This window comes from Electrona antarctica, assembly GCF_951216825.1.
Source record: "Electrona antarctica genome assembly, chromosome: 24".
NCBI lineage: Eukaryota > Metazoa > Chordata > Actinopteri > Myctophiformes > Myctophidae > Electrona > Electrona antarctica.
This window is the reverse complement of record NC_136803.1, coordinates 7,191,630-7,263,445: the sequence shown is the minus strand read 5'-3', so window position 1 is coordinate 7,263,445 and position 71,816 is coordinate 7,191,630. Positions and strand designations below refer to the sequence as shown.

The 71,816-nt window shown below is 42.4% G+C and overlaps 5 protein-coding genes across 8 annotated transcripts in view; 1 reads left to right on the top strand and 4 right to left on the bottom strand.

Moving 5' to 3' along the window:
* Positions 1–21,100: 21,100 nt before the first annotated feature.
* slc19a1 (solute carrier family 19 member 1) lies at positions 21,101–36,181 on the bottom strand. The gene is made up of 6 exons (XM_079495175.1): positions 36,064–36,181; positions 35,318–35,666; positions 27,965–28,763; positions 25,198–25,390; positions 22,474–22,615; positions 21,101–21,298 (listed from the first exon to the last, which is right to left on the bottom strand). Exons 1-6 carry the CDS (start codon positions 36,099–36,101, stop codon positions 21,140–21,142), a joined length of 1,680 nt encoding a protein of 559 aa, XP_079351301.1. The 5' UTR covers positions 36,102–36,181; the 3' UTR covers positions 21,101–21,139.
* Positions 36,182–40,657: 4,476 nt separating this feature from the next.
* LOC306917517 (intermediate filament protein ON3-like) lies at positions 40,658–69,126 on the bottom strand. Of its 2 annotated transcripts, XM_079495792.1 has the most exons (11): positions 68,860–69,126; positions 49,662–49,851; positions 48,272–48,346; positions 47,916–48,049; positions 46,285–46,345; positions 45,598–45,693; positions 44,609–44,773; positions 43,844–43,969; positions 43,160–43,380; positions 42,926–42,957; positions 40,658–42,137 (listed from the first exon to the last, which is right to left on the bottom strand). In XM_079495792.1, the coding sequence occupies exons 2-11, from the start codon at positions 49,758–49,760 to the stop codon at positions 42,130–42,132; spliced, it is 1,017 nt and encodes a 338-aa protein (XP_079351918.1). In that variant the 5' UTR covers positions 49,761–49,851; positions 68,860–69,126; the 3' UTR covers positions 40,658–42,129. The 2 variants fall into 2 exon arrangements, with proteins under 2 accessions (XP_079351918.1, XP_079351917.1); XM_079495791.1 differs by lacking the exon at positions 68,860–69,126 and having other exon boundaries at positions 49,662–49,978.
* On the top strand, positions 48,641–55,727 carry LOC306917516 (keratin, type I cytoskeletal 18-like). Of its 2 annotated transcripts, XM_079495790.1 has the most exons (10): positions 48,641–48,783; positions 50,320–50,701; positions 51,050–51,132; positions 51,295–51,451; positions 51,573–51,734; positions 52,368–52,493; positions 53,209–53,313; positions 53,702–53,826; positions 54,503–54,537; positions 55,246–55,727. In XM_079495790.1, the coding sequence occupies exons 2-10, from the start codon at positions 50,327–50,329 to the stop codon at positions 55,551–55,553; spliced, it is 1,476 nt and encodes a 491-aa protein (XP_079351916.1). In that variant the 5' UTR covers positions 48,641–48,783; positions 50,320–50,326; the 3' UTR covers positions 55,554–55,727. The 2 variants fall into 2 exon arrangements, with proteins under 2 accessions (XP_079351916.1, XP_079351915.1); XM_079495789.1 differs by lacking the exon at positions 48,641–48,783 and having other exon boundaries at positions 50,180–50,701.
* On the bottom strand, positions 58,030–60,418 carry LOC306917518 (C-X-C chemokine receptor type 2-like). The gene is made up of 2 exons (XM_079495793.1): positions 60,398–60,418; positions 58,030–59,465 (listed from the first exon to the last, which is right to left on the bottom strand). Exon 2 carries the CDS (start codon positions 59,461–59,463, stop codon positions 58,378–58,380), a length of 1,086 nt encoding a protein of 361 aa, XP_079351919.1. The 5' UTR covers positions 59,464–59,465; positions 60,398–60,418; the 3' UTR covers positions 58,030–58,377.
* A 1,699-nt stretch (positions 69,127–70,825) lies between the features above and the next one.
* Positions 70,826–71,816, bottom strand: part of arpc2 (actin related protein 2/3 complex, subunit 2) — an 18,587-nt gene continuing 17,596 nt past the window's right edge. The window contains exon 11 of one of the 2 annotated variants that reach the window (XM_079494989.1): positions 70,826–71,449. In XM_079494989.1, coding sequence (XP_079351115.1) covers positions 71,428–71,449 — 22 coding nt within the window. In that variant the 3' untranslated portion in view covers positions 70,826–71,427. The remainder of the gene's footprint in view (positions 71,450–71,816) is intronic. The other variant, XM_079494990.1, reaches the window with a different exon arrangement.

The following is a 71,816-nucleotide window of genomic DNA, read 5'->3' as shown; positions in this document are numbered from 1 at the left end:
AGACGAAAATCACTCCGAGACCATGGGCTATAGTCCATTGTCTCGGAGGGATTTTCATCTTTTTTTCAAATCCTCAAAAATGATGAAAAACGGCATGCTATAGTATGCCGTCCGAGGCCTTGGGCTATAGCCCATGGTCTCGGAGTGTTTTTCATCATTTTTGAGGATTTGAAAAAAAGACGAAAATCACTCCGAGACCATGGGCTATAGTCCATTGTCTCGGAGTGATTTTGATCTTTTTTTCAAATCCTCAAAAATGATGAAAAACGGCATGCTATAGTATGCCGTCTGAGGCCATGGGCTATAGCCCATGGTCTCGGAGGGTTTTTCATCATTTTTGAGGATTTGAAAAAAAGACGAAAATCACTCCGAGACCATGGGCTATAGTCCATTGTCTCGGAGTGATTTTCGTCTTTTTTTCAAATCCTCAAAAATGATGAAAAACGGCATGCTATAGTATGCCGTCCGAGGCCTTGGGCTATAGCCCATGGTCTCGGAGTGTTTTTCATCATTTTTGAGGATTTGAAAAAAAGACGAAAATCACTCCGAGACCATGGGCTATAGTCCATTGTCTCGGAGTGATTTTGATCTTTTTTTCAAATCCTCAAAAATGATGAAAAACGGCATGCTATAGTATGCCATCTGAGGCCATGGGCTATAGCCCATGGTCTCGGAGGGTTTTTCATCATTTTTGAGGATTTGAAAAAAAGACGAAAATCACTCCGAGACCATGGGCTATAGTCCATTGTCTCGGAGTGATTTTCGTCTTTTTTTCAAATCCTCAAAAATGATGAAAAACGGCATGCTATAGTATGCCGTCCGAGGCCATGGGCTATAGCCCATGGTCTCGGAGGGTTTTTCATCATTTTTGAGGATTTGAAAAAAAGACGAAAATCACTCCGAGACCATGGGCTATAGTCCATGGGCTATAGTCCATTGTCTCGGAGTGATTTTCATATTTTTTTCAAATCCTCAAAAATGATGAAAAACTGCATGCTATAGTATGCCGTCCGAGGCCATGGGCTATAGCCCATGGTCTCGGAGTGTTTTTCATCATTTTTGAGGATTTGAAAAAAAGACGAAAATCACTCCGAGACCATGGGCTATAGTCCATTGTCTCGGAGGGATTTTCATCTTTTTTTCAAATCCTCAAAAATGATGAAAAACGGCATGCTATAGTATGCCGTCCGAGGCCATGGGCTATAGCCCATGGTCTCGGAGGGTTTTTCATCATTTTTGAGGATTTGAAAAAAAGACGAAAATCACTCCGAGACCATGGGCTATAGTCCATTGTCTCGGAGTGATTTTCATCTTTTTTACAAATCCTCAAAAATGATGAAAAACGGCATGCTATAGTATGCCGTCCGAGGCCATGGGCTATAGCCCATGGTCTCGGAGGGCTTTTCATCATTTTTGAGGATTTGAAAAAAAGACGAAAATCACTCCGAGACCATGGGCTATAGTCCATTGTCTCGGAGGGATTTTCATCTTTTTTTCAAATCCTCAAAAATGATGAAAAACGGCATGCTATAGTATGCCGTCCGAGGCCTTGGGCTATAGCCCATGGTCTCGGAGTGTTTTTCATCATTTTTGAGGATTTGAAAAAAAGACGAAAATCACTCCGAGACCATGGGCTATAGTCCATTGTCTCGGAGTGATTTTGATCTTTTTTTCAAATCCTCAAAAATGATGAAAAACGGCATGCTATAGTATGCCGTCTGAGGCCATGGGCTATAGCCCATGGTCTCGGAGTGTTTTTCATCATTTTTGAGGATTTGAAAAAAAGACGAAAATCACTCCGAGACCATGGGCTATAGTCCATTGTCTCGGAGTGATTTTCATCTTTTTTACAAATCCTCAAAAATGATGAAAAACGGCATGCTATAGTATGCCGTCCGAGGCCATGGGCTATAGCCCATGGTCTCGGAGGGCTTTTCATCATTTTTGAGGATTTGAAAAAAAGACGAAAATCACTCCGAGACCATGGGCTATAGTCCATTGTCTCGGAGGGATTTTCATCTTTTTTTCAAATCCTCAAAAATGATGAAAAACGGCATGCTATAGTATGCCGTCCGAGGCCTTGGGCTATAGCCCATGGTCTCGGAGTGTTTTTCATCATTTTTGAGGATTTGAAAAAAAGACGAAAATCACTCCGAGACCATGGGCTATAGTCCATTGTCTCGGAGTGATTTTGATCTTTTTTTCAAATCCTCAAAAATGATGAAAAACGGCATGCTATAGTATGCCGTCTGAGGCCATGGGCTATAGCCCATGGTCTCGGAGGGTTTTTCATCATTTTTGAGGATTTGAAAAAAAGACGAAAATCACTCCGAGACCATGGGCTATAGTCCATTGTCTCGGAGTGATTTTCGTCTTTTTTTCAAATCCTCAAAAATGATGAAAAACGGCATGCTATAGTATGCCGTCCGAGGCCTTGGGCTATAGCCCATGGTCTCGGAGTGTTTTTCATCATTTTTGAGGATTTGAAAAAAAGACGAAAATCACTCCGAGACCATGGGCTATAGTCCATTGTCTCGGAGTGATTTTGATCTTTTTTTCAAATCCTCAAAAATGATGAAAAACGGCATGCTATAGTATGCCATCTGAGGCCATGGGCTATAGCCCATGGTCTCGGAGGGTTTTTCATCATTTTTGAGGATTTGAAAAAAAGACGAAAATCACTCCGAGACCATGGGCTATAGTCCATTGTCTCGGAGTGATTTTCGTCTTTTTTTCAAATCCTCAAAAATGATGAAAAACGGCATGCTATAGTATGCCGTCCGAGGCCATGGGCTATAGCCCATGGTCTCGGAGGGTTTTTCATCATTTTTGAGGATTTGAAAAAAAGACGAAAATCACTCCGAGACCATGGGCTATAGTCCATGGGCTATAGTCCATTGTCTCGGAGTGATTTTCATATTTTTTTCAAATCCTCAAAAATGATGAAAAACTGCATGCTATAGTATGCCGTCCGAGGCCATGGGCTATAGCCCATGGTCTCGGAGTGTTTTTCATCATTTTTGAGGATTTGAAAAAAAGACGAAAATCACTCCGAGACCATGGGCTATAGTCCATTGTCTCGGAGGGATTTTCATCTTTTTTTCAAATCCTCAAAAATGATGAAAAACGGCATGCTATAGTATGCCGTCCGAGGCCATGGGCTATAGCCCATGGTCTCGGAGGGTTTTTCATCATTTTTGAGGATTTGAAAAAAAGACGAAAATCACTCCGAGACCATGGGCTATAGTCCATTGTCTCGGAGTGATTTTCATATTTTTTTCAAATCCTCAAAAATGATGAAAAACGGCATGCTATAGTATGCCGTCCGAGGCCATGGGCTATAGCCCATGGTCTCGGAGTGTTTTTCATCATTTTTGAGGATTTGAAAAAAAGACGAAAATCACTCCGAGACCATGGGCTATAGTCCATTGTCTCGGAGTGATTTTCATCTTTTTTACAAATCCTCAAAAATGATGAAAAACGGCATGCTATAGTATGCCGTCCGAGGCCATGGGCTCGGAGGGTTTTTCATAATTTTTGAGGATTTGAATAAAAAGACGAAAATCACTCCGAGACCATGGGCTATAGTCCATTGTCTCGGAGGGATTTTCATCTTTTTTTCAAATCCTCAAAAATGATGAAAAACGGCATGCTATAGTATGCCGTCCGAGGCCTTGGGCTATAGCCCATGGTCTCGGAGTGTTTTTCATCATTTTTGAGGATTTGAAAAAAAGACGAAAATCACTCCGAGACCATGGGCTATAGTCCATTGTCTCGGAGTGATTTTCATATTTTTTTCAAATCCTCAAAAATGATGAAAAACGGCATGCTATAGTATGCCGTCCGAGGCCATGGGCTATAGCCCATGGTCTCGGATGTTTTTCATCATTTTTGAGGATTTGAAAAAAAGACGAAAATCACTCCGAGACCATGGGCTATAGTCCATTGTCTCGGAGGGATTTTCATCTTTTTTACAAATCCTCAAAAATGATGAAAAACGGCATGCTATAGTATGCCGTCCGAGGCCATGGGCTATAGCCCATGGTCTCGGAGTGTTTTTCATCATTTTTGAGGATTTGAAAAAAAGACGAAAATCACTCCGAGACCATGGGCTATAGTCCATTGTCTCGGAGTGATTTTCATCTTTTTTTCAAATCCTCAAAAATGATGAAAAACGGCATGCTATAGTATGCCGTCCGAGGCCTTGGGCTATAGCCCATGGTCTCGGAGTGTTTTTCATCATTTTTGAGGATTTGAAAAAAAGACGAAAATCACTCCGAGACCATGGGCTATAGTCCATTGTCTCGGAGGGATTTTCATCTTTTTTTCAAATCCTCAAAAATGATGAAAAACGGCATGCTATAGTATGCCGTCCGAGGCCATGGGCTGAACTTGAACCCACGACCTGTGGTTCTAATAGACAGCAGCTTATCACAGAGGCCACCATGCTCTCTGAGAATCTCCTCAGCTTTCCATCTCTTTCCAGTTCTCTTCTGGATGTTATGCTCCAAAACATGCTGCAAAGTGAAAGTAGCAGGAACTCAGCTGGATTTGAACTCACAACCTCTGGCTCACATGGACATCATCTTAACAAGGGTGCCACTGAGCTCTCAGTGATTTTTAGGTTGTAAGTTGTTCTTCTTGGTGTCACTTTTCAAATGGGGCCTTGGGATCATGTACAGAGCATTTGAATGGTGCTGTGCATCAAAGGTGTCTTTAGTGCTTTTAAGTGTTATCGTGGATGTTAATCAGATAATACAGATGAGAAACCATGACAGGACACAGACAGCCTACCCATTGGTGGATGTGATCCTGGCAGCCAGCCCAGGTGTGTTCTGGTCCTGTTGATTGAGCTGAGAAGGGAGTGATTTTCGTCTTTTTTTCAAATCCTCAAAAATGATGAAAAACTGCATGCTATAGTATGCCGTCCGAGGCCATGGGCTATAGCCCATGGTCTCGGAGTGTTTTTCATCATTTTTGAGGATTTGAAAAAAAGACGAAAATCACTCCGAGACCATGGGCTATAGTCCATTGTCTCGGAGGGATTTTCATCTTTTTTTCAAATCCTCAAAAATGATGAAAAACGGCATGCTATAGTATGCCGTCCGAGGCCATGGGCTATAGCCCATGGTCTCGGAGGGTTTTTCATCATTTTTGAGGATTTGAAAAAAAGACGAAAATCACTCCGAGACCATGGGCTATAGTCCATTGTCTCGGAGTGATTTTCGTCTTTTTTTCAAATCCTCAAAAATGATGAAAAACGGCATGCTATAGTATGCCGTCCGAGGCCATGGGCTATAGCCCATTGTCTCGGAGTGATTTTGATCTTTTTTTCAAATCCTCAAAAATGATGAAAAACGGCATGCTATAGTATGCCGTCTGAGGCCATGGGCTATAGCCCATGGTCTCGGAGGGTTTTTCATCATTTTTGAGGATTTGAAAAAAAGACGAAAATCACTCCGAGACCATGGGCTATAGTCCATTGTCTCGGAGTGATTTTCGTCTTTTTTTCAAATCCTCAAAAATGATGAAAAACGGCATGCTATAGTATGCCGTCCGAGGCCTTGGGCTATAGCCCATGGTCTCGGAGTGTTTTTCATCATTTTTGAGGATTTGAAAAAAAGACGAAAATCACTCCGAGACCATGGGCTATAGTCCATTGTCTCGGAGTGATTTTGATCTTTTTTTCAAATCCTCAAAAATGATGAAAAACGGCATGCTATAGTATGCCATCTGAGGCCATGGGCTATAGCCCATGGTCTCGGAGGGTTTTTCATCATTTTTGAGGATTTGAAAAAAAGACGAAAATCACTCCGAGACCATGGGCTATAGTCCATTGTCTCGGAGTGATTTTCGTCTTTTTTTCAAATCCTCAAAAATGATGAAAAACGGCATGCTATAGTATGCCGTCCGAGGCCATGGGCTATAGCCCATGGTCTCGGAGGGTTTTTCATCATTTTTGAGGATTTGAAAAAAAGACGAAAATCACTCCGAGACCATGGGCTATAGTCCATGGGCTATAGTCCATTGTCTCGGAGTGATTTTCATATTTTTTTCAAATCCTCAAAAATGATGAAAAACTGCATGCTATAGTATGCCGTCCGAGGCCATGGGCTATAGCCCATGGTCTCGGAGTGTTTTTCATCATTTTTGAGGATTTGAAAAAAAGACGAAAATCACTCCGAGACCATGGGCTATAGTCCATTGTCTCGGAGGGATTTTCATCTTTTTTTCAAATCCTCAAAAATGATGAAAAACGGCATGCTATAGTATGCCGTCCGAGGCCATGGGCTATAGCCCATGGTCTCGGAGGGTTTTTCATCATTTTTGAGGATTTGAAAAAAAGACGAAAATCACTCCGAGACCATGGGCTATAGTCCATTGTCTCGGAGTGATTTTCATATTTTTTTCAAATCCTCAAAAATGATGAAAAACGGCATGCTATAGTATGCCGTCCGAGGCCATGGGCTATAGCCCATGGTCTCGGAGTGTTTTTCATCATTTTTGAGGATTTGAAAAAAAGACGAAAATCACTCCGAGACCATGGGCTATAGTCCATTGTCTCGGAGTGATTTTCATCTTTTTTACAAATCCTCAAAAATGATGAAAAACGGCATGCTATAGTATGCCGTCCGAGGCCATGGGCTCGGAGGGTTTTTCATAATTTTTGAGGATTTGAATAAAAAGACGAAAATCACTCCGAGACCATGGGCTATAGTCCATTGTCTCGGAGGGATTTTCATCTTTTTTTCAAATCCTCAAAAATGATGAAAAACGGCATGCTATAGTATGCCGTCCGAGGCCTTGGGCTATAGCCCATGGTCTCGGAGTGTTTTTCATCATTTTTGAGGATTTGAAAAAAAGACGAAAATCACTCCGAGACCATGGGCTATAGTCCATTGTCTCGGAGTGATTTTCATATTTTTTTCAAATCCTCAAAAATGATGAAAAACGGCATGCTATAGTATGCCGTCCGAGGCCATGGGCTATAGCCCATGGTCTCGGATGTTTTTCATAATTTTTGAGGATTTGAAAAAAAGACGAAAATCACTCCGAGGCCATGGGCTATAGTCCATTGTCTCGGAGGGATTTTCATCTTTTTTACAAATCCTCAAAAATGATGAAAAACGGCATGCTATAGTATGCCGTCCGAGGCCATGGGCTATAGCCCATGGTCTCGGAGTGTTTTTCATCATTTTTGAGGATTTGAAAAAAAGACGAAAATCACTCCGAGACCATGGGCTATAGTCCATTGTCTCGGAGTGATTTTCATCTTTTTTTCAAATCCTCAAAAATGATGAAAAACGGCATGCTATAGTATGCCGTCCGAGGCCTTGGGCTATAGCCCATGGTCTCGGAGTGTTTTTCATCATTTTTGAGGATTTGAAAAAAAGACGAAAATCACTCCGAGACCATGGGCTATAGTCCATTGTCTCGGAGGGATTTTCATCTTTTTTTCAAATCCTCAAAAATGATGAAAAACGGCATGCTATAGTATGCCGTCCGAGGCCATGGGCTGAACTTGAACCCACGACCTGTGGTTCTAATAGACAGCAGCTTATCACAGAGGCCACCATGCTCTCTGAGAATCTCCTCAGCTTTCCATCTCTTTCCAGTTCTCTTCTGGATGTTATGCTCCAAAACATGCTGCAAAGTGAAAGTAGCAGGAACTCAGCTGGATTTGAACTCACAACCTCTGGCTCACATGGACATCATCTTAACAAGGGTGCCACTGAGCTCTCAGTGATTTTTAGGTTGTAAGTTGTTCTTCTTGGTGTCACTTTTCAAATGGGGCCTTGGGATCATGTACAGAGCATTTGAATGGTGCTGTGCATCAAAGGTGTCTTTAGTGCTTTTAAGTGTTATCGTGGATGTTAATCAGATAATACAGATGAGAAACCATGACAGGACACAGACAGCCTACCCATTGGTGGATGTGATCCTGGCAGCCAGCCCAGGTGTGTTCTGGTCCTGTTGATTGAGCTGAGAAGGGAGTGATTTTCGTCTTTTTTTCAAATCCTCAAAAATGATGAAAAACTGCATGCTATAGTATGCCGTCCGAGGCCATGGGCTATAGCCCATGGTCTCGGAGTGTTTTTCATCATTTTTGAGGATTTGAAAAAAAGACGAAAATCACTCCGAGACCATGGGCTATAGTCCATTGTCTCGGAGGGATTTTCATCTTTTTTTCAAATCCTCAAAAATGATGAAAAACGGCATGCTATAGTATGCCGTCCGAGGCCATGGGCTATAGCCCATGGTCTCGGAGGGTTTTTCATCATTTTTGAGGATTTGAAAAAAAGACGAAAATCACTCCGAGACCATGGGCTATAGTCCATTGTCTCGGAGTGATTTTCGTCTTTTTTTCAAATCCTCAAAAATGATGAAAAACGGCATGCTATAGTATGCCGTCCGAGGCCATGGGCTATAGCCCATTGTCTCGGAGTGATTTTGATCTTTTTTTCAAATCCTCAAAAATGATGAAAAACGGCATGCTATAGTATGCCGTCCGAGGCCATGGGCTATAGCCCATGGTCTCGGAGTGTTTTTCATCATTTTTGAGGATTTGAAAAAAAGACGAAAATCACTCCGAGACCATGGGCTATAGTCCATTGTCTCGGAGGGATTTTCATCTTTTTTTCAAATCCTCAAAAATGATGAAAAACGGCATGCTATAGTATGCCGTCCGAGGCCATGGGCTATAGCCCATGGTCTCGGAGGGTTTTTCATCATTTTTGAGGATTTGAAAAAAAGACGAAAATCACTCCGAGACCATGGGCTATAGTCCATTGTCTCGGAGTGATTTTCGTCTTTTTTTCAAATCCTCAAAAATGATGAAAAACGGCATGCTATAGTATGCCGTCCGAGGCCATGGGCTATAGCCCATTGTCTCGGAGTGATTTTGATCTTTTTTTCAAATCCTCAAAAATGATGAAAAACGGCATGCTATAGTATGCCGTCTGAGGCCATGGGCTATAGCCCATGGTCTCGGAGGGTTTTTCATCATTTTTGAGGATTTGAAAAAAAGACGAAAATCACTCCGAGACCATGGGCTATAGTCCATTGTCTCGGAGTGATTTTCGTCTTTTTTTCAAATCCTCAAAAATGATGAAAAACGGCATGCTATAGTATGCCGTCCGAGGCCTTGGGCTATAGCCCATGGTCTCGGAGTGTTTTTCATCATTTTTGAGGATTTGAAAAAAAGACGAAAATCACTCCGAGACCATGGGCTATAGTCCATTGTCTCGGAGTGATTTTGATCTTTTTTTCAAATCCTCAAAAATGATGAAAAACGGCATGCTATAGTATGCCATCTGAGGCCATGGGCTATAGCCCATGGTCTCGGAGGGTTTTTCATCATTTTTGAGGATTTGAAAAAAAGACGAAAATCACTCCGAGACCATGGGCTATAGTCCATTGTCTCTGAGTGATTTTCATCTTTTTTACAAATCCTCAAAAATGATGAAAAACGGCATGCTATAGTATGCCGTCCGAGGCCATGGGCTATAGCCCATGGTCTCGGAGGGTTTTTCATCATTTTTGAGGATTTGAAAAAAAGACGAAAATCACTCCGAGACCATGGGCTATAGTCCATTGTCTCGGAGTGATTTTCATCTTTTTTTCAAATCCTCAAAAATGATGAAAAACGGCATGCTATAGTATGCCGTCCGAGGCCATGGGCTGAACTTGAACCCACGACCTGTGGTTCTAATAGACAGCAGCTTATCACAGAGGCCACCATGCTCTCTGAGAATCTCCTCAGCTTTCCATCTCTTTCCAGTTATCTTCTGGATGTTATGCTCCAAAACATGCTGCAAAGTGAAAGTAGCAGGAACTCAGCTGGATTTGAACTCACAACCTCTGGCTCACATGGACATCATCTTAACAAGGGTGCCACTGAGCCCTCAGTGAATTTTAGGTTGTAAGTTGTTCTTCTTGGTGTCACTTTTCAAATGGGGCCTTGGGATCATGTACAGAGCATTTGAATGGTGCTGTGCATCAAAGGTGTCTTTAGTGCTTTTAAGTGTTATCGTGGATGTTAATCAGATAATACAGAGGAGAAACCATGACAGGACACAGACAGCCTCCCCATTGGTGGATGTGATCCTGGCAGCCAGCCCAGGTGTGTTCTGGTCCTGTTGATTGAGCTGAGAAGGACTGTTTATAGGTCCTGCTCAGCTCAATCAACAGGACCAGAACACACACTTGTTACTTTTCTTCCAGTTTATTATACTCGTCGTTTTATAGCCCATGGTCTCGGAGTGATTTTCGTCTTTTTTTCAAATCCTCAAAAATGATGAAAAACTGCATGCTATAGCGTGCCATTTTTCACGATTTCGGAGAATAAAAAAAAAAGGTGAAAATATCGGAAAAGCGACAGGCTATAGTCCATCGTCTCGGAGCGCATGCTCAGGGTGCCATTTTTCATGATTTCGGAGGTTTTGAAAAAAAGGTGGAAATCACGGAAAAGCGACAGGCTATAGTCCATCGTCTCGGAGCGCATGCTATAGGGTGCCATTTTTCACGATTTCGGAGGTTATGAAAAAAGGTGGAAATCACGGAAAAGCGACAGGCTATAGTCCATCGTCTCGGAGCGCATGCTCAGGGTGCCATTTTTCACGATTTCGGAGTTTTTGAAAAAAAGGTGAAAATATCGGAAAAGCGACAGGCTATAGTCCATCGTCTCGGAGCGCATGCTATAGCGTGCCATTTTTCACGATTTCGGAGGATTTGAAAAAAAGGTGTAAATATCGGAAAAGCGACAGGCTATAGTCCATCGTCTCGGAGCGCATGCTATAGGGTGCCATTTTTCATGATTTCGGAGGATTTAAAAAAAAGGTGAAAATATCGGAAAAGCGACAGGCTTATAGTCCATCGTCTCGGAGCGCATGCTATAGGGTGACATTTGTCACAATTTCGGAGGTTTTGAAAAAAAGGTGGAAATCACGGAAAAGCGACAGGCTATAGTCCATCGTCTCGGAGCGCATGCTATAGGGTGCCATTTTACACGATTTCGGAGGATTTGAAAAAAAGGTGAAAATATTGGAAAAGCGACAGGCTATAGTCCATCGTCTCGGAGCGCATGCTCAGGGTGCCATTTTTCACGATTTCGGAGGTTTGGAAAAAAAGGTGAAAATATCGGAAAAGCGACAGGCTATAGTCCATCGTCTCGGAGCGCATGCTATAGCGTGCCATTTTTCACGATTTCGGAGGATTTAAAAAAAAGGTGTAAATATCGGAAAAGCGACAGGCTATAGTCCATCGTCTCGGAGCGCATGCTATAGGGTGCCATTTTTCACGATTTCGGAGGATTTGAAAAAAAGGTGTAAATATCGGAAAAGCGACAGGCTATAGTCCATGGTCTCGGAGCGCATGCTATAGGGTGCCATTTTTCACGATTTCGGAGGTTTTGAAAAAAAGGTGGAAACAACTCTACATTAAAGCAATTTCAGTGAAATTATAAACTGTGAAATAAGGAAATTATTTTCTGGACTTTGGATCACATCTCATTTTCATGGTCTATTGACCGGTATAGAGTAAATAAAGACAGAATGATTATGTAACAAATGCATTTATTGAAACTAAGGGGGGGGGGGGGGGGGCAGCTCAGAGGCAGGGGGGACGCCGAGTTGTCTGTGTATTTCTTTGAAGGTGCGGACGTGCCGATCTCAATCTCATCATCATGACATACACCTAAATGAACAGATAAGGCACATTAGTTTAGGATTAAAAAACAGTACAGCATAATGGTAAGACTTGTGAAGAAGGAATGTAAATCTCTGACGTCTAAGCGTACCTGTCTGTTATCATAGAGTCATAGTTTCTCATCCTCCTTCCACAGTGTGGTGTGTGTGTAGTGTTCGGGCAAAAGAGTTCCCTTCGGGTATACGCACCCCTTTTATTAGTTCCGGTTGGAGTGGACTATAATGAATGTAATCATGTGTGTAAGCAAGCTAAATGGCATAATGCTAACTGTAAGTAGCCTATGTGTTGAGGGTGCATGCATATGGTAGGGGTTTAGGTAATGGTATTGTGTGATTATTGGAGTGGGGGATATTTTGGAGTTACCTGGGGAACAGTATGGGCTAAGGCTAGTACTCACTCTATAAAAGGCAGTTGGGTCTAGGAAGATGACAGGTTGCACTGAATACTGTCAAAGTGGGGGGGAAAAGGTTGGACTGGTCTCAACTCATTTATACCACTGGTTGCTAAGTCCAAACCACACCAAAGGTTTGGGTTGGGACAAAACCGTTTTTAAGGTCAACCACACCAATGCAACTCATTGCAACTCAATGAGAAGCATTTGGTGTGGTTGACCTTAAAAACGGTTTTGTCATCAAAGTGCTGTTAAAATAACACAGAATCATATTAATCAGATGTTTCTTAGCACTGTTGAGATCAAAAAAGGAAAACACTTTGAAACAAATTAAGGATAATTTGTTTGTTGTCGGTCGAAGTACAGTTGCCCAGCCTAGGCCAACAGTAAATCCCGCCCTGCTCATGGCAGTGTAGTTTAGGAGATAAACCTGGGGTTTATAAACTGAAGATTAGAGTTCAATTCTCCTGAAGAACATCTAAATTCTGGAAGGTGGGTTAAGTAAGATGTTCTCCAATAGAGGGTATGCGCGTGACATCATCATCAAACCAGGAAGTTATGCAGGAACGCCTACTGAGTGGCAAAAACTACTTTCTGGCCTTGACAGCCCATACATCCACACCGAAAAGTCATATCTGATTGCATTAAACAACATTAAATTATGTTAAACTCACTTTGCCTGTTGCTTTGCCACTCGATGTGCCATTCACTTTAAGCATGCGCATACTCTCTATAGATCTGACATGCCAGTGTGGCTCAGGAGATGAGCCTGGAATTTATAAGCTAAAGGTGTAGTGTTCAAACCTCACATTTTCAATGTCCATCTAAATACTGATAGGTGGGTTAAGTAAGACGTTCGTCGATACATCTAACATGCCAGTGTGGCTTAGAAGATACATCTGGTAAGTTGTAAACCAAAGGTGCAGTGTTAAAACCTCACTTTTTCACTGTCCATCTAAATTCTGAAAGGTGGGTTAAGTAAGACGTTCGCTGATATATCCAACATTGACATGTCTTAGTGGTTAAGATGTTGTCTTTCCACGTGGGAGACCAGGGTTCAATTCCTGGCTGTTACACTCACATACAAAAGAAGACCTCAACAGCGCTAAGAAACATCTGATTAATATGATTCTGTGTTATTTTAACTTTACTACAGTGCATTCTCCCAGACTACCACTCAACTCTCTCACCGTTGTCTAGTATGTCTCTCCCTTTCCTCAGTATCCCCCCCCCCCTCTCTCTCTTAATACTTGTGTCCTGCTTTTTCATGTTATGTTGCTTGAAGATTCTACCACAAGCACATCTTTCAAATAACATCCACATATACGTGTAATAAAGACCACTTGAGACAGTTCTTTGTCATATTCCTCAACCGTTATAGTGTACAAATTAGCCACATCAGTACTCAGTATTAATTGCATTTTAATTGCATGAGATAAAAGTAATGCTATACGAGTAAGGGGCCAAGCAATAAGAAAAATCACACCTGCGTGAACTGAGCGGTGCAGGCTGCTTAACAACACTGGCTGCAGTTATAGTTATAGAGCTCAGTGTGAATGGCCCTTTTAGGCTGCTCAACAGCGCCACTTTAGGTCACCAGCGTCATTGCAGCTGTTCGTACGACACAATTTACAAATTAGGCATTTAGCAGACGCTCTTAATCCAGAGCGATTTACATTAAGCAAGAACAAAAAGCATGGGAATACATCACATATATAAAAGCATTTATCAAGAAACATGCGTAAGCTAAGAACGTAGCTAGAACATATGAAATTAAATGAAAAGAAATTAAATGATTACTATATTTACCCAGGGTATCTGGGCTAAGCTCAAGAACTTGTTTCCAGCCAGGCCCTGCTCATAGAACACATTTCATCGTGTTGGTTCAATGCCTTGTTCAAGGGCACTTCAGCGGTGGTAATTTTAACGTGTCGGACCGCTGATTCGAACTGGCGACCTTCCGGTATCAAGACCGCTCCGCAATCCGTTCGGCCACCGCTGTACATATAAACTATACATATATACTATACTATGCTGTACATATATACTATGAAGTGCTATGACTACATACAATGCAATTATTGTGCTGTCTACATAACATGCTATAAGTCTGTATCAAATGCTATCTAAGTCTAAAAAGTGCTGTCTAAGGGGGTAGGGTAAGTGCTATGGGCCATGGTGGAGTCTGAAAAGGTGGGTTTTCAGACTACGGCGGAAGATTGGGAGTGATGCTGCAGTTCTGACTGCAACAGGGAGTGCATTCCACAGTTTTGGAGCCAGAAGGGAGAAGAGTTTGGGACGTGTGGACACACACACACCCTGGTCCTCTGGACTCTGGAGGGTGTCACTTGTCCCATCTGGTATAGTTGTTGGCTATGCAAGACTTGATCTGGTTTACCATTCTATCATGAGCATTAGTGAGGAGCAATTATATTCCGAAAACTGATAGAATCTAGAAGACAGACCTGAAGGTCTTCTGAAACAAATGAAATCGCCTAACATGCTCAAAACAGGGAAGCCAGGTCAAACGAGGTTTAGATATAAAATGTGTGTTCGGATGCTTACATTTCTAAGGAGTGACCCCATGGATGGGATATGTTATTTATTTTCTTTATATATAGTACTTTATTGTCCAATATTACTTCCATTGTGTGTGAGTGTGTGTGTGTGTGTGTGTGTGTGTGTGTGTGTGTGTGTGTGTGTGTGAGTGTGTGTGTGTGTGTTCATATATTGTTTCCATTTAATTATTATCCTGTCTGTGTGTGAACTCCAGCAATTATAGCATTTGTCTACTATTTTTATTTTTATTTCCTGAGTTGATGTTTGGCAACACATACTGTAGTGTCCATTTGTTCGTCTTATTGCTTTCTGTATGTCTCTGTCTATTCTTGTTCATGAAAAATGAATAAAATTTAAGTTGAAAAAAAAAATCACACCTGTGTGAACTGAGTGGTGTAAGGTCTTATATAGCCTGATCAGCTGTGGTCTGACGTAATGTCTGACGTAATGAAATCACACCCGTGTGAACTGGGTGACCGTAGCAACCATGCTCATTTTTTCTGCACAGACTAACAAAGCCAGTTGTAGGAGTGGTTTACACCACTCAAAAAGTGTGTTCAAACATGTTCAAATTTGAATGCACATGGCATGTTCAGGATCTTCCTGAGGGTAAAGTAAATGCTATTAATTGAATCTAACTATGAATCTAACTATTTATACTGTATAAATAGTTAGATTCAAGTCAATGAGTATGATCTACTGTACAGTACAGTACATGCCACAGGTGGTACCGCTGGTAAACCATTCTGCTGTGTTACCCTCAGAAAAGGTCCTGTGAGTACAGTAGCCTTGGGAGACAACCGTTCCCGAGCCATGTGATCCATAGATAAACATATAGAAAATGAATAAAATCCGCACATCCAGTCGAGTAACAGTCTTTGTTTAAGATCAAAGTGCTCCGCAGCAGCAGTCATACCAGACAGACAAACGTGTTTCGGCGTGCAGGCCTTCGTCAGTGTCATTTTGACACCCAGCACACGCCTGAAACTATATGAAACTGTCTGAGTAGAGCGGGCCTTTTCCCCTGAAGTGATCCATAGATAAACATAATGTCTATGGAGTGGTGAACTGATGTGAACATGTGCTGTATTCAAATTAAATTAAACGCAGCTCTTCACTCAGGCTGCTTTCCACAGACACTGAAAACAGTAGTCATGAAGCCACTCTTCTTTGGTGTATCGTGGTCAGATGTCCAGCTCAATGGCATGCGGGTGCAGCCACGCAGCTCTCGTCTCATGTCCCACATCACTACTCAAATGTTTTACTTAAATTAAAGTATCAATACTGCAATACAGAAATAACCTGTTAAGTCAATGTCACGGCATCAAAATGTATTTAAAGTACCAAAAGTAATAGTACTCAATAGGCTTTAGTTCCAACACACCAAAGGTCCGAAAGTCATTAGACCGACAACCTAACCTATACCCAAACCCCTAACCTAACCTATACCCAAACCCCTAACCTAACCCTAACCGAAAGCACGACACAACGCATGTCGGACCAACGCATGCCGGGAGCGACGGGTGATTTCCGCATTTCGATCGACATGCATTCCATGGCCCCTTATCACCTGCAGTTATATATATATATATTCTTTTTTTTTTTTACAAATGTCTTCACGTACAAAGTGACAGATGAGATGGTTTTGACGATACAAAAATTAATGAAAATCATGATGAAAACCATGAAAAATTACGTATGTCGTCGAAAACCATGAAAAGCGACATACTATAGTAAGTCAATTGTTTTCCTCGTTGAAAAAAACCCACTGTTTTTCATGGTCCCCCCAAAATAATCATATTTGAACTGGCGTAGTGATACTTATGTCAAGTATACTACGCCAGCAGCACAAAACCATAGTTCCATGTGACAGATGTGCTATATGGTAGAAATAGGTCAAATACAAATATACAAATTACAAATGACGCTAGTTTTGTAGATTCATTTATTTTTAATGAGTGGCCCCAGTGCCCCCATCAAAGGACTCAGGCAATCAATTAATACTTTTGCAACCACTATATTAAATGGCAAGTATTTCCTACAGCTTTAAGTCCAAAAATCTGAATTAACCTTTTATGATAATATAATCAGATACTTATTAACACACAATACATTGTGGAATTCCTGTATCAGCTACTGTGACTAAAAATGCCATTTTCAATTCAATAACCTTTCCATGCTCCCACACATTCAAGTAAAGTTGATTCATCAACACTTCAGAAGTTACTTATGTTTAAAATTCAGCCAGAGGAATTTATCCTTGGTCACGAGTGTCCCGTGAAGAAATTAGCTGATCTACAAGCTTATACAACGCACCATGATGCGATGCATTGTAAGCTATAGATCCGCAATTTTCAACAGAGTAAAAATTATTCACAAGGGTCTTGTTGGAATTTGACAACATGTTTTAGAAAGGAGGGGGGTCTGAACAACATGGACAGCTGAGATGCACGTTCGTTCACATTACTCAGTGGTGTCATGTATCAAAGAACCCTTCTTTCAGTGCACGTTCGTTCACATTACTCAGTGGTGTCATGTATCAAAGAACCCTTCTTTCAGTGCATCTAATTTTCAGGCCTTCAAAAATATGGTTCACAAAATGCAGCTTTAGGGATATGTTCTAGTAACAATGTCATTTAATCCTGCAAGTGAACCTACAGTAGGTAAGAATAACTCCACCCTATTTTGAGCAGTTCCACTCACTTCACACAAGTGTGATGTTTTTCTACATAGCTGTACATTGACACAATCAGTCACATGCAATGCAAAGAAAATATAAAGGGTGGTGTTATTTTATAACACTAAGGCCCTGTCATACAGTTATGTCCCCTCCCTGTTGGCTGGTTATGTATGTATTACATTCGTCTGGTTTATGCATTTATTACAGAAGTCAACTGTTCTATGTTTTGAGCATTTCCATGCGTAGGCACTAGGCAGTATGAACTGATGCCGTATGCCAGTGGCGTGCACAGACATTTAGAGGGGCAGGTGCTCAAGTGGAAAAAAGGGCACTTTGTGCAGCGCGTGGAACCGGCCGGTTGCCTTAATAGTGTGAGATTTATAGATTGTGGGGCCTAAATAATATATTAGAAGCTTTTTATCAAGAATTGATCAATGTTACCATGGTCCACATACTGTACAGTGTAACTGTACAAAATAAAAAAGGGCACATTGCCAAAAGGGCAGGGGGTGCTCTAGCACCCCCTAGTGTCTATCTGTGCACGCCACTGCCGTATGCAGAATACTGTAAAATGGTGACAAAGATAACATTTGATTCTTAATGGAGCATACATTGACCACACAGTATTCATGTGGCAGCCCTTTTGTTCCTACATGAAGTACAAGGTTAACCTGACTCCGCCAGATGGGGCACCCAGTGTACTCTCTGCTGCCCCTATAAGGTATAGGAGCAAAATGGAACAACTTGAGGCAACATCCAGTGTATAGGCAGTGTCTGTGTTGATTAAACTGATATGGGGGCACAAATCATCACCATCATATGCATATACTGTTGTTTCCTTCCTCTTACACTTTACTGCCATACACTGACACCACGCTAGACAGGAACTCCCAAAACCGGAATTTTCTATGGCTGCCAATGCAACTTGGTCCAATCCTTAATCACATACGGACAAACATCTATGCCGATGCTATCTAACTTGCGGCGGTAGCGTGCCTTGTCCACGGGGCAACAGATCTGTCAACGTATGGCATTGCAAATACGTTTGATAATCGCTACTCTGCTCAATATTGTTTTGAAAATGCCGCAAATTGCATTGCAGTGAACGAGCGCAAATCACAACTTCCCCCGGGGGTGGGCGGAGTCACAGTTTGAGGCGCTGTTTACGCGCCGTGGTGTCAGTGTATAAGGTAGGAGCAAAATGGAACAACTTGAGGCAACATCCAGTGTATAGGCAGTGTCTGTGTTGATTAAACTGATATGGGGGCACAAATCACAATTTCATATGCATATACTGATAAAAAAAACTACTGTTGTTTCCTTCCTCTTACACTTTACTGCCATAATGTGCAGTTTACAACGTAACACGCTGCAATAAAATACACAGTAAAATCCTCAGTGTTCATTCATCCATTTGTATCTACATGACTAGGCATAGTTTTCTGACCTTCACAGCATTAACCGTTATTCTCCCCTTTCCTAAATCTTTGTTAAATTCCATTGAACATTTGTACTCTCAAGAGCCAAGTGAACACTGAAGATTTAATGGTGTATGCAGGATTTTTGACAATGGCCAAATGTTACTGAATCCAAGCTAATGTAAAGGCAACACAAAGATATTTCCTATGGAAAGTCAGATGCTGATCGAATAGACAACACTGTGCACACAATCTACAACATTAAAAACACAATCTACAACATTAATCTACAACATTAAAACAAGTCTTAAGGGATGTTGTACACTCACTGTACAACGTACAGTATATATTAAAACAAATAATCCTCAAAATAGATTATCTGCTGAATCAACATTTTGCTAAACAAAGTCTACTGTATGGTTTATTCACTGTCCCATACACAGCCTAGAAAAGGGGTTCTCAACGTTTTTTGGCTAGGGACCCCCGGAAATGCTTTGGCCATGTCTCGACCCCCGGAAATGCTTTGGCCATGTAAAAATGAAAATAATTTGGGGACCCCCCAAAATAAATTGGTGACCCCCCCTGAGGGGTCGCGACCCATGGGTTGAGAACCCCTGGCCTAGAACAGCATATATCGTCAGTTCATGATCATTGTGATTTGAATGTCCACGCAGTTTTGCACACAGCTTGTTTCAGGTCGGTAACACAGCTGGTAACATATTGCGTTCTGACCCACTTTCAAAGGGTGACCGAGTCATTAGCTTGCGACACACCAGTGAACAAAAGCAGTGTGCGTGTGTGTGTGTTGGGGGGTGGGGGGGAGTGTAACGCACCATACTTAAACCAATACCATGAACCTCTAAAAAGAAAACAGAATGGCCACTGGAAGAATACATTTCCCACGTCCACAACCACAACTATTTCATGCTTTCATAATGGTCCCTCTCTTCATTAAGAGATGACTGCAAGTTTTTTGCAAAAAATAAAAAAGTACAGTCTCTTACAAAAATGCCCAATACCGCCTAGAAAATTAGGGTTCCACCTATAACACTTTTACACATTAGCTCATTAGTCCTGCAGGGGAAATTTCAGTTTTCAGCAGTTAACCAACTGATATCTGCTCAGATGGTTATGATGAGCAACACCCATGTTTTAACAGCTTTGTGGATTTGACCCGATAACCTGAAGATCAAATAGATCGAAACGTTGTCAGATTTCTCAATAAAGAAAGTATTTTTGTACCTATGGTGTGCGGGCCCCATCCTCTCATCATCTACAGCTTTGTGAATTTAACATATCATATTATGTAGATATTGTCGCAGAGTTCAGACAAGAAATGCAATTTCTTCAAAAGTAGACAAATTATTGGCAAGACTTGTAAACGTAGTATAAATAACACCCTTAGGTCTTACTTTATGCCCAGTTTATGCACGGTTTAACTAGCAAACGTGGAGTTGGACATGCCAAACTTGCGCTTGTGCCATGTCACTTAAGATCATGTGCAATACATTGTTTAAAATAGGGCCCAGGGTTGAGTTTTCAGTGACTTTGACTGATTCCAGTAGGGCAAGTTTTAGAGAAACTGCAACCTCTTCCAACCTCATCCAATGTGAACACAATTTGGACTGAAAGTCCTTTGCATTAGAAAAGTACTTTCCAATTCCATCCTCATAAATGAACATGGAGAGCACAATTTCTTTAGTACTTCGCATAAGTACAAATATATATATAATATATATATATATATAAAAACAAAACAAAAAAAACATCATGGTCCGAATTCAATTGTGCAGGAAGAGGACACTTTAAAAATAGGTACCATATAAGGCACTCAAGTACTGTATAAGTATGTACTTGATTTAGGCTCTGATAACAGAGAAAAACACTCCACCTAAGGGTTCCATGTTCCCTTCTTGTTGACAGACATCCAGGCATTTTAAGGTACAGTACTAGTTAGGGTCAATCATAGAGTATATAAAAGGATAGAGACTGATCTGGTGCGAAGCTCCGCCCCCCAAGCTATTCATGTCAGTGGAAGTTGCTCAGTGGCGTTTTGAAGCACCCGGAAGACTGCCGGAAGTACCGTCTGAGAACGTCTACTTCCGCATTTGACCACCAAATTTTGGTGGTCAAATGCGGAAGTGCAACCGAGCGCTCAATGTTAAAGCCCAGCTGCACGGGGTTTCCCGGTCATGAATCCACGGGTCCGCCTGTAGTCCCTCCTCCTACCACTAGGGAGGAGAGCTTCAGCGTTGAATAGCCTCACTGGCCCCTTGGGGTCAATCCTTGCCTCTTTGTCCGTTAGAAAGCGGTTCTGCCTCAGAATCTATTGGCCCAGGACTAGGCTCTGTGGGTGTGGCCTGGTCAGCTCCTTTGGGTTGGCTTCTATAGGACAGGACTAAGCTCTGTGGGTGTGGCCTGGTCTGTGGGTGTGGCCTGGTCACCTCCTTTGAGTTGGCTTCTATAGTGCCGGACAATCACCACAGCAGCACAAACCAGGTATATGACGGTGAGCACGGCAAAATACACAAAGTAGACCAGGAACTGGAAAAGAAAAGGAATATACAAATTATAATGGTGTTAACCCATTTTGACCTGAGATCAGATTCTAAAAATGTCTTCTACATCCTGACAGTTTTCTGAAAAAGCTATGTTTCTATGTCAGTCGTCAGTCATTTTTCAAAAATAGCAGACCTACAAGCTCGTAGCGCGCCACTCGGTGGTGCGCTATGAGCTTTTAGATCTGCTATTTTTCTTTTTTTCAATTTACGTTTTATTGAATTTTAATCAAACATACATGAAAACGAAACGACTGACAATTGACAATACATACAACCGAAAACAAAACAAGACAATATACGTACAATACACACAAGGGGAGATATCTGCCTCTCTTCTCTATTGATGATCATTCATAATACATAAGTACCTCAAACAGGTGCATATACAGGTTAAACAGGTTTAACTGAATTTATACAAAATCAGGTCTTATGGTAGAAATATGAGTAATCCATCTAAACCAGTTATCTGTGAAGACTTCAACTTGACCTCTGAAGCTGAATGTAATTCTCTCCATAATAAATATACTATAGATTAAATCAATCCATTCATTCATAGTTGGTATAACATTTGTAAGCCACTTTTTTGTTAAGGCTTTTTTGAATGCCACCAGCAGTACCCTCAGTAGATACTGATCCTGCTTTGCAAATTGAAGATCTGCTATTTTTCAATAGCTAAAGCATAACATAATGCTAACACCAAAAGGGGTTCCCGCCCAAAATGGGTTATTGAAGCATAAGGAATAATATTACTGCATTCTACAGTAGCATCTGGCTTAACTTCTATCATTTGATCTAAAATGATATTGCTTTCTTTCTTTGTTTATTTATTACACAATTGGACGATGTGAAATGTGTAATAACCTTGATTATCGCCCAATTTGCATTGCCTGTAGTGTAAACTATTCATCTTCTAGCCTAAACATTTTCAGACCTACAGACCAATTTATATTGAAATGACTTATTTATCTGTATGTTTGTGAAAATAACTTTAAAACAAAGATTCTGATCTTTCCCATAAAGTTTTTAAAAATAAATCCACCTATCTCTTCTGAACCTTGATTATGATCATGAACGGCTCAATCATCTCTTCAGGGCAACCTAAATGTTTATTTTAATAGAAAGTGAAATATAACCCCTTTAAATTAGTAGCATTGTTACCTGGGTGTGAACATCCAGGGCCAGGCCCCGCTTGTCAACAATGATGAGGGTGATGATGGACTTCAGGATGGTTCCCAAAAAGGTGTTGATCCCGAACACCAAGGCACACAGCTCCTTGGTGAGAGACGAAGCTATCTGGAAGCTACAAAGTACAAATTGTATAAGATTTTCATTTTATGCACACTGTATATTTCAGTATTGTACTCACTGTCTCACTGCAGACACATGAAGACTCACGCTCCAAAATTAAACTTTAGTAGATAGAAGTAGATAGATATACATGGTTTCTGATATCTATTCCCTCCGGAATCCCACCCACCCAGTATAAAGAATGCTGGCTCTAATGGTATGTCAAGTTTGTCAACTCATAGGCAGATCTAGAGATAAAGGGCCCCTGGGCCACCAACATGCAAAGGCTTGTTTTTGGAGACCTCCCTCTGGAAGCCTTATGGATAAACTGAGGGTTTAAACACTCGCAGTAACATGTATCATATGACGGTTTAGGACAGGGGTTTTCAACAGGTCGTAGACCATGCATTTAGTAATGTAGGATTTTTTTCTTTCTACTAGTTGAGAAACAGTGAACTGAATGACCTGGTGACATTGATGACCGTCCATGCAGTCATTTATTGACAAGTGGGAGGTCAAGAAAATTAACAGAAAAAGGGAGTTAAAATCTAAAGAGGGGGAAGTTCACCGGAATGTCTGGATGAGTCATTATTAGGAAATAATTAGTCAATGGACCATTGGTTGAGAGTTGAGACACAGTGGGATGTTGTATACACATGGGAAGCATAGCAAGTGATACAAAAGCACTAATCTTAGCCCATATCCCCACCCAACACAACAGTGGTCCCCAGCGGTCCCTCATTGTCTCCACCAGGCCGAAGGCATGGGGAGAGAGTATGTTTTGCACTCCGTCCGTCCGTCCGTCCGTCCGTCCATGTGTCCGTCCGTCCGTCCGTCCGCGTGTCCGTCTGTGAACAGCTAATCTCTGGCACCGTTGGCTTGATCGCAGCCATACTCTGCACACACACTCCCTGAATGCCAGAGCTGAACCTCTGCCCCAAAGTTTTCACATTGGCCTGTTATAGCGCCACCAGGAGGCCGCTTTGTGCAAAACAAATGTTTTGACAGTACACCTACAGATTTTGTCCAAACATTACGCAAATTGGTACACAGTCTCTCTAGAGGCATTCAACGAAACAGGTCTTTCAGATTTTTCAGACTCCATCCTGATTGGCTAAGATTGGCTTCCAAAGTTCGCAGGAGTGCTCCGTTTCAAACAAAATGCTGCAAATCATGAACACATGGTGTGATTTCCGTGAAATTTTGCACGCACATTCCCACTAGGTCGAGGAAGAAATGCCACTTGAATATTTTCAACTCAGCCTCATGGTGGCGCTATAACTGGCCGATTTGTGTTTTTACCTATAACTGCACCGATCTGTGTAAAACCATGTATGCACACTCCCTAGAGGCCAAGGAAAGACCTTTGCCTGGAATTTTTCACATCTGCTCTTTATAGCGCCACCAGGAGGCCGACATATGTAAAACACATTTTCTAATATTACTCCTTCAGATTTTATCCAAATTTCACGCAAATCAGTACACATGCTCTCCATAGTCATGTGATCATGTGATTTGTTTGATTTCTCATAATTATCCATCCTGATTGGCTACGATTGGCTTCTAAAAGTTTTCAGGAGTAGCCCGTTTTGTACAAATTGCCACAACACCGCAACGCAGCGTCCGATTGCGGTGAAACTGTGCATGCCTATTCCCACTACTAGGCTGAGGAAGAAATGCCACTTGACAGTTTTCAAATCAGCCTCATGGTGGCGCTACAACAGGCCAAGTCGCGTCACACACACACACACACACACACACACACACACACACACACACACACACACACACACACACACACACACACACACACACACACACACACACACACACACACACACACACACACACACACACACACACACACACACACACACACGTTTATATTACTCCTAAACACACAATCCTATCCTCCTGGTGGAGACCTGTGCCCAGAAGGGCACTTTTTCTAGTTCACAGTTGAAAACCACTGGTTTAGGACATTTGGGCTTATTTTATTGCCAATTACTGGCAAAAAGTTCAAAGTTAATAACTGTTATTAACTTTAAACTTTTTGGGGGCTCCCAAACTTGAGCCTCCGTTGTGACAGCAACGCGGCCACGCGGAGACTGAAGATCAGGGGCCCCCTTAGCTCAGAGGCTCCTGGGCCCAACAGGCCCGTTGGATAATCCTCCCCTGCCCATTAATAAGAGAACAAATGTTGTTCTCAGATTGAATGTCACTCCACAATGTATCTAATTTGGGGCAATCCCAAAATACGTGGGTATGATCACCAATCTTCCTGCATTCTCTCCAGCACAATTTGAGGTGTTGCTTTACTTTGCTAACGTTTTAGTTTTCCCATTTGAACTCTCTCCATTGTAAATGGTGCATTTATATAGCATTACATTCACCCATTCATACACCGATGGCAGAGGAAACCATGCAAGGCACCAACCTGCACATCAGGAGCAATTAGGGGTTCAGCGTCACGAGACATGGCCAAAGCATTTCCGGGGGTCCCCAGCCAAGAACGTTGAGACCCCCTGATCTAGGTGACCATTCATTGTCAAGTAGGCCTAAAATGTCATGATGGTGACAGCCCTACACGCTTACATTGCAATAGGCACCAGGAACTGGTAGAAGCCCCTGAACAGCGCGTAGGACACATAGCAGACCCAGATGTCGTCTGTGGAGCCCATGAGGAGCAGCAGGCCGGCCTGCAGGGCCGTGATGAGGCCGATGACCAGCTCCGACCAGATGTTCCACCGGATCTTCACGTAGCCCGCAGAGAAAGACGAAATGGCACCTGTTGAGAGAACAACACGCTGGTCAGGGAATGGGAGAACAGAACACCGCCACAATGTGGAATTGACCTAGATATTCAAGTGTCTATGAATTGATTGCATAGGGCCTAAATGGAAACAAGACCGCAAGGACTTTTTGGAGTGTTTGACTGTATTCTGTTGCTGTTTATACATTCTGTCTAATAAACTAATCAATCAATCAATCGATGGCCTGTGGGCTTTCTTGTGGCCCCTGGAGCACATTCCATACGTAGGTACTAGGTAGGTACCCAATGCCCATGATAAAAGATTATATATATATTTTTGAAATGACTGTTGGATGGTTGGTTGTTTTGGTTTGTTTTGCACCCTTGTATCAACAAGGGTGACATGCAGGGCCAGTCACACGTATTTGTGGCTGTGCATCTGCCTCCAGGCATCACTTTAGGCTGGGATGAAAAGTGCATTTGCACACAAAAATAAGAAAATAGCAGATCTACAAGCTCATAGCGTGGCTACCGTGTGGGGGTCCCTCTACTGTACTGTCACTGTACTGGCACACCCGAAATCATCATATATACAGTTAATATGTGCGTGTGTGTGTGTTAGGTTGCACACAGGTGGTGAAAAACAACCATGCTGTTTTCGTGCTCATACCCACCCAGGCACCCACCCAGCTACCCAGACAGCCACCCACCCACACACACAGCACTCCGTAAGGGAGTGGTTGCACCACAAAAAAAAAAGAAAAAAAGAATAAGCATTTAACCGTTCTAACATGTATTAACAAATAGAAAATGGGGCTTAAGTGGTTCAATCATATAATTGAAAAGATCAGCTGGCTGGCATGGCCAGGCTAATATCACTTGGTAGAGGGCTTTCCTTTTTTTTCAGTGGCATATTCGTCTGGTTTCCAGGCTATTCATGATCTACCGTGTTCCTTGCCAGAACAAAACCGATTACTGCACGGGTCAAAGCAAAGCACGGGAGTTGCGGTATATCGGGTGTGATACTTCTCTGAAGTTGCACTTTTGATACCATGACCACTTTGAGAGACTCTTAAGGCTCATACATAGTCTGGATTTTCGGTGGTTAGGTGACCACCGAACTACAACATGACGTCACGAGCCGCAGTGAAGAGCAAACCACCACCACCGCTCCAGCCCTTCTCTCTGTTTTTACTCACCACCGCTGAATGTTATTTCAGCTCCGGTGGTCAGCTCACCACCGGAGCGGTGGTCACCTCACCACCGAAAATCCAGACTATGAATAGGCCTTTAGGAGTGATGTGCGTATGAGTCCACCTGTGTTCATGGCAATGCCTCCTTATTTCTTATGTGTGGTCAATGCTGAAAGAGTCTAGATCCGTTTTTCAAAGGGGGAATGTCTTATTTTGGAAGCTTGCAAATTATGAGTTAAACTCTTCTTAACACATCCCTTCTGATAGCGAGTTAAGAATTGCCTGTTTTTTTATGAAGTCACATTCTGCAGTGTTTGCAAGCAAGCATCTGTTTTAGATGGGCTGGCCAACAGCGTGATTTCTTTCTACGTCCGTGTTTAGACATGGTAACGCCCCGCCTGCCTCTGAGGTGGTGGAAAGCCTGCGTGAGGCCAGGTTACATGCTGGATAGCCTGCCGCAAGGTTTTCTTTTCGCAGATAAGTAAGCATGGGATGGGACCGAGGCTACGAGGTTACTCCGTGGTGGGAAATAAATAAATAATACAAGAGAATGACAGCTTGGCACGCGCAACAGTAACTTTTATTTTTTGTAGAAGAGGCAAACTAATATTGTTTATGCCGCTGGCCTGTTTATTTGCATACATCTACATGTGTAAACTTGGAACATTATTGTACTGTGAAAAGGTCTCTTTTCCCTTGATCTTTATCTTTTTAGTATTAGTACTATTAGACAGCCAAATCAAATCATAGTTGTTCAATCAATTATTAAATCAAAGCAAACGGTACAAACAATATTGGTTTGCCTCTTCTACAAAAATTAAAGTTACAAGTTACTGTCGCGTGTTGCCATTCTCTTGTAGGCTACTTGGAGTACCCTTGCATCTCAGAGGACAGGCAAGACGGGCAGTGTCGGTAGGCCAATCAGAGGCAGGCGGGGCGTTACCATGTCTAATCACGGACGTAGAAAGAAATCACGTTGGCCAACATAGTCTTTAAACTATTTCAAGTACAGTTCATCTGCCATCTGAAGACCTGACCTAATCACTTCAGATGAATGAGACTTTCTGTCAGCCTACATTAATTGGCAAATGGCAACTAACACGGATTTCATCTGAATTACCAAAGAGAATGTTACAAACCAATATGAAACTCACTAGTCTGCAGCTTGAAAGTTTAAATCTACTGTAACGTTATACCAAACAGCTGGCATCACATTCAGCAATAATCAAAGAGGCACATCAATAGACAAAATAAATCTTATTTTTGTTTTAAATGCTTAATCTTTCGAGTCATAAAAATGATAAGAGCCGAGAGAAATAGATTTTTTTTCTTCATCTTTTAAAGTAAAACATCTCATCTAATTCCCTGGACCGGGAGCTGAAAAGACGAAGGCCCTGTCAGCTCCAGGACATCTCACCGAGCAGCGTGGAAGCGGCCTCCACCCCTCCGTTGTAGACGTGCTTGTTCTCGGTGGCCGGGTAGACCTTGTTCCACAGGATGTGGACGTAGAACAGCACCAGGTAGTAGCCCGTGGAGTTAAAGATCCACCACAGGCACCAGAGCCTCAGCCGCGGACTCCTCACCACGTGCTTCACCTCCACCAGCATCTGGACCAGGACAGAGTCTCTCCCCCAGGAGGAGGCTCCGGAACACAGGGAGGTGGGCGAGGACATCACAGGCGACCGCGCGTCCTCGCCGCCGGGCTTCATTTTGGTCAGTTCTGCCTGGCTGGCCGCCGCCAACGCGGCCTCCTGTCGGTGCTTCCGGTTGAAGAACAGGGAGCGTTTTGGCCACGGCAGGCAGAGGGAGAGGAACAGGCCGAAGCAGACGAAGCCCAGCGACGCGGCGCTCAGCGAGGTGTGGCGCACGTTGCCCAGCGACATGCACAGCTGGCCGAGCACCGAGCTGCTGAACACCCCGATGAGGAGGGCGGAGCGGGAGTAGCCGGCCGCGCGCTGGTACAGCTCCGGCTTGACCAGGGAGAAGATGTAAGAGGAGTAGGCCACGCGGCACGCCATGGTGATGCCGTAGAAGAACTCCATGAACTGCATCTCCAGCAGGCTGGAGCCCAGGAACAGCAGGAGCCACACGGCCACCTGGCTGAGGCTCTGGAGGATCAGGATGGGCTTGTAGCGGAGGTAGTCCGTCAGCAGGAAGATGGGAACCTGCACGGCCATGTAGGAGTAGGACAGCACCGGGCTGATCTCGTTGGTTACCTGATAAAACACCAGAGCATTGCAAGGGAATTAGAAAAAGATAATGCTTACACCAGTTGTTTTAAGTAATAATAATAATAATAAAGCTTTATTTATATAGCACCTTTCAAGAACAAGGTCACAAAGTGCTGAACAACAAGAGCATATAGAAAATATCATACATCAAAAACATAAAAATACATCATAAGGTACAAAGGATTAAAAGCAGCTTTGTAGAAATGGGTCTTCAGAAGTGATTGAAGTGAGTGAAGTAAGTATTCACCACTCATTATTCACTGACAAGTTGAAAGCATCCTGAACTGATAGCCAATTTCTACAAAAGGATGAGTCATGGGTATTATACATTGCTGCTGTTCAGAAACAGCATTGGATTGTGGCGATTTACAGATCCTTCTAAAAAAAATGAATATTGTGCAAAATATTTTCTTCTGTAATATAATTAAAAACATGAAACTTTCATATATTCTCAATTCATTGCACATAAAGTGAAATAATTTAAACATTTTTGCATACAGCTCATGAAAATCATGAAAGTCCTATCTAAAAATATTCAAATATTTTACGACCACAAAAAAAAGTTTATTTTTATTCAGAAATGTCAACTGTCTGAAAAGTATGTAGACAGTCAATACTTGGTCTGGGCTACTTTTGAACAAAATATTTAATCAGTGGCGCATGACAAGGAGGTGATCAGCCTGTGGCACTGTTCAGGTGTTATGGAAGCCCAGGTTAGCTTTGATAACAGCCCTAAGTTATTTGTATTGTTGAGTCATATGTCTCACACCTTCCTCATGACAATACGACCTACATCGTTCAGGTCAGGCCCCTTTTCACCTCCCCCATATTATTATTATTATTTTAGCAATGTGTATGTTTCTCTGTCGCAAATAATTATACAACACAATTAGAAATTAAAAACTATTATTTCAACAGCATTTGGATGCGTATTGTCGGGCTTTGGAGACCGAACTAGGCATATGAATTAATTTGGAGCGCATTCTGCAGGCACACGCCGTCGTCTCTTGCTGCTGCTGGCTGTACAGGCTGCTACTAGCGCTGGCCCGTCCCCGCAGTGCAGCGGTGGTACACGGAGACTCGACACGAATCACGATACATTGATTCTGTGCGTGGTTCAATGACTGCGTTTTGTTGTGGCGTTGCATTGGCTGCGCTTTTTCAGCCGCGGTTGGTTTGAAGTTATATCGAGTGACGTGCAAACATTGCAAACGTGTCAAATAACTGTAGTATGCGCGTTGCTCTGCACTGTCTGTCTGCAGGCTGCTTTGCTGCCAGGGGCAGCATTGCCGTTGCTTGTCGTCCCATTGGCTAGAAGCAGCCAATCACGTCAGTAAAGACTAGATGTCGATCTTGTCGTCTAACTCTCATGGGTAAACACCAAGGGGCCAGTGAGGCTATTCAACGTTGAAGCTCTCCTCCCTAGTGGTAGGAGGAGGGACTACAGGCGGACCCGTGGATTCATGACCGGGAAACCCCGTGCAGCTGGGCTTTAACATTGAGCACTCGGTTGCACTTCCGCATTTGACCACCAAGATTTGGTGGTCAAATGCGGAAGTAGACGTTTTGAGACGGTCCTTCCGGGTGCTTCAAAACACCACTGAGCAACTTCCACTGACATGAATAGCTGGGGGGGCGGAGCTTCGCGCCAGTTCAGTCTCTATCCTTTTATATACTCAGTAGAACGACAGTAGAACGACAGTAGACCGGAACACGGAGCCTGATTGCAGCTTTCAGCAAGTATCATGCCATGTCGGGGGCACCACAAACCCTGTTGTGGAGAAAAAACCCTTCAAAAGGCAGAAACGCCTAATTTGGAAGACTATAGTATGACATCTTTGAATGACGCCTCTCTGTATTACATGGATCTCTATATTACTTCTATAGCTCAGTGTGTATTTGCGCGTATAGCTTATTTCTTTTTGGGCTCGACTCCGTCCTATAGCTGCTTGCAGCTATATTTATGCTTTGTATATCCTGCCTGTTGGAAAGGCCTTGGTGGGAGGGGCGCTAGCCACTCCTATGCCCAGCTTTGTGTGTACCCCATAGCGATGATTTGATTGGCTGAGCAATGTGTGTACTGTCTACCCCATAGCAATGATTTGATTGGCTGAGCACGGAATGTCATGTATGATGTCATGTATCACTTCACACGAGTGTGATTTCTTATACATAGTGTGTATTGTGGGCCTTCTATTCGTAGGATGTGAGTGTGATCATATTATGTCTGCGAAGTTGCCGTTTGGAAATAAATAATACTTAACAGCCCCAAAAACTCAGTTCTGTGTCGTTACTAATTTTAAAGTATGTTTTAATGTAGTTATTTATTGGACCTAAATAGAACTAACCTTCCAGTCAAAAAATATTACAGCATATTTGTTCTTCATGTTCTCACTCAACGTAAGAGCGTAACACTGACAAATCTTTTAATACCTTCACTTGACCACTTTGTAGGAATGTGAACTCTGACCCCACACAGCTCTGCATGCTCATTCATTAAGTCTTCGTGGTAATGAGTGTGCAGTGCGCACGCACACACGCACGCACACACAATATGGCCAACCTCCTATTATGTATGGTAAAACAAAGATTCAAATCCCTGCCAACGTAGCCAAGAATAGAATCAATATCATATGTATGTCAATGTAGAGTCTACATTGACATACATCTGGAATCTTCAAAAATTGTGCAGCACTTGTGGGGTCGAAAAGGGAACACCACCACACCGGGGCCTAATTATGTGTAACAAATGCATCTGCACTGGCTCTTTGGTACATCAGAGAAAGGAAAAGTTTACGGTACAATCATTCTTTTGGGAACAGATTACTCTGTGTGTACTGCAACAAAAAGTAAAGAGTAACTAAGCCTTGCCGAAACCCTGAGGCCCACAGGGCAGGAGTCTCGTGTTTCTGTAGCGTGAGGCAGCTTGATGTACAAGTACACCCAGGTGCCGTCACACAGGGCCTCGCGGGGGCAGCGTCCCCCGTCCCTTTTTAATAGGCTTATAAATGTTAACAATCACTTTCCATCTCAGACCCATCTATAGATATCTATAGTTTTGCTTACATGTTCATATATTTCACATTTAGTAGTAGGCCTACCGCCTACTCGCTGACAATGCGTGTCTGCGTCCGAAAATCTAGTTTTGCTTACATGATTTATATTTCACATTAGTCTCACTGACATTGCGTGTCTGCGTCATCTATCAAGTGCACTACGTGCTGGTCCAGTGGATGGTGTGCGTAGGAGGGTGGTGTGACTACGTGGTGGTCAGTGGATGGTGGGCGACTGTGCGTAGAGCAGTGTGGTGGTGGGAAATGTGAAAGACACAAAGTCGAGTCGTAAAGAAAAAATGAGTTCAAAGCCTCGCTGAGAGTTTCATTTGATAAATTCATTCGAAAAATCATCGATCCAACCGCGCCCCAATCAGCCGCGGGGCCCCGCGTTAAAACTGATCTAGACGGGATTATCAAGACATTATTGCAATTTGCTTAAAAGGAAAGATCTGCTGCTTGTGAGTAACATCCGAGTGCTTTATACATTTGTCAATTCTCTCTTCTCTGAAGTGGGAACGGCCTCTCTCTCTCTCTCTCTCTCTCAAAGTATCGGGCCGGTTCTGAGTACCGAGTACGAGCACTTGAGGGTGGTTGGTATCGACCCGAGTAACCAATACCAGTATTGGTATCGGAACAACTCTAATTAAATTAAATGTATGCCTTTATCGTGCATTATTGAACATAGCCACAGAATGTCACTACACTGAGAGACACACAGCTGCTGTATACTCTCCCACAGCTGCTCTGTACATCTTTTTACAACAGTGTTTCTTTTTTTTTGTAATGTTTTTTTTTGTGGCTTTCGCCTTTATTTTAGATATTTTATGGAGGGACAGACAGTAGGCTGACAGGAAATGGGGAGAGAGATGGGGGGAAGACATGCAGTAAAGGCTGTCGGGATCGGGAGTCGAAACCGCGGCACACTGCCAGACTGGATTACCAGCCAAGGCGCCTGGACCACTGAGCCATGGCCCAGGCCTTACAACAGTGTTTAACCAGATTTTGCCATTTGTGTATGTTAAATAACACCATAAAACAGTCATTACCCTTTTCACGTCACTGTTGTACCTAGAGGTTGTTCACGGCATGCGCTACAAGGGGTGCATGCACCACAGTTTGGGAAGCCCCCTCTCTCTCTCTCTCTCTCTCTGTCATAATGTTTAGCACAGTGGTCAACAGCAGCTACACACACTGCTGTCGTTCGCAGTGCATCCAATAATAACACCCAATGCGCGCCTGAATGTGTGAATCACTTACCTTGCTGCTCGTTTTCAGAATAATTAATCCAAGGTTTGTCATATTATGGTTTAAAGTAAGCATAAACTTTAGCTGGTCAGTCATTGTGTGCAGAGTGAGAAGCAGCACTGCTCTGCAGCCTCTGCTGATTAAATTGATATGACCTAGATATGTCATATGCGCATATGACTGACTGGCAAGATAATTAGTTATTTGGCAACACCTGTGTGAAATACCAATAGTATAATTTATAAAAGGTTTTCATATAGCCTGCTCTTAGGCTATAGTTATTAGTTATACTTACAAATTGAAGGCCAAAATAAACATGAGCATTCTTCCCCAGACGCCACTGAGTACACCCCCCTGGACATGACACTAGTATGTCGCAAGGTCTTACCCCCAATCCAACCCTGGATGCGGAGTGCCAAGCAGGGAGGCACTGGGTCCCATTTTTTTCTTTGGTATGACTCGGCCGGGGATCGAACCCCGACCCCCCAGTCCCAGGGTGGGACTGGGGTAATAAGTTAATAACGGTTTTATGGTGTTATTTAACATACACAAATAGCAAAATGTGGTTAAACAAAACAAAAACAAAAATCACACCCGTCAGCCCAATCAGATGTGAAGTGAGTGGTGCAACTCCGTGTGGGGGTTTCCGGGGGGGGTTCCAGACCTATAGGAACGCGCCCAGGATGCCGGGCCGGTTCCGGCGTGCCGCCCCGCGTCCGAAATGGTTGAGAAATGACAGAGTTACCATGCGGCGGTCCTTCTACTGTACCCTCTACTGCAGGGGTTTTCAACTGATTGTGAACCAGGGACCACCACCCTGACTTAGAATCAACCTGGGGACCACTGTTGTGTTGGGTGGGGATATGGGCTAAGATTAGTGCTTTTGTAAGTGAACACTTGCTATGCATTCCATGTGTATACATCCCACTGTTTCTCAACCGTTGACTACTACTGGTAAAATGTCCTAATAATAATGACTCAACCAGACAATCCGGTGCACTTCCCCTTTCTTGAGATTCTAACTCCCTTTTTCTGTGGAATTTCTTGAACTCCAACTGACTGACTAAATTACTACATGGATGGACTCATAGGTCAACAGGTCATTCAGTTCAACTAGTGGAAAGAACATTTAAAACACATCAACAAATCCTACATTACTAAATGCATGGTCAGGGACCACATGCAATACCTCCACGGACCACCAGTGGTCCACGGACCACCTGTTGAAAACAGGTGGTCCGACTGTACTGTATTAACTGTACTGTCACTGTACTGTACTGGCACACCCGAAAACATCATATATACAGTTAATATGTGCGTGTGTGTTTGTGTGTGCGTTAGGTTGCGCACAGGTGGTGAAAAACAACCATGTTGTTTTCGTGCTCATACCCAGACACCCACCCAGCCAGCCACCCAGCCACACACATAGCTCCGTAACCACTCAAAAACAGAGCAGCTGTGGGAGAGTATACAGCAGCTGCGTGTCTCTCAGTGGAGTGACATTCCGTGGCTATGTTCAATAAATGCATACATGTTTTAATTAGAGTTGTTCCGATACCAATACTGGTATTGGTTACTCGGGCCGATACCACACTCAAGTACTCATACTCAGTACTCGGAAACGGCCCGATACTTTTACCCGAGTACCAAAACATCCAATTGACACTAGGCTGAAGGATCAATGCAACGGGAGCAAGTCTGACCCAACACTGCAGCAAATCCTCCAAAACAGCCGATCTACAAGCATAAATGACAATTGACAAGTGTAGATCGGAGATCCATCTGCATCTATGACAAAAAGGGGGTAAAATAAGTGGTTACTCAAGAAAAATAAAGTACTCGTACCGGTCCTCGGTATCGGCGAGTACTAAAAATGAAGTACTTGTACTCGATGGTATCGGGACAACTCTAGTTTTAATTGAAATAACTGATCTCAATATGGACCCATTATAGTGAATATATAGTGAACCGCTAGTACTCCACTGAGCTGGCTAACACTGCAACAAACCACCATTAAAAAGCCAAGACCTCACATTTGATAAGTCTGGATTATATTTGGATAGGAAAAATAAAAGCTGGAATTAAATATATTGGCATGGTTTTCAAAATCAGCATGGATGAGGCTAATCTGAAAGTGTAGTCAAAAACAAGGCAACAGAAAATGTGCACAAAACATTGAGAAACCCCATGTTGAGAGAATTACATACACTCTCTCTCCCCTTTGGTTCCATCACTGACCTCCTCTCTGGTGAAGTTCTTCTCTGGACTGAGCAGGTTTGGCGTTATGAAGGGCTCCCCGGGCTTGATGGACGCCATGAACCCGTAGAAGCACAGGAACAGCACCGTCCAGTGTGACGTCCACTGATTCTTGGCTTCTTCCTCCGTCGTGGGAGACGTGGCCTTCTCCCCCGGAGGGACGCCGGCGGTCTCTGGGTCTCCGTCGTGCTCTCCTCCCGGGTGGTCCACGTGCGTCGGCTCCTTCAGACCCGTCTCCGTTTCCTCCTCGTCCCCTGGCCTGTCCCCGCTCTCTGGGCTCTCACCCTCCGCCATTGTTGTCGGCCCGAGTTTGTTTTCAAGTCCCTTTGAGCTGACAAATTAACATGTGAAGTTCTGTTACGGGAGTCGGGTTTTGCTGGCTCTCGGATTGGAAATGTATTAATTAATGAGTCAAGAAGAAAAAGGTGCGTTTTGATGAATTGAACATGGTGGACCCTCTTGTAAACAAGTGTAATGCTTAATTGGGTCGTCCACTCACAGTTAACAGCCTTTGTATTGAGTTTGTGCTTGAAATGTACTGTAATTCTGCAAACTGTTAATAAATATTTCAATCAATCAATCAATGGGCTTGGTTCAATCTCTCTCCCCTTTGCTCGTGTCTGATGCCATGACTATCTGGTGTCATACATGCACTGTTAATATGGAGGCAGAGTGATCATGTCCTAATGACATGAAAGGGAAGTTAAACTGCCACATGGAGCTTTTACATGTAAGGGAGAGGGCTGTTGGTTGACCTTTGCTCCATTCCACGCCGGGGCAACAATGATTGCAAGCAAGCTAGCCATCAGCTGGTGCCCGGTGGGGGTCTCGTGTCATTGTGACCCTGTAAAAGAAAACAAAGATGTCGATTAGTCAGTTATATGATGGTTACTCTGCTCTATGAAGGTTCTGTTTTGACACTTTTAAAAAGTCTGCCACATGCCGCCACTATAGCATTTAGCTCTCTCTCTCCCCATTACCGTTGCACCGTCATCACTTATGTTACGTACTGTTAATGTATACACTTACATGTTTTAGATTAATATCTACTGCCAAGTGATATATCTTACTTGCACAAGAGATTGTGATAGTTGCCTCATTTGTATTTCCTTTTTGAGCATGCTCCTGTTTTCTTATCTACTCTTACGATTACTATGTTCTGTAGCTGCCAATCGTCGGAGCTTGTTCAGGCAGTTCCTTTCACTCTCTCTTTCACACCTGTGTAAACTTATGGGACTGTGACAATAATCTTGAAGTGGAAGTTCAAGTAGCAGACAGTTCACAGAGCGAAGCGAACCCCCTGCAAGTCGTTGGCATGTCACACTGAAAGTGAATGCACGCCTGTTATGATGCAACACTAGTCTATTCCCAACTTTGACTCAGAAGAACATGGTCACACATCCTTCAATAAAATTGGAATAAACGTTGACCCCAAAGGAGTTTATGAATATCCATGAACCACTGAATGGACTCATTCATGACAGCAAAAAGGTTAAGAGGAGGCATGTTGAACACAAAGGTTATCAAATATTGTGATATTGCAATTCACACTAAATTTAGGAAATACACCTTTTCATATAATTCTTTGAAATTTCCATCATACATAAAGAAAAAAAAATCACACCTGTGTGAAGTGAGGGGCGCTCTTATCATACATAATCTCAATCCGGCCAATCATAATGTGCGTCCTCACTTTAGACCTCAATGTTTGTGTTTACACACTTTTGTCTTCAATGTTTGTGTTTACACAGACCCTCAAAGATGGACATAGGACGGGATAGCGCCCCTCAAAAACAGTGACTTGCAAGCTTTGGATTAAGGGAGAAGATGCCATGGATTATCAACCTCAAAGATAACTCAATTCATATGCATTTTCCATATGGGTATAAAGTAATCCGTTTCTTTATTGCAACATCTTGCATGGACGGTGATGTACTGTATTATCACAGGTTGGTTGTTCTGTTATTGTTGTACCCCTGCCCAGAAAAGCTAAACAAGACTGCAGATGAAAATGAGCTCTTAAGAACTAGTACATGAATGCATCACTTTCTATTATCGCTTAAATGTAAGTATAATTATATATTGTGTGTGTGTGTGTGTGTGTGTGTGTGTGTGTGTGTGTGTGTGTGTGTGTGTGTGTGTGTGTGTGTGTGTGTGTTATATCTAGTCAATTAAACGGAACAGACTAAAAAGGTATGTAATACAAAGACATACTAATAACTATACATGCATTAAATGTAATAAATAATGAATATACATTTGCATAATATGTTACAACACATGAGTAGCATTATACATTAACATAGTTGTAACTAGCCTAAGATTTAGACTCTCGTACATCATGTATTTATCGATTCCGACATTTTCAATCTGTGTCAGAATCGATAAATACATCTACTAGATTCTACGAGTCTAAATATTAGGCTAAATTGTAACCGGTGCTGACAAACACAACGGGGTTACGCAAGTTGAATTGACACACGTGATTTAGCTTGCTGACTGACACATTGGTCTGCATGCAAAACAAATAATAGAATAGGTGTTTGTTTCGTTTAATTTAGTTGGTATGTTGACAACAGCTTCTTCTTCTACTACTGGATCACAAGTCCAGCTTTGTGATCCAGGTTTAAAAACAAACTGTAGTTACTTATTGGCAAAGCTAGTAGTGCTGCTAACTCATGCAAGATAAGTTAAACAGAATTTTCACTGTTTAAGTGCCTTTAAACGCGAATTTGCAGCATGCCACCCAGTGAGGTGAGTGAGCTCGCATTGTTTTGATATTACTTTACGAAAAGACCAAGGAATGAAGTTGGATCCTTACCTCGGAGGAGCAGTACCCGCGTTGCTGCAAACCGTGCATTACTCCATTCAGAGTCGGAGCACAGACTGTCAGACTGAAGCAGCCGAGAGAGCAAGCGCTGATCCGCGGCGTTGCATTCTGGGACATGTAGTGCAGTGGTTCTCAAAGTGGGGTCCGGAGACCATAGATATGCCGTGCCGGAGACCCCCAGGCCAGGGGTCCTTGACTGAGACTTCCAGGGGCAAGGGGTCCTCAGCTAAATAATAGATAGGAATCAAATGGACCTTGGCTTATGTTATGGGTGATAATAATGGGTCTGTAACTCAGAGTTAAATTAACATTGGATTTTTACCAGTAAACAGGTCTCTCAGAGATAGAAATGCCATTAAATGTGGGTCCGTCCGCATGTCAAACTGGGGGGGGGGGGTCCTTGAAATTAAAATGGTTGAGATTCATTGCTAGAGCCAATCTTCTCTTAATTGGGTTCCACCGGCATCTGTTTTCAAATGGGGGTCCGTGGGCTATTTAGTGTCAATTGGGGGTCCTTAACCTTGACATGAAAAGGTTTGTTTGAGAACCACCGATGTAGTGTATGGCATGTAGGCCTACGGTAGAAGTTACTTACTACTAAGTATCAGTGAAAGAAATGATGCTGGTGCCCTCTGTTGGACGTTGAGGTAAATTAGCTACGAATCCAGATTGTTGAATAGTAGTAAATACTATAGATGTATGTAGGTACTTTATTCATCCTTCCTCGTCCCAGAGGGGAAATCAAGAAATATGCGTGGAAAGTAGTCTATAGGCAGACAGATGTCAAGACAAGTAAGTAGGGTAGGTAGGTGATATTGAATGTCACTTGTGCCTGACACATTGACTGACTGACTGACTGACTGACTGACTGAAAATAACTGTTAATATTTCATTAACAGTTTGTACATTTCAACAAAATTAAGTACAGATACAAAATCAATATAAAATCTGCGAAATTAAGTACAGATACAAAATAAATACAAAATCTGCTACGAGGATAAAAGCAGAAAAAGCACTAAGACTTGTTTACATCAGGGTCCTCCATTTTCAATTCAGAACATTTAAAGATAGTACTTGCACTTCTATGCAAAAACAAATGGGATTCAAGTCTAGGGATTCACATATCTTAATGGCTGTTTGTAGGGCGTTCCACATTTTAATGGCATGGGAGTTAAATTAATTTAACCCATTGTTTGAGCCGAATCTGGGTTGAACGTGGTTTGTGGAACTCCCTCTGGTGACCATGGACTTTGTTGACATTATTTATAAGTAAGTATTTTGACATGTACATCGCACATGGGTAATTTGGGTATCTTAGAGGTGTAGCGAATCTTATAGACCAGGCCCATTGCAAGTTACTGTAGTGTACTCTGTCATCAACCCTAAGCCATTTCAACCTTTCAAAATGAGCGGGGGTGAGGTGGGTTCTGGGCGTTAAGCCAAGTAGTAGCCGGACTAGTTTGTTTTGGAATGTCTGCAGTCTTGATTTTAGGGCCTTTGCTGCATGTATAGTCGAAGACACCTTGTATGAGGGCTCCTCATAGTCGAAGACACCTTGTATGAGGGCTCCTGTTAGTTAGGGTCTTCAAGTTCTAAGTATTTTTGCCAACCAGTGAGGACTCGGAGATCCTGTTCCTGTATAGCTAGTTCCTGTACAGGAAGCTTGTTCTTTGGTTGACCTTTTTGATTACATTGGTAGCAATTCTGACGTAAAGCACACGTGCAGCTGTGCATCCGCGTGCAGACTTGCTTACAGTTACATACATGGGTCTAAACATTCAGATAGCAGATATAGCAACATCAGCAAAGCTGGAGGCCTCACTGTTGCTGATGCTAGTTCTTCAAGTGGCCAGACGTACCGCCAAACCGCTGCCCCACCGGAGGTGTCACAGGGCAGGACATGTAATGAAAGAGGTCCAGGTTACTAATCGCTCACTGAAATTGTCAGTGATAACTGTGTAGCTTACTCTAGCAGTCTGTGTGTGTATAATATATATATATATATATATATATATATATATATATATATATATATATATATTTATTTTTTAATGCCGAATTACTCAGGTTAATAGGTTAATTAATGTAATTACATTTCTGTTACACTACTCATCATGGGGGAAAGTAATAACATTCCACTATCTTTCTGCCCTGCTTTACACTCTCATGTGATCTGATGCGTTGTGTGGATATATATAAAAGAGGATTTTAAAGGATTGTAAAAGAGGTATTATTTGGCTTCTAGTGTCACAACACATTGGGTGGCCTGCTAAGGCTCTAGGAAACATATCTCTGTATGTTATGATACTGCATTTCTGTTTATAGCCTCCAAGACAGCTAAGATCTTCAGCAGCCAACAAGATGTACCGTACGTCGGTCTGAACAGAGGACGTACGCACACACAGACAGAGACACACACACAGACATACGCACACACAGACAGAGACACATACAGAGACACACACAGACAGAGACACATACGATACTGCAAGTTCACCATTTTTATTTCAAACTTAATACAGAAACCCGTAACACTCCATTTGGTTGCATTTATAGCGCATAGCAGTGGTGGCGGACATATTTCTGGTTGCATCGATCCAGACTCCATTAATTTTTCCCATATAGATTTCAAATAAAAGTCTGACCCGTCTGAAGTGTGTGTGTTTGTGTGTGTGTGTGTGTGTGTGTGTGTGTGTGTGTGTGTGTGTGTGTGTGTGTGTGTGTATGCGCGTGCATGTGTGTGTGTGTGTGCATGCATGCGTGCGTGCCTGCGTGCGTGTTCCAGTGGTCAATGGGTGTGTGTGTGTGTTTTGCAGTGGTCAATGTGTGTGTGTGTGTGTGTGTGTGTGTGTGTGTGTGTGTGTGTGTGTGTGTGTGTGTGTGTGTGTGTGTGTGTGTGTTTTGCAGTGGTCAATGGGTGTGTGTATGTGTGTGTGTGTGTGTGTGTGCGCGCATGCGCGTGTGTACGCGTGTGTACGCGTGTGTGTGTGTGTGTGTGTAACAGCAGGGTCAATAGGTTGTAGTCTCTAAACATCAATTGGGGTGAATGGGTCATGCTCATAGGCCTTGGAGTTGCTATAGAACAACCCAAAAGAATATTTATATCAATTATTTTAAGGCTAGAATCAAGTAATCCAGGATCCTGGTGAATCATGACCATAAAACCTTTGATTCTGTGAAAAAGAAAATTTGAAAACAGCTGTTTTATGGTCATGATTCACCGGGATCCTGGATGGCTTTGATTCTAGACTTATAATTGACAAATAACTCCATATATAGACAATAATTGATCTAAATATTTTTTGGGGGGAAATCTCTATGGATGGTGTCCGGATGCCACTACCATGCCCTATGTTTCCTACAATGTGAGAACGACTGAAGGAAAAGCTGATAACAATGTCAATGAGGTCAGACATGGCTTGCGTTCACCCCCATACACACATAAACAAGGATATACACGTTTTCAAGATCACTTTCACAGGCCTTGAACTCCCCCTAAGAACCCTGACAGGCAGAAGATAAAACATGGCCCAGTGCGCTTGAAGTCCAACCAGATGAAGCAATAGGCATAGCAGGGGGGGGGGTCCTTGCACAGGTAGTACATTCAATTGAATTTGTCCCAGTGTTTCCAAAAATTGCCCTTTAGTGCAAATGCAGTCATGTTGTTCACAGTATACAAGATCTGACTTGAATCTTCAAACTTCAAACCTTGGTATAGTGTTGCTATGGTGACATAAAGGAGTGACGGACAGCTGTGTGTGTCACTCCACATCGGTGTAGTGGGAGCTTTGCGACACAACCCTGCCCTCCTCCACTTCTACGCGAACCAGCAGGCGTTTCTTGTGGTTTGTTGGGGGCGGGGCAACGTGGTGGTCTTTGGAGAGGGATTTGGTCACTGGCTGTGGCTTCAGCGGCGCATGATCGTCTGCGTGCAAGGCAAGGACTTGGAATTGGTTGGTTTGTTTTACATATCTGAGCGAAAGAGAGGGTTGATTTTAGTGGAAAAGCAAAATGAAATAAAGCTAAATCAAATCATGGGAGTGTAAATCAACACAATATAGAACCTTTCACTGTCATTTCTTTTTTGAATAAGCCTCTCATCAACCCTACCTATATAAGCATATCATTTTGCAACAACGTGTATATTCTTAAACCTAGCAAAATACCAAAAAGTGGTTCTCAACCTTGATCATTGGAAGCCAGAGAGCATACTGGTATTTCATTCTATCCATGGACAATTTAACCCATTCTGGACGGGAACCCGTTTTGGTGTTTTAACTAAGAATTATGTTATACTTTAGCTATTGAAAAATAGCAGATCTACAAGCTCATACGAGCTTGTAGGTCTGCTATTTTTGAAAAATCGTGAAAATGTGGCACAAATCTTTGAATATAATTATATTCTTTCAGAAGACTTTTTATTTATTTCGACGTCAGGCCTAAATGGGTTGATCCATAATAACATGATTACAATTCACGTAAATAAATACTAGTGTTAATCTAACAAACAACTAACAGATACAATGGATGGATCCATTTGGCCCCATTTGTATGTAGACACTCTTCTGGGATTTGACTTCCTCCATTCAAGTTGAGAACCACTGTCAAACTATTAAGAGCTCTGTCTGCAAATAGAATCAATGTTTGCTGACAAAGCTCTAATTTAACACCTGGACGGCGGATATTAATCTGTCATGATGCTGATTACGTTCAACACTGACCACAGTACATGTCAAGAGGAATAATAACATGGTTCTCACCATACTGCTGCTGGCGAATGTGGTCAGTCATTCTGTAAACGGAGACATGGGAGAGAGCGTCAGTTTGTGTAAATATTACTCGACAGACACGTCATAGAAACACAACTCTTTGTTGAAGATCTTTATGATGCAGCTGCTTGCCGTGGATTTGTTTTGTCACTCACACGGAACGCAGCAAATCAGGCTGGAACCCAGGCTACTTATGATGAGAGATTCTGTCAAATTGGAGCTCACCTCTGCTCCTCTCCTTCCAGCAGCTTGCGGTAGGTGGCGATCTCGATGTCCAGGGCCAGCTTGAGGTTCATCAGCTCTTGGTACTCGCGCAGCTGGAGGGCCATGTCCTGCTTGGCTCTCCTCAGGGCCTCCTCCAGGGCCGCGATGTTCTGCCGCGCCTCGTCCAGGTTCTTCTGGCCCTCCGATTCCGTGTCGGAGATGTCCTTGCACACGCAGTCTTTCTGCACGGTACACAGAGCGACAGACAGGAGTCAGGTGGCTTTGTTGAAGTTTGTGTCAGATCTGTGTATTTGTTTGGCTTGTTCATAATAATGTATGCTATCATGAACAGTCATATTATGTTCTACTGCAGCGGTTCCCATCCTTTTCTGGATCAGCACCCACTTGAAAATCTTGAAAGCGTTTGTGGCCCACCCATCTTAGCACGGCACTTAACATGGCATTTTTAAATGCTGTGCATTTTCAAAGCGTGTCAATTGAATTTGTTCTGGTGATTTTTCAAAAATTGCACTTTAGTGAGAAAAGCTTGAAGCTTGAACCTTAAAATCTTAGTGTTTAGCCAATTATTTGGGGACCCACTTCCAATACCCTCACAGCCCACCAGTGGGTCCGTGTCCGCAGGTTGGGAATCGCTGTTCTACTTAATGTGTACAACTGTACATGACGACACATCGTACACTGTACCTTCTTCTTGAGAGCCTCCAGTTCTCCATTGAGCCTCTGTATGAGTCGAATCAGGTCTGCGATCTCCTTCTTCTGGTCTCGCACGTCGGTCTCTCGTTTCCCCGCCGTCTGCATCAAGTCATCCATCTGTGTAGCCGGAGCACACGCAAATTAACAACACAACTACCACCATCCATCTATGTAGGGGCACGTGTATCCAAATTAACAACACAACTACAACCATCCATCTATGTAGGGTCACGTGTATCCAAATTAACAACACAACTACAACCATCCATCTATGTAGGGTCACGTGTATCCAAATTAACAACACAACTACAACCATCCATCTATGTAGGGGCACGTGTATCCAAATTAACAACACAACTACAACCATCCATCTATGTAGGGTCACGTGTATCCAAATTAACAACACAACTACAACCTACCTGTATCTGTAGGGACGCAGAAACATGCAAGAAAGAAAAAGAAAACATGCCATTCTCAAATATACTATTGGAAAAGTTGGGATGAATCGTGCAGAGGAAGAGAACAAAAGTCATACAGTACTGCATACATACATACATACATACATACATACAAACAGTATTCTAGGCTAAGGAAGCTGTGATTCTGACTCTGGCATTACTATATCCTATTGACTGCTTTTAATATTCCTCAGTTGGATTAGATTTTTGTTTTTTTCGACTGCCCTGGATGCAAATGTCTGAATTGCACCCTGAGGTGTCAATGAGACACAATGCCCCTTCCTCCTCTGTCACCCACCTTCTTCTGGTTCCACTGATCAACCTCCTCCCGTGCTTGGGCCGCCATGGTGGCGTACTGGGTCTTGACGCCGTCGATGATGTCGTCCATGTCCAGCGAGCGCTTGCTCTCCTCGCGTATTATCACGGTCTCGTTCTGGACCTGAGACTCCAGCTCTTTGAGCTCCTGCATGTGAGGAGCCGCGGAGAGCAGGAAAACAAGACATTCTTCAATTCAATTCAAGCAAAAGTAGAAATAACACAATGCAAGTGTGCGAGAAAAAAAACCCGACGTTAAACGACATTAAAGGACAACTTTAGTTTTTTTCAACCAAGGTTCATGTTTTAGGTTGTTATTAGAGAAACTAAAAGGTGAGTGTTCATTTTCTTTAATTTGCTGCTTTCTTTCGTTTTAGGGATTTTAGCAGTTTTTTACAGGGGGGCGGGGGCATTCGAGCATGGGGCTAAATATGTATTTTTTTACAAAATGTTATGGCGATTTATTTTTTTATGAATTACTATAGTCCTACTAGTCTCCAAGAAATTGCATCTGGCCACAAAAGACCACAGGATCTATTGAATGTGCCAAACTGACATATTGAGCCTATACACACAGTATAAGCCTTCCCCCAGTAGGCTACCTTCACATTCAGTAGATCCTGTGATCTTCTGTGGCCAGATGTAATTTCCTGGCGTTTATTAGGACTATAGTAAACCATAAAAAAATAAATCACCATAAAATTGTGTAAAAAAATACATATTTAGCCCCATGCTCGAATGCCCCCGCCCCCCTGTCAAAAACAGCTAAAATCCATAAAACAAAAGAAAGCAGCAAATGGAAAAGAATTAACACTCATCTTTTACTTTATCTAATAACCTAAAACATGAACCTTGGTTGAAAAAAACTAAAGTTGTCCTTTAAACTCACTGTATGAATGCACATACAGCAGCCTCTATCAATCAGTCAATCAGAAAACTTGAGTAAATCCACACAATGATGTGTTTTTATACCTCATCATAGCCCCTCTTCAGGAACTCCAGCTCTCCCATTAGATCTTCCAGCTCCAGAGCCAATTCTACTGCTCCCAGGTGGCCCTCATCTACCTCCTGCACACACACACACACACACACACACACGCAAAATAGACATGCATAAGTGCACAGACACACATGCATGAATACACTCACATTTCATAGCTAATCTTGTCATAATATCATAAAGCTGTCTTGTTGTAGTTATTGCATGTTTTATGCTTTGCTATTAACTATAAATCCCTTTCATAGATGTATATATATAGATACATGGCACATAGCACCCGGCGAAGCTAACATCCAAACGCGTCGTGGTAATAAATCACTTTATGCAATAGTAAGTTGGCCAATCACTGTCCCCTGGAGTGTGCAGTCCCTTCCTCGTTGGAGTTATTATGTCTGTGTCCCTTTTTATGCCCATATATGGAGTCTATGCAGATGTCACAACATCATGTGATGTCAGAACAGGCCAGCTCCATATATGGAGATATAGGGGTGATCAGGTCCAGTGCCCGGGCAGAGGCTTTTGTGCTGGTTCTGGAGAACCGGCAATCTGACGGACTCGACACCGGGCACTGCACTACACACGTATGTGCGTACATACACACACACAGAGACATGGTGCATTTATAGATAGATTATAGATAGGCAGACGGGACATTTCACCTTCTTGTTGTAGACAAACTCATTCTCCACCTCGTTCTTCTTAATTAACTCGTCTTCATACCTGAAACACAACATTAACCCCATTAACCCTGGTGTCCTTGTTTTGGTGAAATACTTGCACGCACGCACACACGCACACACACACACACACACACACACACACACACACACACACACACACACACACACACACACACACACACACACACACACACACACACACACACACACACACACACACACACACACACACACACACACACACACACACACACACAGAGGAACACTGTACAGTCACAAGTGGTCCTGGTTTGACACCTACACTATGTGTTCATGCTTCTACGTGTGCTGAGTGCTGAGCTGATCCAGACCCAGTCAGTTGGGTCCAGATGTAATCTTTTACCAAACAACCAGTATTGGATGGATGGAACTTAGCAAAGATGGGCCCCAACAGGGGCCCGTGCAGCCTTGCACGCGTGCACGCGTGCGCGCGTGCGTGTACATGCATGTGCGTGCGTGTACTTGCATGTGCGTGTGTGTGTGCGTGTGTCCCATGCATGCGTGTGGAAAGCCTTCATTTATTGCTCTGCGGATATAACGCAGGCTCCACCTTGAGCCTACGTGAACCCCATATCACACAGACTTACGTGTGTGTGTGTGTGTGTGTATGCGTGTGTGTGTGTGTGTGTGTTACATGCACACACACGCACACACGCAGCGTGCGTGGGTGTACATGCATAACCCCAAATTACACAGACTTATGTAAGGATGATTAAGGAATGTTGCTTTCATCGTCGTCAGGAACAGCAAAACAGGTGGTGAAAAATAAATGGACGAGCGCATATAACCAGCGTATGTGAAGGGGGGTATTTTTCTTTGACATCTTTGGCCCACGACATCTGCTCTCTCTCCCTCTCTCACTCTCTCTCTCTCTCTCTCTCATGTGTGTAACTCGCCTCCTCTTTCAATCTACCATCTGAGTGAGAACTAAACATTTAACGTTACAAGTGTAATTGAGTGACTGAATGTGTGTGTGTGTGTGTGTGTGTGTGTGTGTGTGTGTGTGTGTGTGTGTGTGTGTGTGTGTGTGTGTGTGTGTGTGTGTGTGTGTGTGTGAATAATTACCCTTGTCCACACTGCCTAAACATATTGTATGCGTCATCACTTGTTCATTTCTCTTCTTGATTTTGTTCAGATCTATTAAACCTCAACAACAGCAGACTAAAACAGTCCGTCCATCTGTCAGTGCAGGCTCTCAGGTTCCAGGGGGTCCCCAGTTAGAACCAAATGGACCTTTACAGCTCTGCAACTCTGCGAGTTACGTTTGGATTAGGGCAAGGGCCTACGGGGGTCCTTGGATGCCCCATAAGTGAGTGACCCTGTATTGTAGACCTACTAGATTTCAAACCTTTTTAATCGCAAACATTTTCACAACACAAATCTTGTGTGGGGTATACGGTATACAACATTTGTGTTGCGAAAATGTTTGTGATTCAGAATGTCGACCGTATACCTGGCACAACATATTTTCAGATAATAAAGGTGTTCGCACGTGGTCAAATAGGCCGACATATTAATTTGGGGATCCTAGACATGAAAACGTTTGAGAACCACTGCTACAGATTACTTACTGGCGCCTGGTCTGGTCCACCTCGTCCTGTTGCTTCACCAGCTCTGCCTCCAGCTTGACGTGGTCACGGTCCACTTGGTCGATCTGCTGCCGCAGCTCGTTCTCCATCTGATGCACCAGGTCATCGATCTTCCCCTTGATTGATTGATTGATTGATTGATTGAAAATGTTATTTCACAGTATGCAGAACATACATTTCAAACAAAAGCACAAGTCAATACAAACACTGTTACTTGTGTGGACGAACCATGATAAAGCACTAACACTTGTTTACAACAGGGTCCACCATTTTCAATTCATCAGAACATTTAGACTTCTATTAAAAATACAAAATCAGAAAATCATCGTAGTAGTCACCTTGTAGTCCTCCTGCTCCTGCAGGATCTTCAGCTTGGTGTCCAACTTCTTGTTCTTGTCCTCCAAGTTCTTTTTCTGAGTTGTTTTAAGGGAGGTGGGGGGGGGGGGGGAGAGAGAAAGTGTTAAATAGCTCTATATTGTGATAGTAATGATTCATTCAGAGTGTCTCAGTAGCAGCGGTCTCCCATCTCTCCAGCTCTTTAGTAACAAAACAATACATGTTCAGGTCAGGATACCAATTTCATCCAATCTAGAGAGAGAACTCATAAAGGAGGATACAAGATAAACACGTTTGGGGTATTTTATTTTGTAGTGCTCCAGTGTTTCCTGTCTGCCCTTGTTGTCAAGCCTGTCTTGTCAGTTGTCAGCCCTTGTGTTGATTCAACTTGCTTGTGGTTGAATTGCACTTGTGTCCACTCCCCTGTGAGTGTAACTGACAGTTTGATGTCAGTTTTGCAACCCTGTCGTTGACAGACAGGACTGGAGAATAAATAGGGCTACATTGTTTGCACGTAAGTTGGGGTCCATGATTTCTCCTGCTTTTCTTTTATTTGGGTCGAGAAAGAAAGATCCTGACACTTTCCTGACTGGATGAAATTTTAAATTCTGTTTAATGATGATGCGGGGAGACCCCTGCCCTATTACTGAACAAACACTAATCTAAAGAAATGAATGCTATCAGAATATAGCACTATAGCATTTAACTTAATTTGTTTTAACCAAAAATGTTCACCACCTTCTTTAACTGAGCCAGGCATAAAGTAACCAAAGTAACCCGACCTGCTGCCACACCTTGTAGTTATGCGAGTAGTCACAAGATGGCGCCAGAGCAACCAAAACTCATCCTTAGGCGTTGAGAGAGGAATTGAGCCTAAACCCCTAAAGCATCCTTTGCTAAAGATAGATCTATATTCATTCAGACAGAGCTCCTGGCAAGGAAGCGGCAGTGTGTCGGTCTGGCTTTGATCCATTGACAGGTTTAAGATCATGATGCAGATTACATATTATTTCCCCCCCAGGTTAAACGATTCACGCACACTTTACTGACTGTAGCCTATTGTGTCTGTGTGCCATTTCATATCCGGGCGTTGTAAAATTACAAATAGGCCTATGGTTTATTTTCTCTGTCAAGAAAACAAAAACAACCATAAATAGTTTATTTAATTTAATTAATTTAATCACTACCCTAGTCGCCTATAATACAATAAGCCAAGTTTAGGATAATGTTAATAATACAAATTAACAAACATAGTTACATAAATAAATAACTGCATTAATAAATGGATTAGTGTGAATGAATAGGCATAGGTATAAAAAAAAACAAGCAAACAAACCAAAAGCAGATTAAAATATATTCCGCTAGACATTCAAGTTTAAAAAGTCTGCAAACCTTTTCGATGAAAGCAACAAATTTGTCGTTGAGTCCGACCATCTGCTCCTTCTCCTGGGTCTTGGCAGTCTGGTCCTTGGGGTCCACTTTTGGGTCCATTGGTTTGAGCAAGGCGGGGTTGGTCGCTACCTTCGGATAGCTTTTGGGCTTTTTGCTGGCCGGATTATAGGACTGGCTGCTGTATCCTCCACTAGGTTTAGACATGATTACAATACTGTAGTGAGATCTACCGAAATGTTATAGAAAAAGAAGAACTGCATGCAAATGGAGAGATGGAGAGAGGTAGCCTTACAACCAAGGAGTCACCTGCTTTTAAGGTGGGCAAGGACCACCCTCACCTCTCAGGTATTCGCTTTCGTCCAATCAAATGAAGACAAGTGCCATTTGGCGGAGACAAAGTCGATAAGTACAGACGAAATTCTTGAATTTCCACCGTGAACCTGTTTGTCCGGGGGTGTGCTGGGCACGGTGAGCCAATGGGGCACCAGGTGGGCTGTTTCGTGCGTAAAATAGCGGTATAAAATCACCAGCGGACTCTTTCCAACAACACCAGAACAGGTGACCTCCCCCGACTTGGTCTTGGTTACGTGCAGCCTGAAATCTCATCCACCCAACCATCCTTCCATCCTTCCATCCATCTATCCATCTATCCATCCAGCACCATCATGCCTAGAACTGGAAGCAGCGCCAGCGTGTTCGGCGGAGCCGGAGGGAGAGGCACCAGGGCGTCCGTGGCGACCCTGGACGGGTTGCGGAACGTGATGCGCAACGAGCCTTCGGAGAAAGCCATCGCTCCCCGATCGGCGGCTCCCACCAGGGCGGCCGCGCCGCTCGCCGCCCCCGTCGGCCCCGCGGACGACAAGAAGACCATGCGGGGTCTGAACGAGCGACTGTCCGGCTACCTGGGCCGCGTGCGCGAGCTGGAGAAATCCAACAAGGAGCTGGAGGATCAGATCAAGGACATCCTCGCCAAGAGGAGGGCGCCCAAAGGACGCGACTGGGACGAGACCGAGAAACCCCTGGATCACCTCAGGAAGAAGGTTTGTGTTTCATTGTTTAGCATCGTTTAGTAGCCTATAGCCTACTAGTAGCGAAATCTGGTCTAATTCTTTGTTTTCCCATTCCCATGCACCTTTACGCTAGCCTGGTTAATAAACCAGACCGAATCAGCCGGGCTTATTAGCCAGGCTACCTTTACGCACCGTTACGCACGGTTTATATGCACAACGCGTCCAAAGCCAACTTATCATTTATTATTTTTCATTTTAATTTTATTAGAATGCAATTAGAATGCAATACATGTATGCAAAGTAATTTAAATTGTTCTCCAATCAAAATGTGTTTATAAATTATTAGTTTTTCTAATATATCATCACACATCTCCACAGCTGAAGGAAAAGACCATGGAAAATGCCAAGCTCCTGCTTCAGATCGACAATGCAAAACTGGCCAACGACGACTTCAAGAATAAGTAAGGGACACAACATTTACATTTTTTCAGGAAAATATTGTATCATTGTTGCATCAATCCACCACTGTTACAAAGGAGGGGAAATGATGGGTGCCTTAGTTCCACTGGTGAAAAAGTGTTGACATATTTGCAACTGAAAAACGTTTGTTGTTACTTCTGCAGGCTGGATGCTGAGAAGGATGCGAGGCATGCAGTGGAGCAGGACCTGGTCGGCCTGAAGAAAATCATCGACGACACTCGTTTGAACCGCAGCCAACTGGAGAACCAGATAGAGTCTGTGAAAGACGAGCTGGACCTCCTTAAGAAGGACCACAAAGATGTGAGGGCCTCACTGACGGACAAAAACATAGCTACTTGCTATATAATCTGTTGAAGTACATGGTGATGGTGACTATATAGTGACTACTAATGACAAATCATCTACATGTTGCTGTTTGCAGGAGGTAGAGGACCTCCGTAAGAGGATCAAGGACTCTGAAGTGACTGTGGAGATGGACTCCCAGGACTCCAACCTGGCCGAGACCCTCAACAACATCCGCGGCCAGTACGAGAAGCTGGCCAAGAAGAACCGCGCCGAGGCCGAAAACTGGTACCAGGACAAGGTAGGTCGCCCTCATCACCTCATCACCTAACCCTAACCCTCATCACCTCCTCATCTGGGTTCAGTTTAAACTGGTACCAAGACAAGGTACGTCGCCCTCATCACCTCATGGGTTCAGTTAAACTGGTACCAGGACAAGGTACGTCACCCTCATCACCTCATGGGTTCAGTTAAACTGGTACCAGGACAAGGTACGTCGCCCTCATCACCTCATGGGTTCAGTTAAACTGGTACCAGGACAAGGTAGGTCGCCCTCATCACCTCACCCCTCATCACCTCATCACCTCCTCATCTGGGTTCAGTTTAGTTCCCTTATGCCATCTTGGTTATTATTATTTTTTCTTTGTGTCACAATTCTGGGTTTCTAGTTTCTACCATATGAAATCAACACTAAGCCTGAATATTATATGGCTGAATAATGTCCTGGAGTTGTGAAATGGCTACTTGTTGTGTGTTATTTTAATTTGCATCCTTTACATCTTTTACTTCTCCCTCTCTCTCTCTCTCTCTCCCGCTTTCACTTTACTTTCCCATCCACCCTCCTCCCTGTCAATCATCGTCTTTGCTTCCCCCTCCCTCCCTCTCTCCCTCTCTCCCTCTCTCCCCCCCCACCCTCTGTCTGTTGTATTGTCAGTTTGACAACATCAAGGTGGAGGTGCGCCAGAACACGGAGACACTGCAGACGGGCCATTCCGAACGCAATGACCTGCTTAGGCAGAAGCAGCAGGCTGAGATCGACGTCCAGGCCATGATCAGCATGGTACGCACGCACGCACGCACACGCGCGCGCGCGCACACGCACACACACACACACACACACACACACACACACACACACACACACACACACACACACACACACACACACACACACACACACACACACACACACACACACACACACACACACACACACACACACACACACACACACACACACACACACACACACACACAGCAAATAAGCAGCACCCTGGATCCTGGAACCTATGCACACATCTGTGTTGATGTGTGCGTTCATAAGTATCTCCTGTGATACCTCCTGTGCCTGTCTGTAAACCAGCATTCCAGACTGCCCTGTCATTAAATAGCAAGACGGTTAGTTCATACTAAACAGGTTCCCTGTTGCCTACAGGGACACCTTGGCCCTGGAAAGAAAAGAAAAAACTGAAAAATGTAGGAGTCAAAATGTCAACACTTTAAAAGTGTCCTGGGGTGGCCTGATTTGTGGGGGATGGGGTTTGATAAGGTCAAAGGCAGAATAGCACTGTGAAAGCAGTAGCCCTTCATGAAAATAATATATTTTAAGGTTGTGTTTCATACTTAGGATTTCTGGAAAATAGCCAAGTGATACACGGAGCGTGTCATTGAATATGCAATAATGATCCAGTTTGTCTAATATGTAGCACAATTGTATTGAATATATTACTCTTTTATGTTTTGACTTTGGCTTCTCCCTGTCTGTCCTGTGTCAGATCCACTCGCTGGAGGGCACACAGCAGGAGACGGAGAACCGCTACAACCGCGAGCTGAACCGCCTCAACCAGATCCTGCTGGGCCTGGAGGAGGAGCTGGGCAAGGTTGATTGATTGATTGATTGATTGATTCATTGATTGAATTTTTTATTCACAGTTAGTAGAATGGGTATATTTGAAACGTAAACACGAAAAAAGTCAATAAGCACTAAGACTTGTTTACATCAGGGTCCTCCATTTTCAATTCATCAGAACATTTAAAGATGTACAAATATACGCTTCTATGAAAAACAGGAAATAATCATATATACAGTTAAAGAAAGTAAAAAAGGGGAAAACATGTACAGTATATATGGGGGGGAAAAGCGGAGGGGATTTTGACTTTTTTACAGGGTCCAGTTTTGAATTGCAGCTGTCTGTAGGACGGTGCTCTTTGAGAGTGGTTTTGAAGGAGTCTAGGGATTCACATTTCTTAATGGCTTAATTTCTTAAGGTGAGGGCGCAGGTGGCCAGGCAGGTGGACGACTATCAGGAGCTGCTGCACGTCAAGATGAAGCTGGAGGCCGAGATCGAGAACTACCGCAGTCTGATCCACGGCATCACAGCCGACGAGGATAGGTGAGGAGGCCGTACTAGTCTCTGCACATTATCACTGCTGCTGCTGGCATTGGAGGAAAGAACAAAAACAATAGACCATATGCACACGGTGGCCATCTTCACATTAAGCTTTCAGTAAAGCAATGTACTGCTGCCTCCTGTATTATGCAATTTCAGAACAGGTGGTACGCATGGGCCGTTGAGTGATATTTCTTGACAGAGAGTAGCTCATAACATGTCTACAGTCGATTTTTATGAAACAAACACTTTGCAGATAATATAAGCTTTTCGTACAGCTGAGTTTGACGTTGTTTAACACAATCAGATAGGACTTTTCTGTTTGGGTGTATGGGCTGTCAATGGCAAATTGCGGCTAGTTGCCACCCTGCCATTAACTTAATGGAAAGATGGCCGCTGTGTGCATATGGTCAATGGACTCTCAGAGTTACATTTTAATGACTTAACAATTTAAACCCTCTATATGAGCTTAAACTCATAAGGATATGGATGCTGGGCTTGCAAGTGGTTATTAAAGTGTGCATGGATTTCTTCCAAAAAAGAAAACAGCAGCAGTATCATTCATACAAAGGTGAAAGTGTCTATAGGGTGAGGGGGTGAGCATTATTGGTCACGTGGTCTTGGTTTAAGTGTTGGTGTTAGTATCAGCAGGATCTTGTCCTCTTTTCTCCCCTGACAGCTTGGAGTTCTCTTTAGAAAATGCACTGCAGAGCGGTAAGTTTTAGGACAAACCCCCAACCAGTAGGACCTTATACTGTCTGCACTCTGCAGCATGCATGCACTGCCTTTCCATGCACGTTATGTCTGTGTCCAAACTAACCGTCTACAGAGCTGGGTCAATTACCAATTCAAAGGTTTTGAGTTACTTTGACAATGTACTTTAGTTCGATAATGACTATTAAGAGAGTCATTTTGGGACAACATAGGATGAATGTGTCCTATTAAAATAGTTCCAGTTTGAATAGTAACTTGACTCAAGCCTGCCTGTACAGTGTTTTTGTAGGTGTGAAAGGCTTGGAATGGTGTAAGCAATAAGGCTGGCATTCGACACTGAATAAATGAGCAGAATACAGCCATAGCCATACTGCTTAAACCAACCTCCATTCTTCTGAGGTCTGCAATACGCTCTATGCTCTAATTCTCTAATAACATCACTGAACTTCACCTTAGAGTAGTGCTCGTCATGTGCACCTTAAAACGGCATGCAACTACACCCATGGTTTTAAGTTTATGAATGATAATTGAGCACTATAGACTAATAACAGTTTAAGTCCAAATTTTATCACCAAACCAATCACTACATGCAAATCTAGTGCATAACTGTAAATGAAACATTTGGAGAGCAGGCATATAGCACAGTGTGCTCAGAACACTCTTGATTTGATCAAAAACCTCTGAACACCTTCTCGTTTCTTCCTAAAGCCAAAAAACCCAAAAAGTCTAAAGGAGCGGCCCCCGCCAAGGAGAAGGAGGTGAAGGAAGAAGCCCTTATAGAACCCCAAAGCGTTAAGTCCAACCAAGCTGCACCTCCACAACTCGGAGCCGCAGACCCTGCTAAGGAGCTGAAGGCTGCGAGCAACGGACCCCCTGGAGAGAAGGCACCAAAGACCAAGAAGGCCAAGAAGGACAAAACCAAGAAGGAGGGGTCATCTTCTTCCTCATCTTCCTCTTCCTCATCCTCATCCTCATCCTCATCTTCTGACTCCGAGTCCGAGCAGAAGGACAAGTAGCCCAGCCAATCCAAAGGCTTCTTGTCCTGCCTCTTTTCTTTCTGTCTCTTTGAAGGATCCTTTGAGCCCGGCATTGCATGCCGTGAACCATGTTTAGCTTTGGAGGTGGTGGCAGTGGACTGTATTTTCATCTTTATTGGTTAAATAAATAAACACAATTGATTCCGACAATAATTTGCTTTTTGTCTTTTTAATGATTATCACCAAGAATATGGTTATTTGTCTCTTTAAAGGTTACCACCCATGCATTGAGATGCATGCATAGCATTATTGCACTACTGTCATTGCGTGCTGATTCAAAAGTAAAAATGTGGTTGGCTCAGTAGTCTTAAGCATTGAACAAGCCACAAGGTATGTTTTCATTACGTGGTTAAATTATAAACATCCATCACTGTGGCCTGATCGCATCATGAAAGCCTGTCTACATAGTAATGCAATATTTCATTGCTACATCTTTAGAAAATGTGGTTGAAGATGGTATCAGTACCATCTTGTCAGCACAACTGCCTACTAGGCTAGTAAGGCTATACTATCATTGCCCTCAATACATATTCTGCTCACATCCAAAATCTCACAAAAGCAGCTTGTTTTTGATTACATTGGTAGCCATGATTTTATCACAGGAAGGTGTTGCCTTGATAGAGCCTAGGTAGGTAATTTAGTATTTTCTTGTGATAATATTGTCACCCACTTTAACTGAGAAGCCACCGGCCTTGCTGAGATTACTATTCAATCCAAAGAGAATGGATTCAGTTTTTCCCAGGTGTAATGCTTAATTGGGTCGTCCACTCACAGTTAACAGCCTTTGTATTGAGTTTGTGCTTGAAATGTACTGTAATTCTGCAAACTGTTAATACATTTTTCAATCAATCAATCAAAATTGTTATCAGCGAGCCAGGTGCAGACTCATACAGAGTTCAGAGCTGAGGGCCATTTCAACCTGCAGTTTGTTCCTGTCTGAAACCAGCAGGGCAGAGTCATCCGCGAAACAGGAACAAATTGCAGTCACAAGCTGATGTCATGTCGTTTACATATATTAGAAACGGTACAAGTCCCTAGTATGCTTCTTTGTGGAACGCCACAAATGCATCATCTATGCTGCTATAGACCAGTGGTTCTCAACCAGTGGTCCTTGAGGCGGTTCCAGGTGGTCCCCAGCTAAATGGAGAGTTGGTAATCAAATGGACCCTCATAGACCTTTAACTCTTGAGAGTGTGAAACCAAATGGACCCTTACAGGTCCATTTGGTTTCATTTTTCCATTTGGTCACATTTTTGTCGTCACGTTTTTTCATCACGTTGAAAATGTAAAAAGAACCACTGCTCATCTGCTGAAAAAACTTAAGTGAGGTGCTGGAGTCATAATGAAAAAAATGAAGGGAAGCTCCGCACACTCAGATCTGCGCGCAAAGTATTTATTTTGCAAGCTTTCGTTCTACTGACCTTCTTCAGGCAGAATGTAGAGGAATTGTTGTTTTGATCGTTTGCCTGTCATCTCTCCTCTATGGTACCAACAACATCAATACAGCATGGAATTGTGGACAGATTCTTTAGTTTGGGGTCTGAGAGGCCTAACCTAAAGATGGTCACTAGGTGGCAGTATTATCCCACAGTCCCATTCCCTTTGTCCATTATCTTCAATGAATTACCAGTCAAGTGCATGAAAAAAGGTGAGGCAACTTGGCAAGGTATCAGTAGTGTCTGTTATCTATTCAAATATAAACAGTCAAAGAAAATATCAAGATCAAATCATTGTAGTCACAAAAATATATTTATATATTATTAAAAGGTTATGTTAGATCTAACTAGGCCTATATTTATCTATTATAAATATAGGCGTATTTAAGTCTTGCTATAGGCAATTGAAATTACTTACAAATTAAATTGCTTACAGTGTCCCTGTTTGATTCACCCATAATAATCATCATCATAATCTCAATAATATAATATTAATCATCATAATGAATAATAATAAGTCAGACATTTTGCAAGTGTTTAATGGCTTAGTATTACTACATTACATTGTATTGACATTGTACAATACACTGTACAAAAAAGGAAAACATATCAGATGCAGATCGTGACTCCTGGTGAATTATAGTGAAAGTTCACTGTAATAAAGGTGGTGAGAATATTGATTTGTTGGACAAAAGTGAGTCGGGACACATTTGAAAATGTTCACTTTAACCCATTTAGGCCTGACCTTTTTCAAAAAAAAATAGCAGACCTACAAGCTCACAGCGCGCCACTCGGTGGCGCGCTGTGAGCTTGTAGATCTGCTATTTTTCAATAGCTAAATTATAACATGATGTTTAAAACACCAAAATGGGTTCCCGCCCAAAATGGGTTAAACGTTTTCACCCATGCTATGCCAATTAACTTTCACAAATAAGTGACCATGGTGCAAATTGAATTATTGAAACAAAGATGTAAAGTTTAATATAACTCATAAACCAACTAAATGCAAAAAGCGGGACTCCAAAATAAAATATGCAAGACTGGCTCAGATGCAATTTCTCATGTTTATTTGAGAACGGGGACGCGTTTCGGCAGTAGCCTTCTTCAGAGTCTGCTCTGAAGAAGGCTACTGCAGTTTCCAGAGGAAGTGCACCTGTTTTTTTCTTTTTGAGTGGTGCAACCACTCCAAGGAACAGCAATGTCCCCATGTCCCAACCTATGTCCTAACCTATGTCCCGATGTTTAGAGTACCAATAGGGGGTGCTGTTGCACCACTCGCTTCAGACTGGTCTGATTTTTATGTAAAGTTTAATACTCTGAGGGTCCCTGTGCTGGACCCCACGTTGAGAGGGGCTAGAGCAGTAGTTTCAGAAGATCGCCCCTTTGCCGTCAGAGGTTTGTGATGTAGACCTGCTATACCTGGATGATCCTCCGGAGAGCCTCTCTGTTCTGCGAGTCCTCTGAATAAACGCCTTTAGTTTCTTCCTGAACTTCTCTCCAACGAAGGCATACAACACTGGGTTGATGCAGCTGTGGAACAGGGCCAGGCTGTGGCTTACGAACAGAGCCACGTCAACCGAGTTCCTCGTGGCGCAGGTGAACCGCACCACGCCCGCCCTCAGGAGCGTGTCCGAGATCACGGTCAAGTGGTACGGCGTCCAGCAGAACAGGAATGCGATCACCACGGCCACTATCACCCGCATCGCGCGGTGCTTGTGGAAGCCGCGTGTGTGCAGCAGCCGTGCGATGGTGATGCCATAGCACGTCACCATGACAACCAGCGGGATAAAGAAGCCCAGGATGTGGCGGAGCCACCGAGTGCCAAGTCTCCAGGAGACGGCGCTGCTGACGTCGAAGTGTTCAGCGCAGATGAGCTTATCCGAACCATCTGGTTTGAAAGCATCGTTAAAAAGCGCTGGAAGTGCCAGTGTGCAACCAAACACCCACACCACTGCACAGGCCACCCGACTGCAAAGCCAGTGGCGGTCCTTTCCGAAGTCTGCGGCATGCACAATGACCAGGTAGCGGTCGATGCTGATGCAGACCAGGAAGAGGATGCTGGTGTAGAAATTTGCTTCCATGACAATGCTGAGGAACTTGCAGAGGAAGTCTCCAAAGACCCAGCTTTGAAGCGACGCCGTGGCCCAGAATGGCAGCGTTAGAGCAAGGAGGCCATCTGCCACGGTCAGGTGGAACAGGTACACATCGGATGGGGTCAGAGACTGACGATTGGAGCCAATCACCAACGCCACAATTACATTTCCTGGTATGGCTAAAAGGAAGATGCAGACGAGGACCGCAAACACGGCCACAGTTGCTACAGAATCCACAGCTCTGGCCTCACAGCTTAAAGTCCTAGGGTCTACAATGAAGGGGGTATGGTTGCTGTAGTCGGTGCCATTTGAGCCATAGTACAAATCATAATCATAGTCAATGGTAAAGGTGATGGACATGGCTGCAGGGAACAGAAGAGAGGTATACGATTATATGGTTTTATGGTCATCACATCAAATCAAAACTTGTAATCCAAAACAGTTGAGTAAATACAGGGCCAGGCTGTGGCTTACGAACAACAATGACAATAGAAATGAAGAAGTCTGTTTATTGGTCTTGCAATGCAAAGCTTACATCGATGTGTTTGCGGTTGTTAGCTGAAGGAGTTACCCTCCTTCGGTTCAATGTATAACACAGATGAACGTCACCAGACAGCTCTGTCAGTTATGGCCATATGGCTTATCTAACGTCTAACTCTAACCCATCCTGCACAGCTTATTCTTAGATAATTAAACTGTCTTGCTGTGGCTGTCCTGATGTGCTGCCGGCTGGCATCAAGTTACAGAGAGAGTGAGAGAGGGAGAGGATCTTCCCATCTCCTATAGTGTCTTGCACAGTTTAACTGTAAACTCAAAAACACACTGAATATATATATATATAATATATATGTTTAAGACGCAAAATTACGTCCTGGCACAGGGGGTTATAGTGCTTAAAACGTAACCTGTCGTTCCTTGGCTTGGGTTCATCTTAAAGAAAGTTACATGGATAATAAATATCATATCATTACTTTTCAGGAAATCTGAGGGGGGAAAAAAGTTTTCCAATGGATAAAATGTAGTTATTATTTAGTCACAAGCTCTTCTTAATACTTTTCATTGGTTAAATATTTAAAAGGATAAGATTTAACCACATTTAACCTGGCATATTTTGGGCATGTCAAAGTATATTGCAAAAAGAAATCTCACAACCACAACAATCTCGCAGCATCGTTTTTTTCAGGTATAAAATGACCAATAGAAATGTGGGACGATGAATGAAACCCACCAATACATTTTTGCATATAAATTCTAATTTGAACAGTTTACAAAGAACAATGAGTTGGTGACTAACCTTTAATAGGGTAAGGTTGGATTTGAGACGAGAAGAAGAGTCTTCACATGAAGAGAGATGCTATTCAAATGGGCTGGATTTTATAGGCATCATTTTAAGCACCGGTTGCCACAATTTTACTTCCCCAATATCCCTCCATCTACTACATGCGTCATCAACTTTCTCCATCAAATATTTCAATATCATTCTCTACTCTTCAGTATTGATCTCATCTCAAAAGCTTGGGACATTATTTGTATCATTTCATTTGTATTCATTTGATCAATAGAATCACAAATTAGGAGATAACTTTTAAATAGCCTATATATTTTTCCAATGTGCTTAGCTAACGTGAGAAGCATGCAGTTGTGATGGATATAAGCAGACAAACGTACATACTGTAATCTTTATGTGTATGATTGATCTGCTTAAAAAAGTGTTTTGAGCCATCATCATATATAATCGTTAATTATTTAAAAAGTTAAAAAATTATTAAAACCAGTTTCCCCTTAATGATGAATGCATGTGTTGCGTCACATCTACAGAACAGTATAGGTCACATGGACCTAGCCTGGCTAATAAGCCAGACTAATATCACACAACACTGTCGCGGTATATCAGTCTGGGCTGGCTCCACTTGGATTTCATTTCCCGGGGAACATTTTCTCTTTGACGCAATTGGTCAGAGCTACTGTCAGTCAAAAGTCTCAAGCATTGAACGTCACTGTACCAAAGCCCGCCTATATTGCATACCGTGTCCCGATTGGTCCGACCTGTTCTCTGCTGTAGGAAAGAGGCGTGCTACTGAGCCTCGCCAGACCGTAATCCGCTGGTAGGCAACTTTTTTTTGCCAACGGCTGATTCGGTCTGGTTTATTAACCAGGCTAACATGGACCTACAGTACAGTAAGATGCATGGGCCTACTATACAGAAGATTACATGAGCCTACTGTAGGTCAATACATACTGTAAGACTAATGAGAATAAAAACCTTACAGTAGATTGGATGGGCTTATAATATATATATATATATATATATAGGTTGCATCTCACAACATGTATTGTTGTTCCTGAGAAATAATTCTTGCAGCAAACATGCACAAGCGGAACCATTCATGACCAAGGCAGAGTACAGCGCAGTGATTTCTCCATGTTGCAAACCATTTGGCAATCGATTGATGCTTTACAAAACCCCAGGTTCCTACACTTCAGGATGTCACCGTGGCATTTGTGGAACATGGCACGTTTCTCGTTTTGGTGTTGTAATCTACAATACAGCAATTGAGTTGCGTCTGTTACTTAATTGTCCCGGGGAAGCCCAAAACATGTGTTTGTTAGCAAAATAAATGCTAAAATACACATGTTTTGGGCTGTCCAAGGCAGAAACAAAAATTGAGAAGTCATTGCGAACAACAAACAATGTTTGACGTATGTTTGATTTTCACTGCAGCATGCGTTAGGACATGCTGGTGTGCAAGACTCTCCTAAAGAGATTGCACAGAATGTGAGATGAAGTAATAACTAGATTTTGACCATACATCTGTGAACAAGATCACAGCAGACATGGATGTGATCTGATCAAAATGGAATACACAATGGAGAAACATCTAAATACTAAATAGTACATCTTAATTCATTGACAATAGAGGACACAGTCAGTTAAGTCCAGTGCTAGAAAAAGTACTCAAATGTTTTACTTGAGTAAAAGTATCAATACTGCAATGTAGAAATACTCTGTTACAAGTAAAAGTCCGGAATTTAAAATGAACATGAGTAAAAGTACAAGAGTATTGGCATCAAAATGTACCAAAAGTAAAGGTTCTCATTATGCAGAATGTCCCATTTCACAAGTTTTCAAATGTATACAAATCTTTTGAAAATAGCAGATCTACAATCTCACAATGCGTTGCATCGCGAGTAGTTCTGCTATTTTCAAATGGCCTAAATGTACCGTATAGGACTGAAGTGGTTAATGTATGCTTTGTAATAAAACAAAATCACAATCTACAAAGTAACTAGTAACTAAAAATGTCATATAAATGTAGTGGAGTAAAAGCACAATATTTGGATCCAAGATAGTAGTGGAGTAGAAGTAAAAGTATTGGAAATTGGAAATACTCAAGTAAAGTACAAATACCTCAAAATTGTACTTAAGTACAGTGCATAAGTAAATGTACTCAATTACTTTACACCGCTGGTTGGGGGGGCGCGTACTCCCCCATTGACACAATGTAAAAGCACCTTCAAGAATAACAATGTGATGTGATTAAAACATACAACATACACAACCAAGACAACAAATCATCACTACAAGTAAAACAGAAACACATAACAAAGAATCTACATCTTACTGTAGTACTTCCTAGGTAGTGTATTGTTAGTATGTCTAACATTCTAAGCAATGACCTATTTTTCTGTTGGATGGTAAAGGACTCGTGGCTACTTGATAAGTCGTTTTAGCAAGTTAAATCTAAACTGTTTGTATGGCCTATAGAAATCCACTGCAATGTGTTGTTAGGCTATATACACACTGTAGTTTTCACGTACTGTACTTAAATATATAAATAAAGGTAATACTCAATAGTAAATTATCATCCATAATGTTGTTTATAGTCAATGCTCTGTTTTTCATTCAAGTAACTTTAACCATGCAGGTGAAACTGTGAGTCTATATATATATATATATATATATATATATATATATATATATATATATATATACTCTGTATATAGGCTACTCACTGTAGTTCGCATGCTGCTATTTTTATATGCTTGTCACTATATCAATGTTTTTTTCATTGGCACGTTTGACTGTCATGGTTTCAGCCTCCAGGAAGAAACCCTAAATACAAAGGGAAGACATCATTCATTGCACATAACAACCACACCAAGGGGTCTAATGAAGTACTGTCACCTCATAAACACAAAACTGGAAAAAAAATAATAATAATCACGGCACCCCATCTTTAATGGCAGATCTGACGTTTGTGTGTACCAGCCTGGGGGGCTGGTTGTTAATCCAGCAGGGGAAATTCAGATTTTAGCTTTACTCAGCTGATGGCTGCTCAGATGTTCTTATGAGCACACAGGGGGGGGGGGGGGTTAGCTGGGGCAGGCAATCGAACCTGGGACCTTCTGTTTCCCAGGCGAAGTATTCCGTTGTTGCACTGTTTTACTCAGTGCAAATTGAGAACCCATCGACAAACAAAGGAAAAACAGCGCCCTCTTTTCTATTGAGTCAACACTTCAGTGTTATTGCTTCTGTCGATGAATCCTCAATTACTATTGAGCTAAGGAATACAGTGACACTTCATGCTAGAATGCATTTCATGCATTCTATTTCATATATTGTTGATTTTTATTTTGGTTGCTTATTACATAAGGCACCATATACATGTTCATCAAAAAAACATTCTGTAAAAACCACTTCATTATGCAATGATGTATTACATAATGCATTGTTACACACGGTTTAGGCACTTGACGGGAAAAAAGAAAATGGAGCAACTGCACTGTCATCCACTTGACCTGTGAGATCAACATTGCATCACATAGAAAAGAACAATGTGTGTGTGACAGAAATTACAAGCAAGACACACGTTTGCTTGCTTTCAGCCATAAATTGGAAGAATGGCTATTATTCCACACAACCTGAATTACAACTACATGGTTGTGCTTTAATTGCTCACTTGAACATTCCTGGTTACTGGCGTGAGAAACATTCAAGCACAGAGAGAGAAATGATAACCTCATATCAGTAATGATAGGGGACCAAGCAGACTTGCCATAGCCTAGAGACAATGCAGAGAGACGACCTTCTTCCTCTCCGCGCCGCCCGGCCGGGGTAGGTGGTGACGCCTAATAGCCCGTTACCACGGTTTGTATTTTGTTGAGCAGGTAATAATGCATCTATCCCTCCCACGGCATACCCATAAAACACATAGTTGTATTGCATGCCAATGTGTTGCATCACTACTACGGTCATCCCATAGGTGTTTACGTAATTATAGGCCAACGCTGAGTGATTCATAGTCTTGTTTCCTTCCTTTGCCAAACTTGATAATCGCAGAATCCAACCAGAATGGCTTGTTCGTGGACACTGTGATCAGCTGTGTGTGTGTGTGTGTGTGTGTGTGTGTGTGTGTGTGTGTGTGTGTGTGTGTGTGTGTGTGTGTGTGTGTGTGTGTGTGTGTGTGTGTCTGTGTGTCTGTCAGTCAGAACCAGTAATTATATACCAAATCCTAATACCCGTCTACTCATTCACAGTGACAAGATCTTGATTTATCATAGCCTATCGTTTTAAACTAGGCATTGGCACAGACCGTGACCATGCTAATATAGTCATAATTCAAACAAACCAATGCATACTCCAGCAACTCGAATATTCATATTAGTAGACTACTGAAATCAAGTGAATCAGTTGAGTGGCTGATGATTCACCAAATGTCACCACAAATCGATCTGTAAATGCACAGAATCGCTTTGTGCATATATATATATGCGCATGTCTGTCTGTGGTCTGTGTGTCACAGCAGCATATCTCAAAAACCGTCTGACTGGATGACTTCAAACTTCTGAGATCCCTGATGTCATCAATATGATGTACTACTGAAGTCATAGACAGGCCTCCTAGTAGCTACACATAATGGGTACTGCAATAAGTACTATGATAACAGCTACCGTACAACAGGTGTTGCATAACCAGAGGGGCATGCATTCCCAACGGGCATTGCCCAGTTACAATTACATACAGTAATATATAAATATTGATGCACTCGCTGACAACCAGTGACATCATGACTACATCTCTACCTCTACTTCCTACACAATCCAAGTTGTAGTTTTTTGCTAAACATAGATAGTGGATTGATGGAAGATCGTGTACACACTGCCCGAGTTCAGTGCATTCAGTGCTTGCTCTGACTACAGAGTGACATAACAAACAACATGGCGGCCGAGTTATGCCGCTGTCGGCCCGAATGTCAACCATCTCGTCACCTCGCTCTTTCCCTATTGAGTTTGTGCTTGAAATGTACTGTAATTCTGCAAACTGTTATTTCAATCAATCAATCAAAAATACTTTTAGCAGACACTCTTAATCCAGAGCGATTTACAGTAAGCAAGAACAAAACATGGAAATACATCAAATACACGTATGCTAAGAACCTAACAGTGGAATATAATGAAACTATGCGTATACACTATAGTGACTATAGAGTGCTATGTCTACAAAAATTTAGCTCAACTTAAATTACATAAATTTAGCCTTTGCATACGCCTGTAGGGTCGTCGAGGCTAGGGCCAGTGTTACGGCAAGTGCTGTAGGCTAAGATGGAGTCTGAAGAGGTGGGTTTTCAGACTAGGGCGGAAGATTGGGAGTGAGTCTGTAGTTCTGATTGCAATGGAAAAGTGCATTCCATAGTTTGAGCCAAAAGGGAGAAGAGTTTGGGACGTGTGGAGCGTTGTCCCGGCGTTTTTGGTGAATGTAGGCTACTTCCGGCTTCCCTGCGTTGGCTGATCTGAGCGCACAAGTGGGTTTGTAGGCCTACAGAGTCTGTCAGTCCGATCAGACTTGCAAGATATGGGGGTGCCATACCTTTGGTTGCTTTGAAGGCCAGCATCAGAGTTTTGTACAGCGACCGGGAGCCGCCCGGTCTCTTTTTGAGCTAAGGGTGGATTTTGTTTTTGTATCGTTTTATCATATACTATAGGAGACATTGTGCAGAGTCAATATTTGGTTCAGTTGACATTTTACCCATTTCACATTAAACCTGTCTGCCTGGTGACCAGGTGGACAATGAATAAAAACGTATAATTAAAGGAAACTTTAATGATCCAGACAGGAATCAGAATCATAGCCTACCCTACCACATAACGGCTTAGGGTCGGCGACAGAGTACAGCATCTTGCAATGGGTCTGGTCCACAAGATTCGATACTCCACCAAGATACCCATGTACCTGTGTAGATACTTCCTTAATGTTAACGAAGTCCACACCCACAACACCAGAGGGAGTGCAACGAACCATGTTCAACCCAGATTCGGCACAAACAAGGGACTAAATTATTTTCGCTCCTATGCCACCAAAATGTGGAACGCCCTACCAACAGTCATTAAGACATGCAAATCCCTTGACTCCTTCAAAACCGCTCTCAAAGGGCACCTACGGATGGCTGCAATTCGAACGTGGCCCCCGTAAAATCTGAATCCCCCCCCCCTTTTCCCCTCACTGTATATGTTTCTTTTCCCTTTTTACCTCCATTATGATGAATTCCTGTACTGTTCTTTGTCTATATAGAAGTGTCTATTTGTACGTCTCTTAATGTTTTGATGAATTGAACATGGTGGACCCTGTTGTAAACAAGTGTAATGCTTAATTGGGTCGTCCACTCACAGTTAACAGCCTTTGTATTGAGTTTGTGCTTGAAATGTACTGTAATTCTGCAAACTGTTAATACAATTTTCAATCAATCAATCAATCAATAACCACACAACCAAATGAGAAAATACTGAATGGCTCATCAAGAGCCCCAAATAACAATATACTACACACATCAATTGCAAGTTCATCAGATACTGTACTAGTCTCTGTCTCTCTCAGGGTATTGTAATAGTGCAGAGGTTTTCAACTGGTGGTCCGTGGACCACTGGTGGTCCATGAAGGTATTGCATGTGGTCCCTGACCATGCATTTAGTAGGAAATTGAAGATTTGTTTTTTATCAACACATCAATGTTGTCAGTTACTGGGAAGTCGGATGTCAAGAACTTCCATAGAAAAGGGAGTTCGAATTTCAAAGGAAAGCGGATTGACTGAGGTCACTGTTTATTATCATTGCAATCGCACGTGTCTGTCTGCTCACTCATACATAAGTTGCAATGAACCATTTAATAATATGGAAGGTTAAGAGAAAATAATAACTATGAGAAAGGAATAGATGAGTTCTCAATCTTTTCTTTTTTTTTAGCTGTCTGACTCTGGACCACTAGCATATGTTAGGTAAATAATGACTGTTAAGGGCTTAATTTAATTTGTTAATTTGAGGTGAATTAAATCAAGCCCATTTCCCCAACGCCCATATCCCCCCACCCAACAACAGTGGTCCCAGGTTGATTCTTAGCCAGGGTGGTGGTCCCTCTAATATAATAATAATAATAATAGTGGCACCTGATTACAAAAAATGATTTACCATTATCTATTCTAGATCAAATGAAGAACATAAGACATCATTGTGCTGTCAACAGAAGTAGTGAGATCAGCATTCTACTGTAGCCTATATAATAGGAGGCACACTGCACAGCAGAATCTGAGTCACTTGCCACGGTGTGAATTTTTAATTGTTGACATATTATACTATAGGAGACATTGTGCAGAGTCAATATTTGGTTCAGTTGACATTTTAGCCATTTCACATTAAACCTGTCTGCCTGGTGGTCCATGAAGGTATTGCATGTGGTCCCTGACCATGCATTTAGTAGGAAATTGAAGATTTGTTTTATCAACACATCAATGTTGTCAGTTACTGGGAAGTTGGATGTCCAGAACTTCCACAGAAAAGAGAGTTAATAATGTGCCAATATTATCATTGCAATCGCACGTGTCTGCTCACTCATACATAAGTTGCAATGAACCATTTAATATGGAAGGTTAAGAGAACATAATATGGGAAAGGAATAGATGAGTGGTTCTCAATCTTTTCTCTTTTTTTTTAGCTGTCTGACTCTGGACCACTAGCATATGTAAATAATGACTGTTAGGGGCTTAATTTAATTTGTTAATTTGAGGTGAATTAAATCAAGCCCTTAACAGTTGATTCTTAGTCAGGGTGGTGGTCCCTCTAATATAATAATAATAGTGGCACCTGATTTAAAACATTGATTTACCATTATCTCTTCTAGATAAAAAAAGAATAAAAACATAAGACATCATTGTGCTGTCAACAGAAGTAGTGAGATAGGCACACTGCACAGCAGAATCTGAGTCACTTGCCACGCCCACGGTGTGAACTTTTAATTGTTGACATATTGTTGCACAAGCACAAGAAACCCTAGCTGTCATGTTGATAAGGAAGTAAATAAACACACAGGACATGACATTTAATTGCCTAAAACCATATTATTGTTTACCTATTCACTTTAATTATATTATTGTGCAGCAGTAGCAAGGTAACCCAAATCCCTGAATGAATTTGTTGGGAAATGGAACGCATTGTGCTTGTGCTCAAGTGGCCATGATTGGTCACTACATTTTGGTATGTACGTAGGCCTACATTCAGAGTGAATTGGTGGCGTTTGTATGGAATAACACCCATATGAGCTCTGTTCAAAGAGGGTTTGGGTAAATCCTGAGGTCTGGGCCATGTTTGTTGTTTCAGAATTTAGAAAAGACAATCGTTTTGTAGGCTATGATAACTTTATATTGTTGTTGTGACCTTGACTTGACCCAATTCAGCTCAGTACACAGTGACAGTCACGGTTGGACTCACCATTTGTTCCTGATGAGCTCGCACACCTCCCAGTCCCAGCTGGTCTTTGGTTGGCATCAAGACCAGGCAGCAGCACTTGTTTTGTACAACACTGCCCATATGCAACCTCACACGTGTGTGTCAATTATTAGGTTTAAGTTAATATTACTATGAACTTAATTTTGTGTGTGCTTGCGTAAATACACCGGTACGTGTCGGTGTCTTAATTGTCTATTAATCAGTGATTGGTGATGTGGGCCTAACCTCGCGTCATTCCACCTAGATAGATATTAGTATTTCTGGACCAGAGTAGCCTAGTCCCACACATAGTTATTATGGTTCCACCACCAACACGCCACTAACTGCCCTCTTGTGGCCAGTAATAACCCCAAAAATACAAACTATTTCAAAGGAAGACAAAAAACACAAATATTTGCGCAAACATTTATATAAATGTTTTTGCTGTCATTTCATTATAACCACCTTCATTGTGACTTGTGTAAATTTAATTTACACATTTGTTACATCATTTACACTTACACAATATATGGTAGTTGGAAGACAGTTGAAATGGTTGGAATCTTGCAAAAACGAGAACTGTCAATTACAACGACTACTTGTGGGATCCATAATAACGCGTCCCTGAAGCACCCAGGGGGACAAGATAATTCGGTTTTAAGGCCTTTAATTTAAGCCACTAGGATATTCCAACCATTTCAACTGTCTTCCAACTTGGTCAACCATCAGCAATAAAAACTTGTCAGGAGAATGACATTGTGTCATACCATATATTGTGTAAGTGTAAAACTGTAAATTATGTAACAAATGTGTAAATTCAATTTAGCTCACAATTAAGCTAGACCATAATCAAGTTTTACACAAGTTTGTTGTTGATTTATATCATATTTGATATGTGTGAATTGCATTCTTAAAACCACTGCAAATAGGGCTTCCCTCTATCGATTATTCAAGATTAAATGATTGAATGAATGAATGAAAAAAGTGCCAAAACATAAACTATATAATTTCTGTATTTTATATTATTTGTATTATTTATAATGCCTTAAAGAGGCTGTACCATTTATGCCTTATATAAAGCACTTTGAAATGCATATGCCCAGTTGAAGGCAAAAACACAGTCACAATTAAATCATGTTAGAGATTGTTGAGGTTATCCAGACCTATACTGTGTGAATCCTTCGCACAGTATAGGTAACACACCACCACACTTAAGTAAATTAAAAGATAATTCATAACATTTTGTATAGTTGTGTATATTGCAATGTGTGGTTGTCAATTCCAAGGCACACCAGGACTTGTCTCGTGGCACATTGTTTGGACACCACTGATCCAGACCATGACTGATGATGGTTCTGCTGAGGTTGCTGTTGCAATTTGGTTAAGGAACCGGAATGCGTTTTAGTCTTTAAGTTCATGCCGACCTGACAGGATAGGAAGACGGTATGACCCCAGGACAGGGACATGTCCCACGGTTAAAGACCCCAGGACAGGGACATGTCCCACGGTTAAAACCATTTGATCTGTCCCAAACCATAATGATGAACAATAATGGCCATGACATCCACATAAGAGAATTGGAAGGATGTAAATCCAAGCATACATGAGTCTGTTGATTAGCATCTGTCATGTTGTTCAGACATATAATACAAGGACAGACTAGAACCCACCCAGGCTAACTAGTAACCAGAACCATCAGACATAAAAGAGATGCACACCATGTACACCAAGAAATATCCATGTGTGCCTGAACTGCAGTGCTTGTATTTGCATGTGATAAATAGAATCATATATTTCTTCTGGTATGTGTGCCAAATAATCGAGATTATACTATGCTTATTCATAAACAATTATAGCTCAGGAGATTATATGAAACATGTACATCAATGTGCATGCCAAAGAACACAAAGTGTGACACCAAAGTGTGCCATTTTACCAATGAAAGATGTGCTTCTTTTTACAAGATCGATTTATTAATTATCTTTCCAATGACAATGGTACAGACAACATCAAAGCACAGAGAGCGAGAGAGATTGACGGAGAGGGAAAAGAGGGGATGTTACTACTACTACTACTACTACTGATGGATGGGGTGGGGGGGGATAAGGATGGGGTGGGGGGGATAAGGACCACCAGAGGTTGGGACACAGTACATGATGAGGGAGAACAGGCAAGGCAAGAGTACCAAATGGAGTAAAAGATATCGTATCAAAAAATTCTTTTTTTTGTTCTTTCATATATATATATATATTTATATAGGACTAATAATTCTCTTTTTTAACTACCGTATGCAAAGCAAAGGAATGCCCTTTTTCATTTTTTCCTCAAGCCTCTGCCTTCCCTAAGTAGAGCCAACTTTGTTTTTTTAAAGAAGAGCCAACTTTATCATTATTTTAGCTTGGAAATAAAACAAAACAAACAAAAACAGACTGGACACGATTTGGGGACGGGGCATAAGAGCATCCTGGAATCCTGTCCGATGTGGCGTCGAGTCTCAGCGTGGGGGGGGGGTTCGCTTTTAGGCGTGTCCAGGTGCGGGTCCGATTGCGCGTCATGGAGGGGGCCGTGGCCTCAGCGGCAGAATGTCTTGCCCCTGTAAAAATGAAAACAGTATAATATAGCATTAACCGTAAAGGACAACTTTCTATTCAATCTACTGAATGTGAAGGGGGATACCATACAGCCAGATGTCATTTCCTGGGCTCTAGGACTACAGTAAATAACCATCAAGAAATCGCCATAAAATGCTGTAAAAATAAAAATGAAAGAAAGCAGCAAATGGAAAAATAAAAGATCACCCATCTTTTACTTTCTCTAATAACCTAAACATGAACCTTGTGATCTGCTTGAGTATAAATGAAATGGCAGAGAGACAACAAAGGGACTTGTATGACCTAATATTATATGATAGACCACCCCATTTTAATAATCTTGTTCTGTATGACTGGCACTGTTTGACG

Coding starts and splice junctions, on each gene's coding strand:
- LOC306917517 (XM_079495791.1), bottom strand. CDS start 49,865: ATGTCTAAACCTAGTGGAGGATACAGCAGCCAGTCCTATAATCCGGCC. Junction 44,774..45,597: donor TGAAGAGGGGCTATGATGAG/GTATAAAAACAC, acceptor CCTCACATGCAG/GAGCTCAAAGAGCTGGAGTC. Junction 43,970..44,608: donor ATCAGTGGAACCAGAAGAAG/GTGGGTGACAGA, acceptor CCGGCTACACAG/ATGGATGACTTGATGCAGAC.
- slc19a1 (XM_079495175.1), bottom strand. CDS start 36,101: ATGGAGCAAAGGTCAACCAACAGCCCTCTCCCTTACAT. Junction 25,391..27,964: donor GGCCGCTTCCACGCTGCTCG/GTGAGATGTCCT, acceptor TTCTCTCAACAG/GTGCCATTTCGTCTTTCTCT. Junction 21,299..22,473: donor CCCTGGATGTTCACACCCAG/GTAACAATGCTA, acceptor TTTCTTTTCCAG/TTCCTGGTCTACTTTGTGTA.
- LOC306917518 (XM_079495793.1), bottom strand. CDS start 59,463: ATGTCCATCACCTTTACCATTGACTATGATTATGATTTGTACTATGGC.
- LOC306917516 (XM_079495790.1), top strand. CDS start 50,327: ATGCCTAGAACTGGAAGCAGCGCCAGCGTGTTCGGCGGAGCCGGAGGG. Junction 51,133..51,294: donor AACGACGACTTCAAGAATAA/GTAAGGGACACA, acceptor TTACTTCTGCAG/GCTGGATGCTGAGAAGGATG. Junction 51,452..51,572: donor TTAAGAAGGACCACAAAGAT/GTGAGGGCCTCA, acceptor TGCTGTTTGCAG/GAGGTAGAGGACCTCCGTAA.